We start from the raw sequence: 72,089 nt of genomic DNA, 5'->3' as shown, positions 1-72,089 counted from the left end.
TTGAAAATTCGCTCTGTGACTGTCCTTGTGCCAACGTGCAACTGATGTCGTTGCTGATTCCGTCACTTTGTCTTTGCTTGTTATTTCGAAAATTCATTTGTATTTCTTACCCATTTACTCTTGTATGTTTACATCTGTAAGCGTGTTGATATCTTACTTTTCAAAAGCTGTTGGGTTTTTCTTTGAGATTTTCAATAACTGGAATCTATATATATAGTATATATATATATATATTATATATATATATGTGTGTGTGTGTGTGTGTGTGTGTGTGTGTATAAAATAAAAGGAGCCCATAAAAACGCCAAAATAGAGAAATTAAGTACTATATTAAGAGACTGACTGCTGTCTCTCTCTTCATGTAGGTTAATATATAATATATATATATATATATATATATATATATATATATATATATATATATATATATATCTTTATGTGTGTGGTGTGTATGTATGTACATATGTGATTACCATTGATACACCGTTATCATTAACAAACTCCCATTCTCAACACCAGTCCACTCAAATCAATGTGGGTGACAAGAACAGAGGTATCGTGCGTCCTTGAACGTATTTCGTCCTACGCCTATGAATGGAATCAATAATGACAAGGGTTACATTACACGTAGTGTAGGTAAGAACACGTTGTCCTTTCGCAGTAAAAACTTTTGGCAACGTCTCCAGTGTTTGTGTAGGCCACTGTATGTGCGGTGCGGAGTGAGTCTGTATCACTCCAGTAGCTATTGAGATTCCTTGCTAGCGCTCTGGCCTTAGAATATTAACGAGCCTGGTGGTAGAAATGGGGGCAAGTCGTAAAGACTTGATTACACGGGCTGGGATAGGGTAGGGGGGAAGGAGGAGAGCCGTTGCAAAGATCGCTCCCATCTTTTACTACTACCAATACTGCTACCAAGGGATGAATTGAAAACACTGGACAATATTCGGAGAAAAGGTAGACTCAACAGAGCTTCGAATTTTATATAAATGTAGACTGGTTGTTAACGTATTAATTTATTATTGGGAGAACAATATAGAAACTCACACGTCCTGTTTCCTTTTTTTCTTTATTATATCTATTTTATTTTAGCAGATCCAATTATGAAATGGTAGAAGCACGTTATCAGGGACCTACTTTCACTCCCATGAAATTATAACGTTATTACATGAAGAGCCATGTTATGCAAGTTAAAATTCCCTGTAATATTTTCATTGATTTGTATTTTTGTCGTTGAGTGATATATATATATATATATATATATATATATATATATATATATATATATATATATATATATATAATGTATGTATTATCACAACGTTACAGTATTCATATTCTTCGTGAAACCTTCAGCTTTATATGATTTTATACGACAATGATTGTCTTGATGAGGCGTAATGACTGTCAACACTGTTCAATGTTAGTTTTATTTTTATACAGCTGGATACCCAAATTTTTTGCAACATATTTAAGGAAGCTGTGATTTTTCTTTTGTTGCAAATTATGGCGTCTTGTGTTTACTGAAGATTTCGACTGAATAGTTTTTGGATGGCACCATTTTTGAGAGAAATCGCAAGGTTTTTTGACTCACCGATGTAGTAAATTCTTAGAATTCGACTTCATGCATTATTAGTACTAGAAAATTATGCGGTTATAAGTCAAATGATAAGTTGGAATAACATTGTTGATTTACACTTTGTATTTCATTAGTCTTTGATTGTTCCTCTTTTTCCGATATATTCTTAGATGAGTAATAATTCAGATATGCTATACTGCTTGTCTGCTCCAGTAAGAAATCCAGACAGGTATTAGGTAGACGCAGGACCAGTAAGCGATGAAGTATTTAATCTCGAATATTGGAATGTGTGAGGGAATGTGCTTCTGTCATGCCACAAGGCAATGACTTTGTTCAAGGCTTAGGTTTGGGACTTTGAAACCTCAGTTTGGATAAACAGGCGGTCGATGCATGTAGAACCTTTTAGTAGATAGTTTGTCAGTAAATGAGAGGGCGAGTGGTAGCTATATTGTCAAATTATGATAATATATAAAGTAGTATTCTTTTACTCTTTCCGTCTTTAAAGTAAGATTTCCGAAACCCTGAAGCCTTATGTCTGTGTAGTCAATAGAAAAAAAAATGATACAGTTAGTTTCCAAAATTAGCAATGAAATGACACGGCTAATAATTATCTTACAATTGGCTCTACAGCTCGAAACTATAATTTTCCAAACAGCAGTCAACACATTCCTAATTATTACTCCTGTTTATCGTACCCTATAACTGCAATGTTCAGTGGTTTTTCTTTACAAAGCATGATTGTTGCCTATTTATATCGTATCCTACTAGAGGAGAAAGTGGAGGATGAAACAGCTATTATTTCACAAATTCTCACTGAAGGAAACATGAAATCAGTAACCTAAGAAGGGAAATGTCATTAAAGAAATTGCTGAAACTCAGGTGAGAGACATTCGTTATGGTTCAGGTACCGATATACTAGCCAAGATCTAGATAAACAGGTCTATCACTCGTTAGCAAGGGGGAGGGTGGGGGCCAAAATATGACGTCACTGAAGCCCTTCTTGCCTCAGTGTGGTATTACATCTGCCCTTGCTACATGAACTTAGTCAGCCGGCCTAGTTTGAAATTGCACTTGGAAGCAAAAAGGTTCTTGGTTTCCATTGCTCAGTTTGCGGTTGTAATAACTAAGAGAATAACACCAAAGGGCAAGGTATAAGTTTCTTGGGATTTTGTAAAGAAAGTAATGATGCGCCTCACATGATTAAGCTAATAAGGAAAAATTTATGGAACATAGATTTCACACAGGAAAGGGATTTTTTATTTCATCTGCTTCTGTACAAGAAATGTTGGATAAAACGAATAACCAATACAATTTAACACCAAAACTGATTCAAAATCCCTGTGCCAGGAACTCAAAGGCAACATGTAAAGTATGCAGTCCAGTTAATGTCCAAAACTTGTGCACTACTGTAAAACTTCCAGGAGAAAAAGGTTTAATTTAATCCCAAGAGTGGTTGATGACAGCTGATTTCATAGATGCATCAAATAACTGATTTGATGAATTCCAGTGAAAGGGATGGAGATATAAACTCGAAAAATGCCTCGCCCTCCCATCCCGAGACCCATGGCGGCCCTAGCCCGCCCATCCCAGGACCCGTGGTGGCCCTCGCCTGCCCACCCCAGGACCTATGGCGGGTCCCGCCTACCCATCCCAGGACCCGTGGCGGGCCCCACACGCCCGTCCTGGGAACCTTGGCGTGCCCTGCCCACCCGTCTTGGGACCTGTGGTTGGCCTTCCCCGCCTGTCCCGGGACATGTGGCAGTCCTTGCCTGCCCGTCCCAGGACCCCTGCTAGTCCCGGGACACATGGTGGGCCTCACCCACCCGACCCAGGACCCGTGGCAAGCTCCGCCCGCCTGTCCCGTGACCCATGGCGAGCCCCGCCTGCTCGTCTCGGGACTCGTGCGGGCATTGCCTACTCGTGGCGGGCCCCACCAGCCCCTCCCAAGACATGTAGCAGGCCCTGCCCGCCAGTCCAGGACACGTGGCGGGCTTTGCCTGCTCGTCCCGGTATCTGTGGCAGGCCCCGCCCTCCTGTCCCGGGATCCGTGGCAGGCCCCGCCCTCCCATCCCGGGACCCTTGGCAGGCCCCACCCACAACTGCTGGGCCTCGCCTGCCTGTCCCAGGACCCGTGGTGGGGCTTGCCCACCCGTCCTGGGACTTGTGGCGGGCCTTGCCTGCCCGTCCCAGGACACATGGTGGGCCCCAACCTCCCGTCCCGGGACCCTTTACGGGCCCCACCCGCCCGTCCCGGAACCTGTGGCGGCCCTCACCTGCCCGTCCCAGGACCAGCGGTGGCCCCCGCCCACCCATCGCAGGACCCGTGGCGGGTCCCACCCGCCCATCCTGGGATTCTTGGTGTCCCCTGCCCGCACATCCCGGGACCCGTCAGGGGCCTTACCCACCTGTCCCAGGACACGTGGTGGGCCTTGCCAGCCTATCCCGGGACCCATGGAGGTCCCCGTCCACCCTTCCCAGGACCCGTGGCGGGCCCCGCCTTCCCATCCCGTGACCCTTGGGGGCCTCGCCTGCCTATCCCAGGACCCGTGGTAGGCCTCACCCGCTCATCCTGTGACCCGTGGCGGGCCCAGGCCTCCTCGTCTTGGGACCCATGGCGGCCCTCACCTGCCCATCCCGGGGCCCGTGGCAGGCCCTGCCCGCCTGTCCCGGGACCCGTAGCAGGCCCCACCTGCCCATCCTGGGACACTTGGCGCTCCCCGCCCACCCATCCTGGGACCTGTGGCAGGCCTTGCTCGCCCGTCCCAGGATACATGGCAGGCCTTGCCGTCCCGTCTTGGGACCAATGGAGGGCCCCACCCACCTGTTCCAGGACACGTGGTGGGCCTTGCCCACCCATCCCAGGACCCGTATCGGGCCCTGCCCGCCCCTCCCGGGACATGTGGTGGGCCTCACCCAGGCCCGCCCTCCCATCCCGGGATCTTGGCAGGCTGCACCCGCCAATCCCGGAACCCGTGGTGGCCCTCGCCTGCATGTCCCGGGACCTTTGGCGGCCCCTGTCCACCCGTCAGGGGACATGTGGTGGGCCCCACCCGCCCGTCAGGGGACCCTTGGTGCGTCCCGCCCGCCCATCACGGGACCCGTGGCAAGCCTTACCCGCCCGTCCCAGGACACTTAGCGGGCCTTACCGGCCTGGCCCAAGACCCATGGAGGGCCCGGCCCGCCCGTCCCACAATCCGTAGCAGCCCTGCCTGCTCCTCCCGGGACATGAGGTGGGCCTCGCCCACCCGTCCATGGACCCTTGGCGGGCCTCGCCTGCCCGTTCCGGGACACGTGGCGGGCCCCGCCTCTCCCTCCCTGCTGGGCCTCATCGCCTTTCCCGGGACCCGTGGTGAGCCCCACCCGCCCATCCTGGGACCAATGGCGCCCGGGACTGGTGGTGGGCCTCACCCGCTGTCCCGGGACCCGTGGTGGGCCCTGCCCTCTCGTCCTGGGACCCGTGGTGGGCCCTGCCAACCCGTCCCAGGACCCATGGCTGGCCCTGCCTACCTGTCCCAGGACCTGTGGCGGGCCCTGCCAGCCTGTCCCAGGACCCGTTATTGGCCACGCCCGCCCATCCCAGGACCCGTGGAGGGCCTCATCTGCCCGTTCCAGAACACATGGTGAGCTCCAACCACCCCCTCCCAGGACATATGGCGGGCCTCACCTGCCCGTCCCGGGGCCCGTGGCGGGCCCTGTGGCCCGGGGCCCCTTTGCCGAAGCCCTTTTCCACCCTGAAAAACCCCCTTTGGCCAGGCAGGCCCCACCAGCCCGTCCCGGGACCCTTGTTTCGATACCCATGGTGTGCCTTGCCCGCACGTCCCGGCACACTTGGTGGACCTTGCTCACCCATCCTGGGACACATGGTGGGCCTCGCCCGCCCGTTCCAGGACACATGGCGGGCCATGCCCGCCCATTCTGGGACACGTGGCGGGCCTCGCCCTCCCGTCCCAGGACATGTGGCAGGCCTCGCCTGCCCGTCCAGGGACACGTGGCGGGCCACACCTGCCTGTCTAGCCACACGAGGCGGGCCTCGCCCTCCCATCCTTCGCTCCTCGCAGCTGTCTAACTTCATCTTCCTAGTCGTTCCGTTTGCCCTGGACACCGGTCATCCTCTCCAGCGACTCCAGGCGACGATTTCGTTGCTCTAGATTGAAGATATGTCAACTCGTTCATCTTGAGTTTCGCGGCCTAAACTTTACACTGGAGTCCACACTTTTCCTTCGTGAGTTCTTCCACTTCCTTCTGCAGGCGCTGGAACCTGACCTCGAGGTCTTTCCTGTCGGGTTCCCGCTTTTCGGTCGCGTCTTTTTGTTCTTGGATGAGCCTCGCCATCCGCGCCGCTTCTTCGGTCTTTAGCTGCAGGTCTTTCTCCTTCTGTCGTAGGAGTTTCTCGAGCCTCTCAACCTGGCAGTTTGCCTCTGCCATCTGCATTGTCAGTTCCCTTATCCTCTCACATAGGGCATCGTTTCTTCGCCCGATTTCGTTCGCGTTGTCCTTCAGCTGCTGATTTTCTTGTCATCTTGAGGATCTTGTCTTCCAGCTTCCGTTTCTCCCTCCTCCCGTGATCGTTCTCCTTCTTCAGAAACATCGTTTCAGGTTCGAGTGAATGGGCCCTGTCTTACCAGGCCTGCTCTGATGTTGCAATACCTCCTTAGTGATCTGGATCACACGATTGCTTTCTTCCCCACCGCCCGCCTTCTGAATCTCTTCATGGTGGTCGAGCCTTTGTTGCATCTGAAGAATTATCCTGTCCAAGTTCACCTGCTGTTCTCTCTGGCAGATGGTGTCATGCAAGGCCACAATTCTCTCGCTCAGTACCTTTTCCTTGGGCTGTTCAGCTCCATCATCAGCAGTCAGGAGGAAGCTCACAAGTGAGTAGGCAGCCACTGTTAACAAGATGACTATTCCCGCGTTAGACTTCTCTCCGTATTTCGAACAACATCTGGACAACAACGTCCCAACAACAGTTGAAGTGTGTTACCTGCAGGCTGCAGAATCCATACCCAGTTTATATACTCTCCTCTCTATCTCTATCTCGATTTTTCCTTGATTTTCTATATTTTACAAGAGATATTTCGATTTATCAAAATATAGCATGAAATAATCTGAAAGATTTTTAATTATATCTTGTCTTTTGGTCTTATAAATTGCTGAAATCAATATCTCTCTCTCTCTCTCTCTCTCTCTCTCTCTCTCTCTCTCTCTCTCTCTCTCTCTCTCTCTCTCTCTCTCTCTCTCTCTCTCTCTCTCTCTCTTTAGTTTATAAGGGATTTTTTGTCTGATCTCTCTCTCTCTCTCTCTCCCCTCATGCAGGATTTTTTTCATCTTAGCTATTAAAATAAATTTAGGAATTGTCCTTTATTTACCTTTTTGTCTATAAGAAAACCAATACTAACTACAGGCGGGCAATTGGAACTGAGGAAAAACTGGCCATTTTTCTAAGCTAAGTTTTATTTTTATTGAATTTTACAAAATAACCAAAAGATACATTCTAAATGAATTAGCCGAGACATCAAGAAAAATAATATATATTTATATATAATAATTAACTACTCAACCATAATGATTTTCAAAAACTATAGGTAAGATTTAAGATTTTAAATTTATAGCATATGGATACAAAGAAAAGATAAAACGAAATTTAATTATATTAAATTTTGTCCTATATAAAAGTGAATATAAGATATAAAGGAGTACAATTTTATCAGAACATAACTTGGTTCGTAAATTGAAATGCAATATTGAAATAAAGTAGAAAATCCCATTTCTATTTAAAGCCAAATGACACTGGGAATCTCTATGACTGACGTCAAAAATAGGTCCAGCTCTATTTGTGACTTGACTTGACCCGACACTACGTCACTTGATGTATTCGGTGTGAACGGTTTCTTTCAAAGGCTCTTAGAAAACAGTGTTAAACTGGGTTGGCGATTCACGGTGAGTCATGAATTAGCGTGACTCGACGCGACGCATTTTGTGTGTACGCACCCGATCTTGATACTATAGTAGATTCACATCAACGGTGCATCTGATGTCTAGGCCAGTCCCTTTCGACGCTCATGATTGGCTGTTGATAAGCCAATCACAGGGCTGGCAACTTTCATTCTCTCGAGAGAGTTTACATAGGCAGCATCTGTGCTCCGAGCTCTTCTGAGGGATACTTTTAAAAGGAGAGGCGGAACATACATCCTGCTTACGTGAACTCCCGAGAGAGACTGAGAGTCCCAGCCCTGTGATTGGCTTATCGACAGCCAATCAGGAGCGTCGTAAGGGACTGGCCTAGACATCAGATGCACGAGTGATGTGAATCTACTATCGCTATAACTCGGGCTAATGTTGATGAAAAATACTACACCCAAAGATCTTGACCGGGAAATGATACCTTGCAAGGAATGCAATAAAATTTGTGCCATTTTTATCTGGGAGTGCCCTCTCAGGGAAAAAATTTGGAGACATCGGTTAATGAAATCTATATATCATAATTTGATCCTCCAAATCATTAGAGCTAATTGTCTTTAAGCTCTCTTCTGACAGGACCTAAAATCGTATGATCAACCCGACGATCTATATTATCATAAACTCTTGTGTTTAATTTTCATTTATCAACAGATATTATGATATAACAAGTGTGGAGGTAACAGATACTACTCATAGGAAATACGTAAAATAACCTTAAATCGAAATCGAAGGAGAGGAAGACCTAAGACCAGGTGGAGGAGAGATTGCATTAGAGATGATATGAGGGAGAAAGGAGCATGGGAGGAAATGACACAGGACAGAGGTAGATGGAAGAGACTCATCAAAAACGGCGACCCCGAGTAGGGATAAAGCCGGGAAGAAGAAGAACCTTAAATCGAAATTATGATGAGAGAGATTAACGAGTGTCAGGCAGGGGATCGGTTATTTGTTTTTCTTTGTTAACCCTAGCCAGACGTTGAAATTATCTTCTTTCATGAAAGTTATATACGTATATATACACACACACATATATATATATATATATATATATATATATATATATATATATGTGTGTGTGTGTGTGTGTGTGTGTGTGTGTGTTTTAGCGAAAATATTTCACATTTTCGACGTCTAGGTTGCGGCCAAATAGGGCTGCAAAACTTTTCTATAGGAATATAATCATAGTTACTGAGGATTTAATTATAGAACAAGTTAGGTCATAGAAAGTGTTTATGATTGGCATACTTAAATTTATATATATATATATATATATATATACATATATATATATATATATATATATATATATATATATATATATATATATATATATATATATATATATATATCGTATGGGAAGAGTGGAATGAAGTAAGGCTTAAGCAAAAATTGGTTATTGAGCTCAAAATACGAGAGATCATAGATTGTGGAGCCGATTATGCATCATTATATGCATATTCTTGGTAAATTTGTGACAACTGCGGATCGATAGACTCCCGAGGTCTGTTGAAAGTTTGGTAAATTCTTAGTCATCTTTTATAAAGTTTTTTGTATTCTTTTTAGGCCCGGATTTACAGTTAACTGTGAAGGCCCATGGGCAAGTGCCCATTGTGCCTATTAGGTAAATCCGGGCCTGGTTTCACTTTATCAAAGACAATAGTTTTCTTACAAATAGGGCCTAGATATTTTTGGTTTTGTTATCTATCAAGAATAATGACCCTATCATAAACGTTTTCTTTTACAAAGTGAAGAATAAAGAATAGTGTTACTGGCTTTTACTTTAAGGGAAACTAGTATATTTTACAGATGGCCCTTAATTTTTTTTCTGCATTACATAGAGCTAAAACTTAGCTATAGAATCAGATGCTACTGCGCTATTAATGACAGTAATAAGCATGATACACTATGTAAAGGCTATTTTGTTAAGCAATTTTGGGATTGTTGTAATATTTTGCAATCGGTGTACCCTAATTTCTATAGTACAGTACAGTGTAACCATTATCCACGTCATATGAATTGTTGGTCCGCTGTTGTAATTTCTGGCTAGGCATTTTAAAGCCAAAATTCTTCAAAATAATTATATTTCTGTCTTTCCAAAGCAATTTTACTGTCAAAAAGACAAGTCTCTAAAAAAAATTTCAATTACTCATGCATTTAAGGTATACAGCTAGTTTATTATTATTATTATTATTATTATTATTATTATTATTATTATTATTATTATTATTATTATTAATATATTATTATTATTATTATTATTATTATTATTATTATTATTATTATTATTATTCACAGGGTACACGACCACTGCTTTAACTTTCAAAGAAGCTTCCACAGAAGATGATCATTGCACGCGAAGTGTAAACAAGGAGAAAAGAAGAAAATAATAACAGGGGAGTTTCACAGATTATCTTTGAATGCCACGTCCATCGAAAGACTCAAGCGCATTTTGGAAGATTTAAATATTTCATGAGCTCTACGATTCTTGATGACTTGAGTCATATTTTTAATTCTATGATGATTATTAGCCTATGTGACCATGAAATTCTGGAGATTTAACTCTGGGCATAGTAAAATGGTAACTTTGAAGGCTTGGATTTCTTTGTAAGTAATTGGTTCTTAGGTAATTGCTATAGACTAATTTGCTGAAACTGGCTCTTCTGCTATGTTGTTTTGGAATCTATGTTGTATTGCAGACAAAGGTTTTTGAGGTTTTGGTGCTAATCTTTAATCAGGACTTGGTATTATTATTATTATTATTATTATTATTATTATTATTATTATTATTATTATTATTCGGAAGATGAAACTTATTCATATGGAACAAGCCCAAAGGGGCCTTTGACTTGAAATTCAAGCTTCCAAAGAATATCGTGTTCATTACAGAAAGAAGGGATGCCACGTATTAAAAAATTATTAATAAATAGATGATTAGATAAAAATGTATCAAAACGCAAGAAGAATAGAATTTAGGGTAGTAATGCATTGCATTTTCGCTTGAACTTCTGAAGTTCCAATGACACGACATCCTTTGGTATGAATTCATCTTCATCTTTAACCTTCTAGAATTTAAATGATTCGGTTCTGATGTAAATGGATTGCTTTGAGAAAAACGTTTTCAGTCCACTCTGTCAATGCGTCTGTGCTGATACTATACTCTATTTATTTCCATCTGTCCATCCGCCTGTGGTGTTTTTGTATGGTAACACTGCGTCCCGGGCTTTAAATAGTTACGCTATGTGTAAGTTTTAGGTAAATAAAAGAAAGGATATCTGGGTGTACATTTGCAACTGAAAAGTGTTTTAATAATTTACTGTATGCGAATTACACCGTTAATATTCGAAATAGGATATTGTTATTATTGTTGAATGTAAGCTGAATGCAACTATCTAAAGCCCGAGACGCAGTGTTACCATACGCAAACACCACAGGCAGATGGACTGTTGGAAAAAAAACCGAGTATAGATTGTTCAATGAACTGAATGTCAGTATGGCGCAGACTTTGCCTGACACATTGCCCCGTGGTCTCAGTATGCACTGGAGGATCCCCATGGGGGGGGGGGGGGTGGAGTTGGGGGTTAGCGCCGTCAGTGCAACTCACGCAGTGCAGTGTAGGCATTACTTAAGTTTCTTTGCAGCGTCCCTCGGCCCCTAACTGCAACCTCTGTCATTCCTTTTACTATAACTCCGTTCATATTCTCTCTCTTCCATCTTACTTTCCACCCTCTCTTAGCAATTCTTTCAACATTATTTTCAGCACTGAATGACCTCACAGGTCCCAGCCCTTTGCCTAAATTATATATTCTAGTTCCACACCTGGAGGTATCTTTAATTGTACAGTAAATGGAGTGCTGTTATGGGATAAAGGTTTAATATCATGTTAATGAATGGATCTCTACACTCGCTGGAAGATTACATTTGCGATTTTGATTAGATAAGGTTTAGGTACCTCGTTAATGTGTGACCCTTGTTACAAATTTGGTGACTTAATTCTTCGGTGATTAAACCAAGCTATAATAGCACGTGGTTGGTTTCATTCATAAGCCATGTGATCCTTATCGCAGTCTCTGAGATCTTGATATTGATTTTGATTTAATAGTACTGGGAATGGCTTTTGAGAATCAAGAAGATTTATTAATTTTCGGCCTTGTATTTGTTATTGGCTTTTATTTTTCCATTTTTCACTCAACTGTTCAAATTCCTTAACTTTACTTTGCTAAAATTTCAACTTTTCATTCAGAAACACATCCTTTGGTCAGGCTCTGTTTGTATTACTCACTGGTCTCGTGAATAGTAATATTATTATTATTATTATTATTATTATTTTTTTTTTTGCTATCACAGTCCTCCCAATTCGACTGGGCGGTATTTATAGTGTGGGGTTCCGGGTTGCATCCTGCCTCCTTAGGAGTCATCACTCTTCTTACTATGTGTGCCGTTTCTAGGATCACACTCTTCTGCATGAGTCCTGGAGCTACTTCAGCCTCTAGTTTTTCTAGATTCTTTTCAGGGATTTTGGGATCGTGCCTAGTGCTCCTATGATTATGGGTACGATTTCCACTGGCATCCCATATCCTTCTTATTTCTATTTTCAGATCTTGATACTTATCCAATTTTTCCCTCTCTTTCTCTTCAACTCTGGTGTCCCATGGTATTGCGACATCAAATGAGTGATACTTTCTTCTTGACCTTGTCAATCAACGTCACGTCTGGTCTGTTTGCACGTATCACCCTATCCGTTCTGATACCATAGTCCCAGAGGATCTTTGCCTGATCGTTTTCTATCACTCCTTCAGGTTTGGTGCTCGTACCACTTATTACTGCAAGGTAGCTGATGTTTCTTGCACAGGCTCCAGTGGAGGGCTTTTACTACTGAATCATGCCTCTTTTTGTACTGGGTTCTGTGCAAGTGCCGGCATTCACTTGCTATGTGTTTATGGTTTCACTTTTCGTATTGCACTTCCTACATATGGGAGAGATGTTATTCCGTCTATCGTACTTTGAACATATTGGTTCTTAGGCCTGATCTTGTGCCGCTGTTATCATTCCTTCAGTTTCCTTCTTTAGCTCTCCCCTCTGTAGCCATTGCCAATGTCATCCGCTGGCTAGTTCTTTAGTCTGTCTCATGTATTGTCCATGCATTGGTTTGTTTTGTGCCAGTCCTCTGTTTCTTTCTGTCTTTCTCCTGTCTCTGTATATTTCTGGGTCTTCGTCTGCTTTTATTAGTCCTTCTCCCATGCACTCTTAGCCACTCGTCTTCACTGGGTTTTCAGATATTGCCCCAGTGCTCTGTTTTCGATGTTGACGCAGTCCTCTATACTTAGTAGGTCCTCTCCCTCCTTCCTTCGTGTTATGTATAGTCTGTCCGTATTTGCTCTTGGTGTAGTGCTTTGTGTATTTCATATGTTTCCTGGTTTTTTCTGATCTATGCTGCGGAGTTCTTGCCTTCGTCCCATTCCGCTATTTCCTGCGCTGTATCTGATTACTGCACTGCCCAATGTGTTTATGGATTTTATCATATTTCCGGCGTTGAGTTTTGACTGAGTATCGCCTTGAGTCTCTGCATATATTCTTTCCTGATCGTGTCCTTCATCTCTTGGTGTTTTATATCTCCTCCTTGCCATTATTCCCAGGTATTTGTATCCTGTCTCATCTATGTGTTGATGTTGTTCCCATCTGGTAGCTTTTATCCCTTCAGTTCTCGTTTACTTTGCCTTTTTGTATGTTGACTAAGGCGCATTTTTCTATTCCAAACTCCCAATCCTTGATTGTCCTCAGATACAATCCTTACAGTCTGGATTAGGGTATCTATTCCTTGATGCTCTTACCATACAGCTTGATGTCGTCATGAACATCAGATGGTTGATTCTGTTGGCCTCTTTTCTTGAGTGGTACCCGACATCCATCTTCTGTTAGTACTTTTGTCATGGAATCATGGGCTACTACGAAGAGTAGTGGGGACAGTGAGTCGCCCTGGAAGATTCCCTCTCCTGATATTAACCCTCTGCTAGTCTTATTCCAGAGCTTGTAAGGATTGTATTCAGTTTTGCGCATTGTATTTTTTGAGGAAGCTGATGGTATTTTCCTCTGCCCCATATATTTTCAGACATTCCTATTAGCCATTGTGTGTGGTATCATGTCGAAGGCTTTCTTATAGTCTATCCATGCCATGCTTTAGGTTGGTTTTATTTTCCCTTCTCCTACTGTCTTCAATTTACCATTTTTGTCTATCAGGAGCTGGTCTTTTGTGCCCCTACACTTTCCTTCTGCAGCCTTTCTGTTGGTGGGGATGGTGGTGTTTGTTCCTCTAGGTAGTTGTATAGCCCTTTCACTGATGATACCTGTTAGTAACTTCACATTATTGGTAGGCAGGTGATAGGCCTGTTAGTTACTGGCTATATTTCCCTTACTCTTGTCTTTTTTGTACTAAGGAGTTCTTCCCTGTGGGTCATCCATTTGGGTGCTTGGTGATTTGAGATACAATGCTGGAGTTCTGCTATTCGTGGTGTAGGGCCTTGAAGTTTTTGAGGCAGTATCCCATGGACTTCATCGGGACCTGGGCTTTCCAGTTTGGCATTTTCTTTAGTTGGTGTCTGACTGTGTCTGTCGTGATGTCTTGTGAACTTTGTTTTATCTCCCTGTTTCTTCTTCCTTGACTTCCTGGAGCCATGTTGCATGTTTGTTGTGTGATACCGGATTGCTCCATAAATGTTTTCCCCCAGAGTCTCTTACTTGGTTCGGCTCAGGAATTTCTGGGTGGTTGTCTTGCCCTCAATTGGCTGTATAGTCTTTTTTGGTTGGTATTCCGAATAGTTTGTCTGTTGGTATCCTTATTCTGTCAATGTATCGTTGGATCTTATGTTGGCTTTGGCTAAGCCTCTGTTTTACATCTTCTATTGTGTGTTTAATCCCCTCTCTTGTACTTTGTATTTCTCGTTGAGTTCCTCCCTTGTTTTCTTGCTTCTTAGCCTTTTTTCTGGGGCCATCTCTTTCAGTTTACTCAAGTCAGATCTCATCACCATGATTGCTTTTCCAGTCGCCCCATTTTCCAGGAGGAGGTTGCTGTTTTGGTTTCTGTTGGGTTGGTTGTGCTGGTGGTGTTCGAATTCCCATCAGTTAAATTATATTTATTATTATTATTATTAATTATTATTATTATTATTATTATTTATTATTATTATGTTTGAGGAGGTCTTCCAATAATAATAATAATAATAATAATAATAATAATAATAATAATAATAATAATAATAATAACAATAATATCTTTAATTTTGGTTTGTCTTAATGAAATTTTGTCTCTCAAAGTTCATCAATTGTTATTTTGGAATAAGCCAGCCTTTTGGTGGCACGGGCTGTTGCTCCAAGAGCAGTCCGTAATAATTTGTCTTTCTTTATGGGTAACTCTTCCTAGCGTCTTGAATTCATCTGGGATCAGTCAATAAGGATAATAATAGTCAGAAAATAATCATCATTACTTTATTAATTATCAAATAATATTATAATAAAATAACTTTGTTTATTTAGACTTTTTACAATGGCAAAATATCACAACGCGACCAAAACGCTACGAGGTCATGAACATGAATGAAAGAGCGAACGACTTCCGGTGAATGTAATGAATGAAAACTCCGGCGAAACGTAGTGAATGGACACTCGTGACGTCATCGCCAACACCTACTGACTTCGAAGGTGCTTCTGTCACTTGGTGAATGAACGACGATGACTTAACCGGAGCCATTGGAGGTGACAGGTAACAGTGCAAATGACATGAAGGCAAATGAGTTTCACTCATTGGAGATGAAAAAGGATCCCGTTATGAATGGAAATATGACTGGTGAATGTGTAAGATATGACTATGGGCGGTGACGTTTGAGAACTTTTCACCTGACTGTTCAACTCGACTTTATTCCTTGTAAGTTCCAATGGTTTCCGTTATGAAGAATGAATAGATGGGGCCTTTAGGTCGAAAAGCATTGCAAATTCATTACATTTTTGGCTCTTAATACACTTGTTCACTTTTGTCTAAGATTTGATTTAGTAAAATGATATCTTTTGGGTTTTTTGTTTTCTTAGATTTATATCATTAGTTTCTATAAATATATTTTTGAATTTTTGTTTTGAATACAAAGTTGCGATATCTTTGTTATTAGACTTGACCTTACACTAAATAAATAAAATAATTACTGCCAAACTTGCACATATATAAATATGAAATTACACAAGACATTTTTGTAGATTTTTGACGGAATTAAAAGTTAAGCCATTTTTAGCAATGTCTAGAAATCAATAGTCTAATGTTGAGGAACACACTAAGATAGAAATATCTTAAGCAAAAATTAATTGAAATGCTTTTCTACAAAGGCCTATGGCACGTTGGACGTTATACATTATTATCACACTTAATGCCCTTCTCTAAGGAATTGCTCTAAACATAAACTAACCGGTGACGTAAACAAAACAAATCTGACTGGATTATCACAGAGCAAAGATTATTCAGTGACGCTCTAGGAAATTATTTTTTCCACGAATTTCCTCATCGGTACATTGTATTTTTGGCAACAGCCCTAAAACTAACGCAATTCTGTTTCGAGAAACTGAGGTACCCCTTTTTTTTCCTCATCCGTTTATCCCGTGAGCATACCTGGAAAATTCCTTTTGTAGGCCTTTCAAGTAATTCCCCCACACAACCAGAACTAGTCTTGAACTGTCCCTGCTTCTCTCAGCCACAGCCACAGTGAAATGAATCATGTGCTGATGAAAACAGGTGATGAAGTGATGATAATCGAATTGTCTTGTTGTGGTTTTGCAAGTTCCAGAGTTTCTGATACTTCTTCCACAAAATGTTGCTTGAAGTTTCCAGAGCCTCTGTGTCAGCACCTGCAGTCCAGTTTCTGTTCAAGGTTCAAGCTGTCTTTTAACTCTTGGTGTCAGGGGCGAGGTTTCATATGACTATGGGCGAAAATCTCTCCTTTGCTTCATAGTTAATTTTGATAGTTCTCCCGTTGGCGATTCCACGTGATACAAATATTTTCAGTTAAAGCCTCCTGGAAACGTGTATATCCACGAAAGCACCCTTTCAAAATTACCGAGTTCGGACGAGATTTTTGTGCATACCATTTGACACCAGCGCAGATACCCTCCGGTCACGAGCTACTGCCGCAACCAAAGGGCTGTGAGTGTAGCGAAGACCAAAGCAGGTACAGAGGACATCTGAGCAGCGCCTCCGTCGGTGGTCAGCTGGGAGTAGGTGAATTCTCGCTGTCTTTCTGTCGCGACAGAGGAGCTCTGGGAGGCGCCTTCGAGCTCAAGGGTGGTTGACTGGAAGTGGGTCTCGGGTGGGGTGATCTTGTTGTCGCGGCCGTCGCAGTTTCCGAAACTTTTGCCGATGCAAGCAGCGTAGGCCATGGCGTGAGCGATGTAGTTCTGCTCATGAAGCGTGTGGAAGAGGTGGGACATTGGTCCTGTAGGATACAGAATAGGAATGCATGTGTCACAGATGCAGATGTGGCGTTATCCTTTAGACTACATATAAAAAGTATCGTAGAATAATTTGACTTCATTTACTAGAAGGGTCTTTTTATTCCGACATATCAGCGGCATCTTTTGTTCTGTTTAAGAAAGGAATAAAAATTTTGGAAGTGGAAACTGAAGGCTCCGTTAATAACTGAATATAAAACACATTGCCATTTAGCGGAATTATGATTAGGCCAAAGGCCAAGCACTAGAACCTGTGAGGTTATTCGACGCTGGAAGGGAAATTAAGAGTAAAGGTTTTAAAAATGTAATAGGAGGAGAGCCTCTCAGTTGCACTACGAAAAAACTGCTAGGAGAAGGTGGAAAAGTAAGATGGAAGAAAGAGAATATGACGTCGCTACTTCCCTTTGGGGGTACTTGTGAAAGGAAGACACTGCATAGTAAATTAAGGAGAACTTAGAAGAAAAGGTGCCACTGCAAGGAACTTACCGATGGCGTAGATGGCGACGTCATCGCCTCCGTGAGTCTCGGAGTTCTTGGGAACGGCAGCCAGCTGGGTGTAGTCCCAAGCGGTGGCTTCCTCCTGAGTGACGTTCCAGCGGGAGACTTCGAAGTGCTCGTCATCGTCGTCGTCGCCGTTGCCTTCTTCGTCATCATCGTCATCGTCGGATTTGATGGTGTAATTGTATCCAGGGCCGTTGGCGTACATGAGGGTTGTGTAGGGCAGGCCATCGTCGCCAAGGGCTGCTAGACCTGGGGACAACACGAGAGAACTTTTTATTTCTCTCTCTCTCTCTCTCTCTCTCTCTCTCTCTCTCTCTCTCTCTCTCTCTCTCTTCCACAAAATCAGAAAATTGAAAAAACAAAGAGAACTTTTTTTTATTACTGAGTCATGGATATACATATAACTTACCAATGATTTCTTGACCACGGGCAGGGTAACCGCTGATGGACATGGTATGGGCATGATCAGCTGTTACGACAATAAGGGTGTCCTAGGAAACAACAAAGAAAAGGAATGTTCTCAGTATAAGGAAAGAACTGGTGATAGACAGAAAATCATCATTCTAGAAAATTGGTTATGTGTTCTGTCGCTTCTTCAAGGCAAATGGAAGTGAAAGTTACAAACAGGATATTTCTATGATGGATCTTCTATTTATTTTTATTATCTATAAGTGGTGTAGATTACTTATAGTTCTGATATGGAAAGGATTCTTGTTAACACATATTCCTACAAGCAGATTGAAGCCTTTCCAAACGCTTATGTATATGCATGCTTATGAATGCATAGCAAATGCATTTCTAAGTTAAAATCAAATAAGTGAAGAAAAAAACACCTACCTCCCTGCTGGTAAGTCTTAAAGCCTCCTCGACAGCTCTGTCCATAGCGACAGCTTCGTCGAGAGCTCTGTGAGCTTTGGTATCGTGGTGTCCGTGGTCAATTCTTCCTCCTTCCACCTGGAAAATAAGAAGAAAAAAAGGTTTCAGTGAAAAGACAGACAGAGGGAAGGGAATACTATCTTCCCTTCGAAGGCTTTGCCTTACTGATGATGGATCAATTTCAACAAATGTGGCGTTGTGAACTCAAAAGTCAGTTACGTAGTTCATAACTTTTGGGGAAAATGCTAAAGTATAAGCAACGTTACCTGAAAGATACTGGCAAAATAACTTTAAGAATTTTCCAGCGGTCAGAACTCGCGAAAAAGGTTAGTGAATAAAAGAATATGAAAGAATAAAACGAATGATATGAATAAAAGAACATGAAAGAAAACAAGTTTATCACTTACAAGTAAGAAATACCCATTGGGCCCGTTTTTCAAGATCTTAATAGCAGCTGCGGCCATTTCTGCTAGAGTTGGGATGTCCAAGTTCTTCTCGACCTTTTCATATTCGTATGGGACATGGCCGTTGGAAAAGAGGCCTGTAAATATCAAGATCAGGAATGAGAGGAGTGAGGAAGAAGGAGTGAGTTAATTTTTGAAAATTATTTTCATCCAGCGTCATTACAAGGCGTTCTTTAAAAGACAGATCTGAAATTTAAAAACCAGCATCAAATAAAGTTAGTTTATTTAGAAAAGCCTTTTGACGTTATGGAATTTAAATACTTTTGTCATGTCGTCGGGTAGATTATTAGAAAACTATTTTCCTTTAATTGCAGGAGGTCTAGACCCTAAGCATAAAATAGTGAAGGGGGCTGGGAACAAGTGGGCGGTACAAGAATGAGCTTTAATCTTGAAGAAGGCTGTAGAATTGCCGCTTTAAAGACTGAAGGTAATAAGGCAATAAAAACGGGACCATGCAGAGTCCCAAAGGCTTGGTAATGAGAGAGAGAGAGAGAGAGAGAGAGAGAGAGAGAGAGAGAGAGAGAGAAAATGGCCAACAGACCGCTCTTACCTAACAGGTATTCGGTATCTGAGAGGTCCACATTGTGGAGGTCAGTCCTGCTCCTGACGAAGGCATGCTTGCTCTTGGTGGCGGCCCTCCTTTCCTGCCATTCTCTGGTCAGCTGACGACCATCGCGGCGAAGGCACCTGTTTGGGTCGTCATCAAGAGGGTCGTTGGGCAAGTCTGTCGCATTGGCGTCGAAGTTCTGATATCCTCCTCCCATGAGCACCTGCAGGGAACAGGGAAGGATGAAGAATGTCTCTTGCCTATCTAGATATCTCCTGTAATCACTGTCTATCTATTTATCTATTTATTCAGCTCTGGTCCACTGGTCGTGGCATGCAACTCAGATGTGGTGGGTTCGCGTCTCCCCCAGGGTAATGAAAAATCACTGGCTCTGTATTATGCTGCAGTGTGGGGTCTGCTTGTTCCATATGAATAGGTTTCATACACAGAAATAATAATAATAATATCTGTCTGTCGGTAGAACTTACATTAATGGAATTGCCAGGTTCGTCCTCAATGAGTTGCCTGGCGATGTCCTTGAGGTCAGGGCACTTCTCGAAGTCCTCAGGTTTGATTCTGCCGTCACATTCCCAGTCACGGTTGGGGACGTGAGCGTAACTGGCTGCAGGTGTGGCGTGAGTCAGTCTGGTGGAGGTGACCACACCTGCCGGAATCAAGGGTGACGAGGAATTTAAAACATTTCGTCTAAATAAATGTCAACGATTAAAAGAAAAAAATTACCAGGAGCATAATTTAATGGGGGTTAATATTATCAGTATTTGATTGTCATGAATTTTAGAGAATGGCATTTGGAAAAAATACTAAATATCTTTAAAAAAAAGAAATACCAGAGGCATAATTTTATGGGGGTTAATATCTTCAGTAGCTGATTGCCATGAATTTTAGAGGATGCCACTTTAGAAAAATACCAAAATTTATACCGAGGAGCCCTAAACATTCTCACCTGTCATTTTCCCTGCATCTTGAGCCCATTTCACGATGGAATAGACCTTGTTGGAGTCGAACATTGTCTGACAGTCGTTGTACTCGACAGATCCGTCAACTCCAACGGTCTTGTAGTTGGTTTTCACACCAGTCAGATATGCAGTAGCAGTACTGGCACTGTCTGCTACTTGCTTGTTCACATTGTATGTCTGACGAAGAAAAATTTAGCAAAATAATGTTTAAATACAAATGAAGCAGAACATTTTCTTATGATGGGAGATGGGAAGTGCAAAAAATTTTTTTTAAACTCATACGATGAAAAACTGAGCAAAATAATGTTTAAATATAAATGAAGCAGAACATTTTCTTATGGCGGGAGATGGGAACTGAAAAATAATTTTTTTTTTATCGATAAACACGCCTATTTTAAGGATAATGGGAGGAATTAGACCTATCAAGGCATGGCTAGTTATAAAGTTATAAATTTGTAAAGTTAATTGGGTCTATCTGAATTATAGCGAAAAATCATATATTTCCCAAGTAGTAATTGTTTATTTCAATGTAATATTAACGCACAAAGGAGAAAAACAAGGTTACTTTTGCATAATTAATACTGATATTATTGATATCACTATTAATAATATCATTAATAATACTACTCGAGATAAGAATCTACATTGCGAGGAAATATCGCAATCTCTTGAAAAGGAAATCGCAGGAAATTTTGTGTTGACAAATCAATAGAAGGAAGTCACTGATATCCCAAAGTTCGTTGCTTTACACGTCGTGAAACAAGGGAATATCTGCAAGCCGTTTGCGGCAACTGTTGCCATATATTAAATTGACCATTTTTTGCCGTGCAAAGGAAACTTCCCTCACCATTTTTTTCTACCTCATTGCAGTATTAATAGGTTTTCGTTTAGCCTTGAAATCTTGGTATATTGCACAAATGAGTAATGATATTCATCTTGGTATTTAGTTGTTAGTTCCTTGCTCCATTATTTTCTCGCGTTGCAGCAAACGATGCAATATCTTTTTACAGAAAAGATTATAGGAGGTATGTTAAACCATAACCTAACACGGATTTTGGGAAGTTTGATTATATAGTCTTCTGAAAAAGCTTTCAAATTATCTTCCAGTTTGGTATTTTTACCTTACCGTTCTGGGTAAACCCAAAATATTCTAACTAATAGCTGACTGTTAGGAATTGTGCAAACTTTTCAATAAAGTTTAATAGTTTACGTCATCACCAAACAATAGTTCGAGCTCATCCCATGTAATGAAGAGAGGTCTGGTAAAACTACTGAAAAAGCTAATAATGGCAACGTTCATTTCAGAGACCAGTGAATCAGAAGCAATTTAAATGTTAAATCTAATCAAAGGTGCCTTTATCCGTGGCCTTTCGACAGTAATTGTTGCCCCCAAGGAAGGAACGACGGAGAAAAAAAAAAAAAAAAAAAAACGCAACAGGACTGACCTACACCCAGCCCAGAAGCCGCTACTCAGTGCCCAATGAACTTTCTTTTTTAGTTTTTTACTTTTTTTTTTATCAAAGCAAACCTCCCCAAAGACCTCGGCAACAAGGCCCTCTAAACACGACTTGCTGAATGATTCAAGAATGACTCGAATTTCATGGTAAAAACTTGCAGAGTATTTCTTGCGGTTGCAAGATAATCTTCCAGTGGATAAGCGCCGGTGACATCCACGCAATAGTTAGTTCTTATCAGTGGTTCAGTTTTTTCTTGAAGGAAACGAGGAAGAGATTGCCACCTGTCTTCTTGAAAGGTTTTTCCCTGCAGTCTCACCTTCTTGAGTTTTTAGTGTTTATTTAACACTAAGTCATCAAGTTTACTTTTTTGGGCCTCCGTGTGACTTGCTGACTTTCCAGTCATGCGTTACAAGGATTAGAATGTCTCATAGACTTCTCAGTCCATCCGAGGAGACATCTTGCGCTCACTTATCTGTAAAAGCAGGTTTTACTGTGCATTCACAGTGTCCTAATGATTTTGTCTAGCTTCCTTTTAAATTCTTCTACACTGTTGCTGTTTACAACTTCTGGTGGCAGTTTATTCCACGTGTCACATATCTTGTATGTAAAGAAGTTCCCACAATGGTATCTCTTCAGTTCTAGTTTCCATCCATTATTTCTTGTCACAAATCTTAGTAATGGCCATAAGAGCTTATTGCTGCATAACTTTAGTGATTAAGTTTGTTTTAAGCAACTGAAATAGACCTTTCTTTCTATTTATTCGTTCAAATATCCACTTAAATATATATGGATAGACTATACACGCTAATTTAGATATGACCCCTCATATGCATTTATGTATGCACGAGCACACATATAAGTACCGACTTATGCTGATGTACACAGAAACGAATGTATGAATGCATACAGAGTATGCGGTCTCTCAGCTGCAAGGGAGTGAATGTCGTTTCATTTTTTTTTTCGGTGCCACGCAAACTAGATCTATAAAAGAAAAAAACGTGATGTTCAGATGAAATATCACCGAAATTTGAGTTACGCTTCTGAAGGATGAATTTCATCGAAAGAAAATAAGAAGAATAAAAAAAAGCTAAAAATATAATGCACGGCTGTAGTACATAATTTTAGCCAAGATTTATTGTACCTCGTATTTCTTGAATATCTGTTCAGTTTTACTCTCCCTTTCAATCGAATTGTTTTTCGAGACGTTTCCTTTAGTTTAGTAAAATTCTTTTGTTTTACTGATACCTCGTCTTCATAAATAAAAGTTTCATAAGAGAATCTATAGGTTCGTTATGAGGAAGAATGACTCACCAATAATTCCATTTCGACAATTTGCAAGTGAGTAAGTTTAAATCATACTGATTATGCACTTTTTTGGGATGTATTGCGCGGACAAAAAATGTACCCTGGAAAGCAACTTTGCACTTGCAACTGACTTTGTTGCTGTCGTACTGGAAAAACTATTCACGATATACGTATAGCCTTTATTTTGAACATTATTTATCATTCCATTTATTTTCTTATCGTATTTACCAATCCATTTATTCTCTCATTTGTCGTTCGAATAGTCCACAAGTTTTGCAAGTTTGGATAACTAATTGCAATTAATTGTCGAACCGTTCGAGTTTTGGAAAAACATTTTTTTTCTTTTTTTAAGTGAATGATTCCCTCCCAACTTCATCTCATGCGTTACCTTTCAAGGTACGTAAGGAATATGTTTCTACCATGCGTAATTCTGTTTGATAACTGCTCTTGCGCTTTTGACTTCCTTCTTTTAAAACCAGTCGTTTTTTCAGCAGACGTCTTTTTGATTTTTTGTATTCTTGTCATTTCGAAACTCCATTTTGTCTACACAAGTTTCTTATCATAACGGTTTGATGGTATTCGTTCTTCCTCTTCAGCTTCTTCTGAGGTGATCAAGAATGGCATGGCTGCTTAAATTTCATCATGTTAGAACACACTAATAAAAGAGTGTGTATTAATGTACCTCTCCTCAGGTTCAGTGAGGAAGGCACGTTGGGGAACCAGGAATAACAGACGAAGTTAAAGAATTCCACAATAATTCCTTAATGTGATTGCTAAGAGAGGACGACCGTGTCTCGACGTGGTTGTCAGTTTATTTGACCGTGTCTCGCCATGTCTTCAAGAACGCGATGTTTTTATCCCTATGGATTCGGCCTTGAAAAGACTATGCAGCATATCCCCTTCCGGAAGAGCAATCGATGGGTGTGGGGGCGTTTTTTGTTTTTGTTTTATTGTCTTTGGAACGGCTCCCCGTAGAGCGACCTCGCTCTGCTTCCCATAGAAAACGAGAGCTTACAACTTGCGAAAAGTGTCGGATCGAACGGCCTTCGGGTGAAATGTGTTGGCTAATCCTTCCTCTCGGGAGCAAGTGGGTACGAAACACTGTTATTTATTTATTTTTTTTTATGCTTACAAGACCGGCTACTTGTTGCCTTTAGCAAGCTTAGCCACGAAGTTAAATAGAGACTGTAAAGGAAGAGAAACGCGAAACAACATGAGACCCATCAAAGCCATTGCTGTAAAGTATTTCCTTGGTAAATGTAACTTTTGATTAATTAGTTACATTTATCATTCATGAATATTGGGCTGTCTTAGAAATAATCTCACGGTCTTGATAACAGAATCAGTAGCTTAGGAAGGTATCTGTTTTTCATTTGACCAAAGATTTCTCATTTTGCTTCAAACAAATACAAACTTTTACCCTATCACACTCAAGAAACACGTAGCAGTGCAAATAATCAGTCCCTTTATCCGCTAGCGTTTTATTATCGCTTTTAGGAGGGACATTTTCAGTATATTTTACGTGCACGCTTATGCACACACACGCACATGCAAACATACACACACACACATCCATACACTCTAGCATCTTATTGCATAGCTACCATTCCGAAAAATTTCGCGACCTCCCATCGCCTCTGAAGTCGCCGCTGTCCGATCTTGAAATATCAAATGTGAGGTCTCTAGCCACGCCTAAGGAGTTATACCAGAGCCCTGAACGATCCCGTTGGGAAACAATATAAATTTCCCAACCAGGAAATGGGTTAGGCAACAGCATTTAAAAGTTGTGTGAGTAGTCTCCTCCTCTCTCTCTCTCTCTCTCTCTCTCTCTTCTTTACTTTTCAGAGAAGAATTCAGGACTCGACAGTCGTATTTACTCTGGTTGAAAATAGATGTAAAGAAAGATAGAATGTTATAGAAATTAAAACTGAAGGTTGTTCAAGAGCAGATAAGGGCAAACCTCCATTCAAACTTAATACAAAAAAAAGGGGAAAAAAAGAAAAAAAAACAGTTTTTGGCAATGAACTCCTCACAGATAAACCTGACGACCGGGTTGAATGAAATCGAAAGTAATGGATAACTCTCCGATGAAAAAGAAACAACTACTAATGCAAAAAGAAGGAGTTTGCTTAAGTGTTTCATCACAGAATAAGAATATTACTCTGCTCACGAAAATAACCGAGACCAGGGCGAATAATATTGAAAATGACATATTTGTGTCCTTATCAAAGAAAAAATACTATTGGGAAAAATTGGGATCTTTCCTATGTAGTGGTGACTCCCACAAGGGTTTTCGGGGGTCGATATTTAGGACATATTTTTGGCGGGTCATTATCTTTATATGATATTTGCAGTCTTTAGATTATGTTTTTCCGGTCATCCCCAACGGGCTCGTACTAATCACTCCGCAATGGTGGATACATACCGGGTTAAAACCCTACGGGGTCACTATCTATGAAAGGTCCACAAATTGCTTTGTATAATGCAACCATTTGTTGTTACGGGGAAAGCATTTATATATATATATATATAATACGACTATGGTAAAGTATCCCACCTGACTCAGCCAATACATGAAGATCGGGTGCAATGAAATTAAAAGTGAATTTATCTTCCAGTTCATCCAGGTCAGTGGAACGAGTGTCTCGAATTCTTCTCTGTTACCAAACCACACCTGTTGAAGGTCGCGGCGATCGGTAATGAGTGGCTGTAAAGCAGACACTCGCGAGTACCCCCAGGTGATACTCAGGTAAACCGCGCGCGCCAAAAAAAAAAAAAAAAAAAAAAAAAAAAAAAAAAAAAGAAAGAAAAAAAAAAGACAGGGAAGGGGGTGGGGGCGGCAGGAAGGAGAAAAGTAAAACGGAGAGAGAGAGAGAGAGAGAGAGAGAGAGAGAGAGAGAGAGAGAGAGAGAGAGAGAGAGAGAGAGAAATGGATGTCTAATTAACTTCTAATGATGTTGAAAGAGAGAGAGAGAGAGAGAGAGAGGGGGGGGGGTGTGGGAAGAACGCCTATGAAGCAATATTGATGCTGAGAGAGAGAGAGAGAAGGGATGGATGTACGTCTATGAAGCAGTAATGATGCTGAGACAGGAGAGAGAGAGAGAGAGAGAGAGAGAGAGAGAGAGAGAGAGAGAGAGATTACTATTCTGAATACAGAGTGACATCAGGGAAGTAGCAAAAAGCAGATAAAATACTGTAAGAATCACGGAACCACAATCCATAACTAGTGAAAATTGTGAAGGTGAGAGAGAGCGAGAGAGACAGGCAGGCAGAATTGGAGCCAATGAAGATGTTAATAACGATAAGACGAATAGGAAGAAGAAGAAGAACACATTTATAGAAGAAGAGAAAATAATAATAAAGAATAAGGAAAAACGCAAAAGAAGAAATCACTTAAACACGTTACGTCGTCAGCTGATATTACGTATTACGGACTATGTTATAACCTTCGGGACGGTAAAAAATGGATGATAATTTGATGAAATAGTGACAGATGGGGATTCCCCCAATCGTCGTCCACCACATTTCATGAAAATTTTGACATCGTGGGTAAAATGTCAAGTCTTTACATACAGTCACGATTTTATGATTGGTATTCAGTTTCTCTGATCCATAAATAATGAGTTATATAATTACTATTGTTTTTAAACGAATTTCAATGATTTTCTCCCTCCCAGTTATGGAGCAAAGAAACAAAAGAATGACAGATTGATGTAAGAGGCAGAGGGTCACACTGAGGCCCGAAAACCAACATATTAAGAAGAGTAAATATACTAAGAGACTGGGAAGAATCCTCTCTCTAAGAAGCACCTGTTCTTTTTTTATTGCATTACTCTGCATTGCAGTTGCACACGTCAGATTTTGCAGTTTCATGAAGACTTAGCGTTAATTGTCATGAGGTTGCAAGCTCAATGTCTGTGCCCCATAGATGATCTTGTGAGTTCGTATCAACAGCATCTGGTTTCCTTCAGAGATCCCCAATTAAGTACTACAGCGCCTCAGTGGCGTGATCGATATGGTCTTGGCCTGCCACCTCGGTGGCCGCGAGTTCGATTCTCGAGCATTCCACTGAGGGGTTAGAGATGTGTATTTCTGGGGATAGAAGTTCACTCTCGACGTGGTTCGGAAGTCACGTAAAGCCGTTGGTCCCGTTGCTGAATAACCTCTGGTTCCATGTAACGTAAAAACACCATACAAACAAACAAAACAAAACAAAACTCACCAATTAAGTACTGACCATGCGCAGTGCAGCCGCAATTTACGTATCAGAGGACCAGCGGCGATCACAGACATTTGAAACAATCGCACAAAGATACAAAAGGCAGACACAGTCTCCGACACGTGTCCAGAAGGAACAAGAAATCAACAGAAAACAAGATGTGCCACTGATGTTTCAAGTCGATTCCCTGGAGGCCACGAATGAACTTTTTATTTCTTTATCTCATAAGAACCCAGCATCGGCATAACGGGAATTTATGGCTCCTTGTAGCTGCCTGATGGCGAATATAAAAAAGTAAGAAATAAAGAAAAATAACCTCTGTCCTTTTTATTTTATCCGTTAAGTCAGAGTGACATTTAATTTCTGTAAAGAACAAGAGGGCTATTCCCGCTGTCCGAGAGCGCATGCGTCAATCAAAAGACGACCAAGAAGCGCACGTGCTTTTTTATATTTATTTTTATTTATCTTATTGTTTTTCAATTAATTTTTCTAGCGTCATTTCTATCAACGGTCTTTACTCGATGCCAATAACCATTGCTGCTGTGATGCCATGAATGAACGAACACAAGGCAATCAGTCGATCAATCTGAAGTTTTGTTGTGCAAATCATGAATTTTTGTAGTCAATTGAATTTTGATATGACTTAAAATTCTTAATATTTTTACGCGCATTGTTTATACAGCTATTCTTGAAGACACACTCACACACACATACGTAGGCATGTTATATATATATATATGTTATATTATATATATATAATATATATCAAATATATATATATATATATATATTTTTATATATGCTATATATATACATATATATATATATATATATATCATATATATATACAATATAACATCACAGACTACCAAACACCACACACACATAAATAATAATATATAGATATATATATATATATATGATATATAACCATAATATATATATATTATATAGATATTATTATATTATTATAATTACATACATATATATTATATAATATATACATACATATATATAATATATATTTATATTACATATTATATATATTACCATATTATAAGAAACCATGCCCGTATTCAAGAGAAAATGATTGGCCTTAACAAAATAGGAATTGTTCCAATCAATCAAACGAAAAATTAATTTAAGAATTTTAAGTTATATTCCAAAAATTCCATATATATATATATATAATATAATATATATATATATATATATATATATATATATATATATATATATATATATATATATATATACATATATATATATCCAGTGTTTGTGTACGTATACAACCAAGACACACATGCGCCCTCGAATAGCAGAAGTCGTAGGCTGCAATCATTTTTAACCAGCGGAATAAAGCAAAATAAAGCAACTGAAAAAAAAGACAGGATGTGAATCTAATGGCTAGAATTATGAGAATATACAGTGAAATTGTGCCTTTAGAATTCGCTGCCATTCGCAGGAGAGGGAGACGTGGCACCGCGTGAGAGCCTCGGTTAAGGGAAAGAAAAATCACGCGATGTTACGTAATGTTTCTCGGCTCCTGTTAGATCACGTGATACGGGCTACGTATTCTACGATGTGCATGCGTCCGATTTTAGTGTGGTTCTTTTTCTATTGAAAAATTTATGTAGCGTAGCTACTGTTGGAATATATATATATATATATATATATATATATATTGAGAGAGAGAGAGAGAGAGAGAGAGAGAGTTGGATATTAAAGGAAATTTGTAACTTAATGCTTATATATATATATATATATATATATATATATATATATATATATATATATATATATATATGTGTGTGTGTGTGTGTGTGTGTATGTGTGTGTGTGTGTGTGTGTGTGTGTTTGTTTGTGTGCATTATATAGTAATTTTATAATGACTTATTTAGCAGTGGCATGATTTTCAAGGGTATATGGTCTTCCTTTAGAAAGATAAAAGTTTAATTCTGTTCAAGGTCCCTGGACTGGAAGATTTCACACGTCATGAGCAAACGCTTATGAATTTCTTTTTATCTTATTTTCTTTTAATACAATAATAACATGATGTAGAATTTCTGTTATTTCCTCTATTTAAAATCTTCATACGCTCACGCAGAAACGTTTCGCAGTAAATGTACAACATACAAAACGTGAGCTCGACGGTCGATTGTCATTCTGTTTACGTGAACTCTAATCGCCAACTCGACAATCCTTCTATTTACGTAAACGGAAAACTGTCATCTGAAGTCATTCTATTTACGTAAACTGAAATCGCGAAGTTGAATGTCATTCTATTTACGTAAATTCAAAACGCGAACTCGAATGTCATTCTATTTACGTAAACTCAAACCATAAACCCCGTCAGTTATTCTATTTATTTTATAAACTACAAGCGCGAAGTCGACAGCCATTCTATTTACGTAAACTCAAAGCGTGAACTCGAATGTCATTCTATTTATATAAACTCCAAGCGCGAACTCGACACTCATTCTATTGACGTAAACTCAAAGCGCGAATTCTAATGCCATTCTGTTTACGTAAACTGAAAACGCATAACTCAAATGTCATTCTATTTATGTAAACTCCGTAAGCGCTCAATCGTCTCCATACTGATAACTGGTTCTCACGGCGATCTGGTTAGGTCTAGCGCCTCGTTCGAGCTGAATGAAGGGCTGAAACGCCTTATCCCATGGCTTGTCGATTATCCCATTAACTGCGAGGTTCAGGAAACGAAGTGGCACTTCTGGGTGCGTTCTTGGCACTCTGGGCCTTGGCATGTTTCGTGACGAGGTGCCATTATTTCAGCTTTTGTATTTAAGCTTTTTTTTAGCATATAATTTTCATATTAGATAGTCATTCGACCTTTGCAACAGGTCTTCTCTCTCTCTCTCTCTCTCTCTCTCTCTCTCTCTCTCTCTCTCTCTCTCTCTCTCTCTCTCTCTCTCTCTCTCCAGAATCAGTTCTTACGGGTTGGTGGTTAGATCTTCGTGCGGAACTGAATTTCATACTATTGTCGTAATTTCTACAGTACAATTAGTAATTCTGGAATAAAAAATTGCAAGATACGATGTCGGTGATGACGAAATTTTGAAGAGTTCTAAACCGCAATGGAGAATTCCTGAGAGAGCCTCTCCGTGTCATATTACTCATTTAACGTGAATACAGAAAGATGGTCTTCTGAAGATTTACGTCACCGGATATTTAAGATCACAATAGCAACTGGATTGAAATTTGATGGTAGAGACTCTGGTAGTATCATCGATAATGGATGACAATGAGGTTTGAGAGCCAACGGAAGTGGAGAGAAGAAGAACGTGAAAGGCAGGACAGGGCACATTGTAATTCAACCATATCTCACTGACCGTGAAATTATTGGGCGGAAGGGCATGTCTACTCGCAAAAAAACACGAACCCACCCACCGACGGCCCACCAACCCCCCCCCCCCCCCCCCCCCACCTCAAATACCGATCCACCCACGCTCACATATTTATTGCACCTTAGAAGCGGAAGCAGACGGTAAACAAAAGTGAAAAAAAAATGGGATTGCTTAACGGATGTCTGAGTACGGCTCAAACATACATTCGACAAAAGAAAAACAAAAATGACGAAATTCAGAGCGAAATAATCTCGCTGCAGCAATGCAGGAAGTTAAGATAATAAAAAAATAAAAGAAACTTACTGGAATAAATACAAATATTACCCTATGACGTAGGCTTCTTATTTCGGAGACGGGCAAATAATTCCAGTCTTTGAAATGGCTTCCTTTTAAATCTTGAACTTTATCTGCATAAATAGTCTGAAGGACTGATGACGAAATCAGGGAAGGAAAAGTAAGGCTTCTAAAGAATTCGGTGAACCGCCTCACCGAGTTTGGGTTCTTTTGGCAACACTATTTTCTGCGAAGACTGCTAGTCCAAATGGAATGATTTATTTTCTCCTTTTTTCTTCAAGGGGACCATAAGATGGAAACCATATTTTCTGCGAAGACTTCTAGTCCAAATGGAATTATTTATTTCCTCCTATATTCTCCTTTTTTTTTTACCAGTTTGATTAAATGAGAAACATTACAAAATCGCGTTTCCGAACTTCATATTGAATGAGAACCATAACAGGAGAGGCAAGAGGGAATAGCCACGAACCTCGTATAATCGAGACTTTGATTTTATTCTTCTGCCTCACAAAATACCAGTTTATTACATCTCTCTACGATATAAAGAACCCCTCATGAAGTTCATTGTGATTTTTTTTTTATTTCCATTTTCAAAGTGACACCTCCTCAAAGACTTCTCTGTATTCGTCTTGTAATCCCCTTTGAAGTGTAGTCTATCAACATGCTTTTTAAAGAATGAAAAATATAAGAACGAAAAAACTGTTGTGAAGTTTTGGCAGTTTGCCATCAGAGAGGGGAGACAAGCAATTACAACCCAGAAAGAGAATAAATGACAGAATAGGAGGAAGTGTAAACGAAAGCAGAAAAGGGGAGATGATAGCAGTAAATATGAGCAGTACTAGTACTGCTCTTAGTAGAAGGAAATGGTGAAGACCTCTTGAAGAAGGAGGAATATCAGAAGAAGGAAGTGGGAGGGAGTAAAGTTCATTAAAATTCCAAGAAAAAAGGAGAGAAGTAGACCCAAACCTTACCTTACCTTACAGACCTTACATCTTGTTCGGGTTGCCCCAGGTCCCTCAGTGTGAGGCACCTCTAATGTCTACCAGAGAGTTGCTAGTACATCTTCCGGTATATTTTGCATCTTCCAATCTTGGATGGTCTGGGATGCAGTTTAGATATTTGTCGAAACTGCATCCCAGACCATCCAAGATTGGAAGATGCAAAATATACCGGAAGAGAGAGAAGAGGGGACGGGGAGGGGTAGGGTTCAAGAATTCGGGAATGAGGGATGCCTAAATTCGATAGAAGTAAGAGTAAAGTCCACGAGGAGGAAAACTTCCTTACCTTGGAAAGTCCTACATGGGGGAAAGTCTCAAAGGTAAGAGTTCCTTCCTCTCCTCCGCGTTTGGCAAGCTGGCCCTTGTAGATCCTGGCAGCGGTCAGGGTAGGGATACTCATGCCATCACCGAGGAATAGGATGACATTTTTAGCCACGTTGGTGTTCCATTTCTGACCCAGAGCTCGCTTGAGTTCCGACTGGCCGATGCTGTTCCAGTAGTCTTGATCTGGAAGGCGGGAAAAGGAAGAATTACGTTTTCGGTCGTCATTCGATTGATATGAAGATCTTTTGGAGAGAGAGAGAGAGAGAGAGAGAGAGAGAGAGAGAGAGACCCCGTAAGGAAGTAGCATTACATTTTAGGAGGTCACTCTATTGACGTGGTGGGCTTTTTGAGAGAGAGAGAGAGAGAGAGAGAGACCGTGGCCCGTGAGGAAGCCGCATTACAGTTTAGGCGGTCACTCGACTGATGTTGCGGGCTCTTTGAGGGACAGCCAGACAGAGACAGACAAACAGAGACCGTGCCCTCCCGTGAGGAAGCAGCATATTTACCACAGCTTCGGAAGGTCACGGCGAAGGTGAGCCAGAAGCGGCGTGAACTTCGGCCGTAGGCGAAGACCAATTAATGAGATACTTGGAAAAACAATTTGCATAAAGGTCCTCTCGAGTACCCAGGCGCCTTTGATTTCAGCGAACACACAAAAAAAACAAATGAAGGTCAAGGTTTTGGTCTTAATGTTCTGTAATAGTATTATAATTTTAGGTCACATTTTATTTCTTAGGAAGAAATAAAAGGAAAAGGTTAATAGTATAGCTGGGTCGTAAGAACATATAACATATACTTAGGTCGGAATAAATCTGGGTCTCTTGAAACAAATGTGAATAAAGGTGAAAAAGAAAAATGACACTATTTTTAAACCTAGAGCCCAAAGAAATACACTACAGGAATTATGAAAATCAGTCCTTAGTCGTTTCTGACACTGCCATACAAGGACTTGAAATGTTCTTATTAATTAACACCATCTGGAAACTACAACAAATACACCCATGTATATATATATATATATATATATATATATATATGCATATGTATATATGACTGGTAAAAATGTTCTGTTAAATACAATTCCTTCTAATAAAAGGGGCCCATAAAAACACCAAAATATAGAAAGTAAGTACTATATTTCAGACTGCTGTCTCTCTCTTCATTCTCCTAAATATAGTACTTACTTTTTATATTTTGGCGTTGTTATGGGCTCCTTATATATATATATATATATATATATATATATATATACTATATATATATATATGGCATATATATATATATATAATATATATATATATATATATATACATATACGTGGGTATGTACATATATGTATATACGTATATATGTATATATAAAGATACGAATAATGTTTACTCTACAATATATCTAATGGCTTTTATTTAATCGTTATTTCTTTTTGCTTTCTTGTTCACTTTTCTCTTTTACTTTCAGAAGAAAACTAATTTGCATCCGTATGTGTACTGTGGCACTTGCATCATGCGCATGTGAAAATAACATATGACACTGAATTCCTCAAAAGTCACAGACACAACAAGAGTTAATCAGATATTATTCAGCATACTGGCTACTCTTCATACACTCTGGAATAGAACATAATATAGGATTTAGGCCAAAGGCCAAGCGCTGGGATCTATGAGGTCATTCAGCGCTGAAAGGGAATTGACAGTAAGGTTTTGAAATGTGTAACAGGAGGAAGACCTCGCAGTAGCACTGTGAAACAATTATTGGAGAAGGTGGGAAGTCAGATGGAAGAAAGAGAATATGAACGGAGGTACAGTAAAAGGAATGGAAGAGGTTGCAGCTAGGAGCCGAAGGGACGTTGCAAAGACTCCTAAGTAATGTCTACAATTCGCCAAATGAGGTACATTGACGGCACTACTAACTACGGGGTTCATACACTATGAGACGATGTGGGAGATTAAATGTCGTAGACTTTAAATTACGGTAGTGTGGATTTAACTATAGATTTTTTCTGAATGCCGCTCTTCTATGCATCAAGCAGAGGGTTTATGTTTATATTTACCTTATTCATGTGGAATCATTCGGTTTGTAGATCACATGATAAAAGTTATAAAAAAAAAAGTTTAAATGAATAGCTTCATTTATAATTTCTAATCAACTGAGGGAAAATTTACTTACTCGTTTAATCGCTTAATGGCTCGAATATTAGGTCGTTAATAAATGCATAAACAATAACCAGATATAACTAATACTTAAGGATGCAAGATCTTATAGCTTCTCATTAAACATCTTTTTGGTAGCATTCTCTCATACGTATTTACTGTAACTACATTACCATCGTTTTTGACTTCTTTAGGACTAGACTGTCTTTGATTAGAAGTGAAACTTCACTCGTCGTCACTCAAGAAACCAGGATGCTATAGTAGATTCACATCAACCGTGCATTTGATGTCTAGGCCAGTCCCTTACGACTCTCCTGATGGCTGTTGATAAGCCAATCACAGGGCTGGAAACTCTGAGTCTCTCGAGAGAGTTTCCAGCCTTGTAATTGGCTTATCAACAGCCAATCAGGAGCGTCGTAAGGGACTGGCCTAGACATCAAATGCACGGTTGATGTGAATCTACTATGGTATTTTCATGCAATTAAGCAGTCAAGATCTGGACGCGTATCTACACCTTCGTTACCGTCATTATTCACCAACTGACAATGTTTACTATTTTTTCTTACCTTCGAGTTGGGTCTTCCTGTATCTCTTGGCATGGAACGGGGATCCGGAGACTCCCAACACCAGATGCAGCGCCACAAGGCTCAGTATAGTAAATGATCTCATTTCGCCCTTGGATAAAAGGCTCTGTGGTCACTTTCTGCAAAGAGAGGAAACAGAAACAATGTATATTTTTCCATCTGTCCACCCGCCTGTGGAATTGCGTATGGTAACACTGCGTCCCGGGCTTTAGATAGTTACGCTATCTGTAAGTTTTAGGTAAATAAAAGGATATCTGGGTGTACATTTGCAACTGAAAAGTGTTTTAATAATTTACTGTATGCGAATTACACCGTTAATATTCGAAATAGGGCTATTATTATTGTTGAATGTAAGCTGAATGTAACTATCTAAAGCCGGGACACAGTGTTACCATACGCTGGTGGACAGATGTAAAAAAAACGGGTATAGTCATGTCGAATGTAAGAAGTTGAGACGAGTCTCAGTATCTCTCTAACAAGTTCCAAAGCACATTAGATTCAAGTTTCCAGAGTGATCAGTTGTTAGAAAACGGTTTCCTTTTACGGGAAAGGTACTTCCGATAACCTTAGATTTCACAAAATAAGATGTTAATCTTAATGGAAAAGACGCTGACCATTTGAGATTGCAACACCAGATTTCACAAATATATATATATATATATATATATATATATATATATATATATATATGTGTGTGTGTGTATGTATGTATATTTTATCTTAATGGGAAAGACAGGGCCACCTGGAATTGCAACGCCAGATTTCACAAACAAATAAATCAACTTGATGGAAAAGAAAGTGACAATCGGAATACTGCAAAAGAGGGCTAGTGCAGATTCCAGTGAACGGATTGTGGTTTTGAAAAATATAAAATGTTTCAAATAAGGCAACCGAAAGTAAATGAGATTTAGGGGTATGAATATTGTGTTGCATTAACGTCCGTTAAGTGGAAATACTTTATAAGAAGGGTAAGTTACTGTCAGGAAAGTATAGGCAGAGCACATTTGTAATGTCCAGATCTGGGAGGCGGTTGACACTGAGTACGAACAATCATTAAGACAACAAAATAGTGACTTGAGTTTTGTTACTATTTATCTGAAGTATCACAGAAAAGTCTAACCTTTGAACTGCAACTTCAGGAATCATTTATAACTATCAGATACATTTTACCGTACTCGAATGGACTAAAATTTGAAGTTCCACGGGCCCATTGGCTAAACTTTAGCTTTCTAAAAAGCATCTATGAACAGGATTTTCATATTTTTTCAATCAAATGTCTTTTCGGCAGTGAAGTGCAAGGTGTAAAATAAGAACTTGTCCGTGTGTGTGAGAGAGAGAGAGAGAGGACAACATCACTATAACACAGTTGTCATTTAGGATTAACATGGCTGTTACTGTTGTCTTATGTTTCCTCGTAGCTATAATCTTTATGAGAAATAAGTAAGGATAGTATGTATATATATATATATATATATATATATATACATATTTGTACATATATATATATGCATATATAATCTTTGGTATCTGACTCTACACAATTTCAAAATATTTAGAAATTTTTGGTTGTAAAATTTCTGGCGAAAAAGGACGTTGCAGTTACGAATAATAAAAAGTTACTTTATGCTTCGAAAATAAATTGCCCTCAACCATATTGCTTTCAAGCATTAAAAGCTGGAGAAAGTTCTTGTTGGAGTTCGGGTTCCTCTTCCGCCCATCGTCCACACAACCACACAAAGCAGAAAAAAGGCTTTTATAAAGCTTTAAGCACCCTCTCCCTCCTGCCATTCGAATAAACATACAAAACAAAAGGAAGCTTATCCGCCTTATCTACACGAACAAAGAAAGCCGCAGGAAGCTTATCTTGAAAGCTGGATGCCTCTCTCGCCCATCATCAGCATAGACGCTCATGATAGATAAAAACTAATTTGAAGTCCAGGTCCACTCGTCCTTATCATTAGCGTCAACACACCAAGCAGAAAAGTGTTTATCTTGAAGTTCAAGTTCCAGTCATTTCTGCTACTTGCATGAACACAAGGCAGATGAAAGCTAATTTTGAAGTTCAAGTTCCACTAATCAACATGAAACACAAAGCAGAACTAGCTCATTGTGAAGTTCAAGTCCCAATCATTTACATAAACTTATCTTTGGTACCCACAAATCCATAAAACAAAAAGCAATCTCATCTTGAACTTCAAGCCCCAGTCACCTAAATGAATGCACAAAGTAGAAGAAAGTTTATTATGAGGTTCAAGTCCCATTTATCTAACATAAACACACAAAGCAAAAGGAGTGATTCCACTTGAAGTTCAAGTCCCACCCTCTTGATTTCCCCACATGAATGCAAAGTAGAGGAAAGCTCATCTTCAAATTCAAGTCCCAGTCATCTGAAGAAACACTCAAAGCAGAAGAAAGTTGGTCCTGAGATTAGAGTCCCATTCAGCTAAAGATCACAAGTTAGAGGGAAAATGATCTTGAAATTCAAGTCCCTGTCAGCTACATGTACACACAAAGCTAATCTTGAAATGATAGCCCCAATCATGTACAAGAACGCACGATGCAGAAGAATCCCAATCTTGAAACTCAATCCCAATCATCTACCTAAACACACAGAGCAGATGGAAGCTGATCTTTAAATTCAAGTCTCACTCATCTACACAAACACACCAATCAGAAGGAAGCTGATCTTGAAATTCAAGTCCCTGTCATCTTCAGTAACACACAAAGCAGATATCTGTAACTTCAAGTCTCACTCATCTCTACAAACACACCAAGCAGATAGATGAAAGCTGATCTTGAAATTCAAGTCCCAATCATCTACGCGAACACACGAAAACACAAGAAAGCCGATCTTGGACGTTCAAGTTCCCGCTCCATTCATTCCTGCCCAGAAGCAGAGGAAAATGTAACAGCGGAGCGCAAGTCCCCATCAGCCCCATTGAGGCGATGGGTACCAACTGTTCTTCTCACCTCAGGTCTGTGCGCTGCGGTGTCTAACTGGTGACTGGCTACGGAGGGCAGTGCGCGGCCGGTCTAATATCCTCCGTCATGGGCGGAAGGGACTTGCCTCCTAAGGATTTCCCACGCCCCTCCCCCAAGCCCCTAAGACGGCTCATTCTACAATTCATGCCGGGACATCCAACATTTTCTTCTTCTTCTTCTTCTTCTTCTTCTTCTTTCGGTTTCTTTTCAAAGGTCACGATCTTATTATTTTGTTGAAGGTTCGTGCTCTTTCACACTTCGGTGTTGGCACATCAGTTAAGAATGAGGAATTAGAATGGTAAAGGAATATTCTCTAATCGCCACACAAATAACAACAGAAGCCGCATTAGGAGCAGCATGTATATTAATAAAAGTATTAGTTGTAACAGGAGCAATAGCAGCAGCTCCAGTAGTAATAGTAGCAGCAGCAGTTGTAGTTTAACAATAGCAGAAACATCAGCAGTCGTAGCAGTAATATGGCCTTTGTTTTAATAAAGAGGGATTTCAACATTTGTCTTGACATTTGCATTCTTCGGAACTTTTCTTCTTCTGCAAGACGACATGAATATCTCTCTCTCTCTCTCTCTCTCTCTCTCTCTCTCTCTCTCTCTCTCTCTCTCTTTCGAGTTCGTGCGTATTTCTTTTTCTGTAATGGCAAAGTGCACAGATATATCACATTTTAAATTTACAAACTGACTATCATCTTTATAAAATTCCTACCCATGAAACAACGAATTCTTTCAGAAAAAAACATTTTTTTTTTCATGACATTTTAAGCCTGGAAAAGTAGAAACATCGTAGGACTGTCAACCACTGATGCTTTTTTTTATGAAAATGATTTTCATACTATTCCTTTTTATATTTTCAAATACAAGATATTCGGGAATTGCTTTCAATCTTCATTTACGGTAGGGATGAACAAGCAATGACAATCTTTGTAAAATAAAATATCTTCGAAAATGCTCTTCTTATTCAGAATACCATTCTACACTTAATCTTACGTTTTTATAGTCTCTTAAGTATTAATACTAAAGATGGCACGAGATAAACTCAATAAGAAAAATAACTTGTAATAAATCCCCAGGCTGTGTTTAATCATTATGAATAATAGTAAGATTAACCAGCACTTATATTCATAACTTTATTATTTGCTTCACAAATAAAAAGAGAACATAAATTTTAGAGTTTAGTCAGTTTTCCCACGAAAATAGACATGAAATTTTCGCTTTTATTCTTGTGAATTAGTTTAATAGTTTATTGCTTTGGACTTTACAGTCTTATGGCAATTTTGCCACAAGGAGTATTGATTAGTTAGCAATATTACTTATAACTTTTCATTTTTGGATATTTCATGAATAACGCTTACAGTAAATATCGACAAGCGATATCACTGAAGCTGATCGTGATTGGTGATAGCTCGCAAACAGTATCCACCATTGGTTACAGAGTTACAGTGATATTGGCTACAGATATTTACCGTCATCTCCACTGAAAACCGACTCTAGTTCAAGACAGTCACTTTATTTTCTCAACTGTTAATTATCGTTCATTCTGGTTGATAATATACTCAAGCAATTATGTCAGTTTTTTTATATATATAGAGAGATTAAATGAATTTTCCATCATAGAAATTAATACATTTTTCATTCATTATTTTCATTTGAAGAGAACTGTCTAGTTCGAATAATGAGTTTTTATTACTGCAGTAGTGTCAGCCGAAACACACGCGCGCGCGCGCGCGCATATATATATATATATATATATATATATATATATATATATATATATATATATATATATATATATATATATATAATATTTGTGTGTGTGTGTAGATATATGTATGCTTACACATATATCAAGTGTCCCGTTTTTATGCTGTAAAATATAACCTATAAATAATCTATTAACATCGAGTTCACACTAACCTTGGAACTTCGGGGATAGCTTACAATCTTACAATCCTATCCTGACCAAGATTCGAAGGTATACATTCTGGTGTTCGAAGGAGGGTGGAAGCGATCATAATATCCATTTAGCTATACATATTCCAGTCGAATTCTTGTTCTGGAAATAATCTGGAAATCAACTCATCGCCATGATGGTTAAAAAAAATATATATCAAGTATATCTTAGTTTAACCCGACCAATGAGCTGATCAAGAGCCCCTCAGCGGCGTGATTGGTATGGTCTTGACCTGCCACCCAAGTGGCCGCGAGTTCGATTCTCGGGCATTCCATTGAAGTGTTAGAGATGTGTATTTCTGGTGATAGAAGTTCACTCTCGACGTGGTTCAGAAGCCACGTAAAGCCGTTGGTCCCGTTGCTGAATAACCAATGGTTCCATGCAATGTAAAAACACCATACAAACAAACAAACAAACAAAACAAACAAAAGCTCTCCTAGTTCTGGCCCGAAGGATTAAATATTTTTACGTGGCTAGGAACCTACTGGTTACCTAGCAACGTCCGGGACCTACAGCTTAGTGTGGGATCCGAACCACATGAAATCGAGAAATGAATATCTAATCACCAGATACAAATTCCTCTGATTCCACGTTGGTATAGTGGGGAATCGAACTCGGGACTACCGAATCGGTAGGCGAGCACGCAAACCACTCGTCCAACGATGAAGCATGATAGTTGAGTACGAAGTTTATAACATGCGGTAATGCACGATAGTTTATCAGTTTCACACATGATATATATATATATATATATATATATATATATATATATATATATCATGTGTGAAACTGATAAACTATCGTGCATTATAGTATATAAATGATGATAATATGTATACGTATAATATATATGAATAATTATATATATAGATATATAGATATATAATATAGTTGTAGTGCTATATATATATATATATATATATATATATGATATATAATATAATTAATATATTATATATAATTTGTTTTGCGGGTGTTTGTGAAAAAACTGGCTTTATACATTTCATGCTAGATATAACGTAAAGCATCAGTCTTTTAGGACAAAAGATATTCAAATGCTGAGAGAAAGTTAAGAGAAATGCAACCGAGAGAGAGAGAGAGAGTTTATGAAAGAGACTGAGGCAATACGTTCTTGATGGACGCTATCTTTTTTTTTATAGCAAACTTCTTTAATAACCTTCTCGTGAACGAGAGAAAGGACTCCTCTGGTGTTGCGTTTAAAAGTTGTAGTGTTTCTTGAAAACTTACACAACACTTGATTAGGATAGTGATATATTGAATGTATTTTGGTACCTTTCGTTTTCAGAAATATATGATTCTTAGTTTTCTGCAAAAGAAAGCTATTGTGCTGGCTTTGTCTGTCCGCACTTTTTTGTCCGTCCTCAGATCTTAAAAACAACCCTCCAATCATCAAACATACCAAATTGCAGCCCTCTAGTCTCAGTAGTTTTGGTTTTATTTTAGATAAAGTTATCGATAATCTTGCTTCTGGCAACGACGATATAGGACAGGCCAACACTGGGCCATGTTTAAAGTTTCATGGGCCGCTGCTCATGTAGCATTATACCTAGACCATCGAAAGATAGATCTTATTTTCGGTGGCCTTCAATATACCCTGTAGCGGCTGGACAGAAACTCGAAGAAACTTTGGTGCATTTTTTACATGGTTTATATTTTCATTGCTAATGTGACTAAATGTTCCATTTTTCCTTAATACTTAACATTCCAGTGGTCATAATTTGGAGGTTTCTAGTCCTTTAAATTAGTACTAACATTTATCTTATTTTCATATATTGAGATTGCTACCTTTCTCATTTACGTCACGAGAACTTAACTGTGGATTTCCTAATACAAATCATTACTCTCCCCGCAGGGAGGTTGTGCCGTCAGTTCACCTCACGTGGTGCACAGTAAGTATTACTTAAGTTTCTTTGCAGCGTCCCTTTGGCCCCCAGCTGTAAACCCTTTCATTTCTTTCGCTGTACCTCCGTACATAGTCTATCTTTCTACCACCTTACTTTCGACCCTCTCCTAACAAAAGGTTCATAGTGCAACTGCAAGCTTTTCCTCCCGTGCTCTCAATTTTCCTTACAGAGCTGAATGACCTCATGGGTCCCTGCGCCTGGCCTCTGGCCTAAACTGTATATTCCATATTCCACATCATCACTTCCTTTATCTGTGATATTCACAAGCGGAATAGACCGAAATAGGACCTGATAAGAATCCCGAAGTTCACTGAAGGAAACTTATTGCTCCTTCGCCTCAACTGTTTATCTTTACGGCATTTTCTTGTCACCCGTCTCTCAATCCGTCTGTTGCGACAAAATATGGCTCGGGGGATTAACAGCAGAATAAAATCTGATATGGACGTAATAGAGAATCTCACGTGTGCGCATTTTGTGCACTGATATTTTTTTTATTGTGTGTGTGCGAGAGAGAGAGAGAGAGAGAGAGAGAGAGAGAGAGAGAGAGAAGAATTGTAAAATGTCGTTAGTACTTGTTGCATTTATATTATAATTTCAATTTTCTGAGACAAAGAAAATGCGTGTTATCTTCCATTGTCCTGTTATTAGTTATCTGAAGAGTCCGGGGAAGCATCGACGCAAGAATACTTATTATTATTATTATTATTATTATTGTTGTTGTTGTTGTTGTTGATGATGTTGTTATTGTTGTGGAGAAACTATTCCACAGTTATGTATATGTACATATGCATAACTGAGGATTTGTTTCTCCATTTTAAGACTCATGCTACTACTACTACTATTGTTATTATTATTATTATTATTATTGTTGTTATAATTATTATTATTATTATTATTATTATTATTATTATTATTATTATTATTATTATTATTATTATTATTATTATTATAAGTGCAGAAGTTACAATGAACCCACATAAATTCAGAACCTAAAGATATTATATAAAGATGGAAACGAATGGGTTTTTAATTCTAGACTTTTGAGATATCTTAGGTTATTTTCTTCACGTTATTAAACTAATTTCATTCAGTCAGAGAAAAAGGTTCGTGTAAACTGTATTAAAGGCCCTAGCTTGTATTGCAAGCTACCTCAGAATAGAATGTCCATATAAGACGTCTGAAAAAGATAGGGAGACTGACATAGATTGACAAAAAAAAAATATATATACTTCGTGTCTTTCAGAGATCTGGGTCAAGGCTTGAATTTAGGATCAGACTTCATTTGTCGACTTCATTTCTCGACCACCATTGACGGGTTAACTATCCCCTGAATTACTCAAAGAACGAAAAGACCCAGACACTATGATGACCATACTCTCTCTCTCTCTCTCTCTCTCTCTCTCTCTCTCTCTCTCTCTCTCTCTCTCTCTCTCTCTCTCTCTCTCTCTCTCTCATTAGTTCTCGGGCCTCACTGTGGCCTATTGCTGCCTGCACTTTGCACCACAAGCAAAGATTTCTCTCTTTTATTTATAACCTTGTGAGATTTCTATAGTTGAAATTTGACTACATACTTATGATACAATTGTTTGCATGGCACTAATTGTGTATTGTATTGTATTTGGTTTGTATGAGATGTTTTTTAAACTCTGAATGATAACAAATGATAAGGATTATTATCATTATTATTATTCCATGCTGTTCACAACCTACTGGTGGTAAAAATGGAAGGTTTTCAACAAGATCTAGAGCAATGGCCAGATGGAGAGACGAATAGTTTTAGATTTGGTTATTTCTGCTCACTATTTTATTCTTGCTGTTTTCGTCTAATCATACCATCCATGCTGGTCGGCTATCCAAGTCATGCAGGCGTTCATATCACTCCCTCTGTTTCCAGCTTCCATCATCCTTTGATTCCTTCTCCTGAAGGACCTTCAACTCTCGTGTTGTTCTCTGTCCTCGCTACTCTTCTTACTCTTTCTCTGAAGGGTTTTATAAACCTTACATAAACCTGGATCTCTCCTAGATGGTGACCCTCACGGGTTTTAACCCGGTGTGTATCCACCTTTGCGGCGTGTTTAATATAAGCCCGTCGGGGATTACCTTAAATACATAAACAAAAGACTAAACATCATAAAGCTAATAACCCCCAAGAAATATTAGTCCTAGATATCGACCTGCGAAACCTCATGGGGTCACTATCTAGGAAAGATCCATAAATCTTACTCAATGTTTTTAATAGCTATGCAAATAGCATCATCACCTGATGCCAATATAATCTATCATAAATTCCACCTGATTCTTATCTGCCATGATTCTTGAAAAAAACTGCAGTATATAATTCTTGGTATACGATACGGATTCACTGCAGTGTTGAAGGTTATAGTAAATACTTGATCTAGTTGTTTGGTTTATCAGACGTTTTGTAAAAGCAGAGTGAAAATAGCTTCGTCCTGTCAGCTATCATCTCACCATTCAAGAATTCGAAGAACCAAAAGAGTTATTTGAGAAATATATGCAAATAATTGTAACAGTTCATTCAGGCAGCTTCATTCAAATAGTGATTGTACCCCTTAAATGAGAATGACTTTTCAGTAAATATCACGATTTGAGGCTGAGATGGAGGAGGACAGGTGTTCCGTAGTTATTACGGCTTGAAATTCGTAGCAAATCTAAAGTAAATTACTTCAGATATACAAAGGCTTAATTAAGTCCTTTAACCATCTAAACGGCTTACTTGAGGAATATCAACTTATTTTATGTAGCTTGCATGCAATTCCGGAAGAGAGATGTCCAATCAGATCATTCAATTTTGCTATGAAAACGAAAATGTAAAAAAAGAAAAAGTAAAAAACTGCAATATGAAGATTTAGGAAAAAGATATCACTACTCAATTGGTGCCGTGAATTTTCCAACAGACAATATATAACTATTAATATAGTTTCCGGTTTTTCTTTGAATGTTTATGCCGATTATAATGAGTAAAATAGTGTAAATTTGTAAACGAACTGAAGCACATGTTATGTGAAAGTAAACTACATGCTTCTTCATTTTTAGTATTATCGAAACGTGTACTGTCGAAAAGCAGAACAAAAATATTAACTCTCAACGGCGCTACGGTGTCGTGTTTCCACTGGGGTATACATATAAACATATTTCGAACTGGAGAGAGATAGGTAAATATATATATATATATTATATATATATATATATATATATATATATATATATATATATATATATATATATATATATATAGAGCAGAGAGCGAGAGAGAGAGAGTAGAGAGAGAGAGAGAGAGAGGAGTTACTGACCGTTGTATTGTGTTCGTGCTGGCAGATAAAAAAAAAAAAGTTGGCCATGATCTGAACAAATATTTTTGTTCTTTGCACGTACAAACACGGCTTTGTGTGTGCAAAGAACATCAGAAGGTGATAAGATGATCCTGCCAGCATGAGAGTTGACCTTCGAACTGAAACTATTTATAGAAAACATATTTTCATAGTGTCTATCATAATAAGCAAAAAAGTACAAAGCAGTTTGAAAAAAGATTTTAGTAGTGAATATCCCCATTATTGACAAAATACAAAAAATTTTCAAAATATTTTACTTGGGAATTTTAATTATCAACGAAATACAAAGTATTTTCATAAAAATTTTAGTGGTGAATCTTAATTACCGACATAATACAAAGCATATTGAAACCATATTTTGATAGGGAATTTCAATTATCGACAAAATACAATGTGTTTCCAAAGCAGATTTTAATAGGGATTTTCAATTATACACAAAATACAAAGCATTTTCAAAGCAGATTTTAATAGGGAATTTCAATTGTTGACATAATACACAGCATTTTCAAAGCAGATTTTAATAGGGATTTTCAATTATACACAAAATACAAAGCATTTTGAAAGCAGATTTTAATAGAGAATTTCAATTATCGACAAAATACAAAGCATTTTCAATGCAGATTTTAATAGGGTTTTTCAATTATAGACAAAATACAAAGCATTTTCAAAGTAGATTTTAATGGTGATTTTAAATTATAGACAAAATACAAAGTATTTTCAAAGCATATTTTAATAGAGATTTTCAATTATAGACAAAATACAAAGCATTTTCAAAGCAGATTTTGATAGGGATTTTCAATTATAGACAAAATACAAAGCATTTTATAAGCATTTTTTAATAGGGATTTTAAATTATAGACAAAATACAAAGCATTTTCAAAGCAGATTTTAATAGGGAATTTCAATTATAGACAAAACACAAAGCATTTTCAAAGCAGATTTTTAAGCTGGGAAGGGGAATTTCAAAATTATAGACAAAACACAAAGCATTTTCAAAGCAGATTTTAGTGGGGAATATCAATTATAGACAAAATACAAAGCATTTTATAAGCATTTTTTAATAGGGATTTTAAATTATAGATAAAATACAAAGCATTTACAAGGCATATTTTAATAGGGAATTTCAATTATAGACAAAATACAAAGCATTTTCAAAGCAGATTTTAGTGGGGCATATCAATTATAGATAAAATACAAAGCATTTTCAAATCATATTTTAATAGGGAATTTCAATTATTGACAAGATACAAAACATTTTCAAAGCAGATTTTAGTGGGGAATATCAATTATAGACAAAATACAATGCATTTTCAAAGCAGATTCTAATGGGGAGTTTCAATTATAGACAAAATACAACGCATTTTCAAAGCAGATTTTGAAGGGAATTTCAATTAAAGACAAAATACAAAGTATTTTCAAAGCAGATGTTAATAGGGTATTTCAATTATTGAAAAATACAAAGCATTTTTATAGCCGATGTTGATAGTGAATTTCAATTATCGACAAAATACAAAACATTTTCAAACCAAATTTTAATAGGGAATTTTAATTAAAGACAAAATACAAGGCATTTTCAAAGCAGATTTTAATAGGGAATTGCAATAATTGACAAGATAGAATACATAGCATTTTCAAAACAGATTTTAATAGTGAATTTCAATTATAGACAAAATACAAAGCATTTTCAAAACGGATTTTGATAGTGAATTTTTATTATCGACAAAATGCAAAGCATTTCCAAAGTCAATTTAAATATGGAATTTCAATTATAGACAAAATACAAAGAATTTTCAAAACATATTTTAATAGTGAATTTCAATTATCTACAAAATGTAAAGTGTTTCCAACATCTGGCAAAACACGAAAAAGAAGAGAGTAAAAAGAGCGAAAAAACTATTAAAATTTCGTGTTTGATAAGGTAATGTCCTTAATTAAGTCAGCATTCATGAAGATACCAGTGACATGATAGGTCGATTATTGGCATTTCCTCTGTTTAATTAAACAGATAATTAATTACTGAAATTGTATCTTTATTTATTTACTTATTTATATATTAATTTATTTACACTTGTTAATTACTCTACCTATTTATTAATAATTTATTAATAGTGAATTAATAAATAAATTTATTTATTTATTTATTCATTCATCAGTGACATGAAAGGTCGATTCTTGGCATTACTCTGTGTTTGATTAATTAAATGATTAATGAGAGTGTTTCTTTATTTATTTACTTATTTATAAATTAATTTATTTTTTATTTGTTAATTAATTATTCTACTTATTTATTGATAATTGGTTATTAATGAAAAAATAAATTAATTAATAATTCATTAAATATCTAATTTACTTATTCATTCATTCATTACCATTATTATTATTATTTCTATTTTTATGCAGGGGTATTCTTTATGGTAATGCCATATAAGTTCGACAAATCACTGTTAGCAAATCACTATATCTCTATATCACTGATCCCTGTATCATTCATTAGTCATTAATCTCTATATCATTACTAGCAAATCACTGTATCTCTAGATCATTTGGTCACTATATCATTAATCACTAATTACAACCTCATCGTCAGCATAATTTGACTGTAAAAGATGCACGCTATGTGTTTAAATCTGCAATAGATTTAATAGATCGAAGTCTTATAACCCAAAGAAAAATATTCACCTAAATATTTCTTTTGAAATTGATAATGATATCATTTTACTATATTGACGAATTCTTTCACTAAGCGTACATCTCACACCTCTCATTTTATTCGAATAACTTCATCTTCCGATGCAATATAAGTGTGATGTTTCAGAACACCATCGTACGAAAACCTGTGCGCTGAACTTGGAAAATAAGTCATGCAAAGGACAATTGTATTAAAGAAGTTGTACGTGCTTGGCGTAACCAGCAATATCCTAATTCATTAGATTAGGCAAAGTATAACCAGGAGTGTTTTTTCTCGCACGCAACCAGCAAACTGTCTCACGCATTGCCAGCAGTCTGGCTGGGATTACGGCATTTCTCTGCAAAACACGGAAACGTGAGTTAAGTGGATTAGAATGAAACAATAATTATAGAAATATAGAAATAATAATAATGTTAATGAATGAATGAATAAATTAAATATTAAATGAATTACTTAATTCATTTGTTTATTTATTAATAATCAATTATTAATAAATATGTAGAACAATTAATTAAAAAATAAAAAATAAATTGATTTATAAATAAGTAAATAAATATAGAAACGCTTTCATTAATCATTTAATTAATCAAACACAGAGTAATGCCAAGAATCGACCTTTCATGTCACGGATGAATGAATAAATAAATAAATAGATTTATTTATTAATGAGATTCTTTTAAATGTAAAAGACAATATTCACAATTCAAATGATAGTTGTTACTCTCGCAAAACGTTGAAGAGTTCTGTTTCCGGTAATAATAAACAATAAAAATAAGTGGACATATTAAAAGGAGACTTTTTGAATCCTGTTCCCGGCAATGAACAATACAGAAAAGTGGACATATTGAAATAAAACTATTTTAAAAGTATACGATAATATCCATAAAACTAATGATATCAGTTGCTCTCGCAAAACGTTTATGAGTCCTGTTTCCGGTAATAAACAGTAGGAATGAGGACATTAAAATGAGGCTTTTTGAAAAGCATACGATAATATATATATATATATATATATATATATATCTATATATATATATATATATATATATATATATATATATGACCGGTAAAAATGTTCTGTTACAACAGAATTCCATCTAATAAAAGGAGCCCATAAAAACACCAAAATATAAAGAGACTGCTGTCTCCCCTCTTCAGGTAGACTTTTCTCATTCATCTACCTGAAGAGGGAGACAGTAATCTCTGAAATATAGTAAATTTTTCTCTCTATTTTTTGGTGTTTTAATGAGTTTCTTTTATTATATATATATATATATATATATATATATATATATATTATATATAAGAATATTTGTTTATATATATATCATATATATATATATATATATGAGATATATATATATATATTTATATATCATATATATATACAAAAGATTAAGGATCCTGTTCCTTGGTAATAAAGAATAGAAGAGCTGACACACTGGAGAAATGAAAAAGTAAAATTAATAAGTTGAATCAGAACTAACACTTTACAAATCCGGTTAAAGAGAATGACAAGAAGAGAAATGTAAGTACGTCAGCAGTAGACAAGACAAGAATACGATTAGCCAAGGAGAGGAGTCTAGTAGGTACTGGGTGGAATGCCCATTCGTAGGTGATCAATACAATACTTTGCCGGCATTGTTGTGTTATTTACGACTCTATAAGTAAGTCAAGGTTATCATAGTATCACATCGCAAGTCTGAAATATATTATGTCTGTCCTTTATCGTTGTTTTTCACTTCATTTAATAGGGCCAAGGTGAATATTATAGACTTTTTATATCACAGGTCGAAGATGCCATTGTGTACGCTAGCTCTTCTCACACGCTAGAGAACGCGTATGCTAATGTCGGATAGCTTCTTTCGCAATCAGTTTTCTTCTTGAGAAAACGACGTAGAAGTTAGGGTTCAAAGTTGACCTCAAATACTTACGTACGATGATTAAACGCGTACGAGAGTGTAGTCGTCTGCATGATATCGCTTTTGCAATTTTGCCCCCAAGCATCATCATAAATTAAACCAGAATAAATTTGTACGCAAGTGCGCAGCTAGTTCGTGTCCTAAGGAAACTTGTAAGTTTGAGGTCTCCAGCTGATAGATTGCCATTACTCTAATACGCTGGAAGCAACACCTTCACTATATATATATATATATATATATATATATATATATATATATATATATATATATGTATATATATACATATATATATAGTATCTGCAGACGGCAATATAGGAAGATTTCAGGAGGTTCCATGATACACTCTCAGTAACAGGCCATGATTTATTATACAAAAAACGTTTCGCACACAAAACACGGTGCATCATCAGTCTGTGAAGAAATAAAAACAATTACATTATATTACTACATAAAAGGAATTCATCAAAAATTAAAATTGACATTAAAAAACTGTAAAAAAGCATTATTAAAAAACAGTAAGAAACAAAAGAGAGAGACTACTAAAACACCAACCATCTCTAGTAAGGAAAGAAGAGGGAATGACAAAAACCGAGGTCCCAGTCAAGACGAAAACTATGCAGATATAAAGTTGAAGACGAGGTGTTATTGTTGAGTGAAGGAACCAGCCTTTTTATGAGTAACGACTCTAAGGTGGTTAAGTGATCTGGGTCCTTCGTATAGCCAATTATGGAGAAGTGCTGCTTCAAGATCTCTATTTTACAAAGAGCAGCATGATTTCTAATATTGGAAAATTCAGGCTGCTTAATTCTTTGACCTGTGCGAAAGCTGAAACCCTTATGGCTGCAATATCTCACACATTTCACTTGCAGTAACCTTCGAGTCGATCCAATGTAAGAGATATTGCAGCCATAAGGGTTTCAGCTTTCGCACAGGTCAAAGAATTAAGCAGCCTGAATTTTCCAATATTAGAAATCATGCTGCTCTTTGTAAAATAGAGATCTTGAAGCAGCACTTCTCCATAATTGGCTATACGAAGGACCCAGATCACTTAACCACCTTAGAGTCGTTACTCATAAAAAGGCTGGTTCCTTCACTCAACAATAACACCTCGTCTTCAACTTTATATCTGGCATAGTTTTCGTCTTGACTGGGACCTCGGTTTTTGTCATTCCCTCTTCTTTCCTTACTAGAGATGGTTGGTGTTTTAGTAGTCTCTCTCTTTTGTTTCTTACTGTTTTTTAATAATGCTTTTTTACAGTTTTTTAATGTCAATTTTAATTTTTGATGAATTCCTTTTATGTAGTAATATAATGTAATTGTTTTTATTTCTTCACAGACTGATGATGCACCGTGTTTTTGTGTGCGAAACGTTTTTGTATAATAAATCATGGCCTGTTACTGAGAGTGTATCATGGACCTCCTGAAATCTTCATATATATATATATATATATATATATATATATATATATATATATATATATATATATATTAGATAAAATTGGTAGTTTGAGGTCTAGTAGACTTTATATACTATATATATATGTAGATACACACACACACACACACACACACACACACACACATATATATAATATATATATATCTATATATGAACTAATATGTACCACGACTCATATTCCACGGTATTTTTCTGGGATATTTATTATCTTTTTCAGTCTTTACAAGCAGCGCGGCTGTTGATCTCGAAAATAAGAGAGTAGACCACGTAACGACGCAACTCACATTGCATTTATGATGTCTGCTCTGGACCGATTAGAACTATAGTAGATTCACGTCAACCGTGTATGTGATGTCTGGGCCTGTCCCTTACGACGCTCCTGATTGGCTGTTGATAAGCCAGTCACAGGGCTAGAAACTCTCAGTCTCTCGAGAGTTCACATAAGCAGGATGTGTGTTCCTCCTCTCCTGAGGGAGAGTTTCCAGCCCTGCATGATTGGCTTATCAACAGCCAATCAGGAGCGTCGTAAAGGACGGGCCTAGACATCACATGCACGGTTGATGTGAATCTACTATAGTTGATTATCTTTATTATCAGAGATCTAACAAGGAACACTAAGTGGTGTTGTCAGCAGTATATGAGCAAAATGTTACCATTTGCGGTGGAAAGATAGATTTGAAAGTGTAGCTTGACTGACCCTATTATAGGGAAAATAGTTGAGGTAATGGTAACTGTATATGAAGCAGTTTTAAAAGGCAGATAAATGGGCCAGAAACAATTCCTTTTACTAATAAAGGAATAGTTTGTGGTTGTGTATGATCAGATTTTTGAGATTGTCATGTAGTAAAGATACCTATCTGCTGTGTTTCAGGGAACAAATGAATTTTATACTACACATACGTTAATATCGTGAGGCGTAAATATTTGTAAGTAGTATTGTTACATTCGGCTCCGAAGTTCCTTTTACCAAGCGCTTTTAGAACCTATGAAATTTAATGGTACCAGAAAGCTTCTTAATGTTTTTTAAGGATACGTTACCAGATGTCGGATTAATGTAACACGCCTCAGTTTTCTTTCTAGAGAAAAGTTTAAAAGAGGTACTTAGGCTTACTTATCCTCAGTAATAGTGATTGTGATCTGAATCATTGTCACGATTCCTCTCTCTAGACTCCCTTCCATAAGATATTTCAGTTAAATTGGAATGGAATATAGAGTTTAGGCCAGAGGCCAAGCACTGGGACCTATGAGGGCATTCAGCGCTGTTACAGAAATTGAGAGTAGGTTGGCTTGAAAGGTGACGCAGGAGGAAAACCTCCCAATTAAACTATGAAATGATTATTAGGAGAGGGTGGATAGCAAGATGGAAGAAAGATAATATGATAGGAGATACAGTGACAAGAATGAAAGGGGGTTGCAGCTAATGGCCGAAGGAACCCTTCAAAGTAATGCCTGCAGTGTTCCCAGTAAGGTGCACTGATGGCCCTAACCCCGTACGGAGGACATTTCAGTTGTTTGTTTGTATGGTATATTTAGGTTGCATGGAACCAGTGGTTATTCAACAACGGGACCAACGGCTTTACGTGACTTCCGAACCACGTCGAGAGTGAACTTCTATCACCAGAAATACACATCTCTGACACCTCAGTGGAATGCCCGGGAATTTAACTCGGGGCCACCGAGGTGGCAGGCCAAGACTAAACCGACCACGCCACTGAGGCGCTAAGCACATTTCAGTTGGGAAATTCCTTTGTCACCATTGATGGTAACGCATCTCTAGAGTTAGTTTGTGGTTCTTATTCTTCACAGCATCGAAGTCCACAGAAGCCTTTCACTTCTTTATCTGAGAGCGAAGGGGAACTTTTTTTTTCTTTAGGAGTATTGTAGATATTATGTTACTTTGGAGCAGCAGTCTCCGTTGCCCTAACTTCACTGGCTTATTCCCCAGTTGCTGTTCCATCGTATTAATTTTCTTTGCCGATTTGTTTTTCTCTGTTCTCTAGTCATATTGTCATTCTTACATCCCTGTAGTTTTTCTTTTCTTTTATTTAGTCTCGATATCGCGACACAAATTAGCATTTCATTCTGTGAAAGCGTTATTTTTATTCGTGGTAATATATACATAATTTAAATAAGTATTCAGACTTTAAGTATTGCTATTGTTCAATAATAATAATAATAATAATAATATTAATAATATTAATAATAATAATAATAATAATAATTATAACTACAGCTAAATATCAATGACGAATGTATTGCTGGATTTCCTTTTAAAGACATACCTGTTTAAGGCAACCGCCAATTGATGGAAAAATAATCGGAAATAGATACTGATGTTCTCATAAAATTTAACATGTTCGAAAATTTTCTTCTTCTCGAAACAAGAGAAGGAAATACAGATCAATTCATTACTGAGTCTCATGGTTCCAAGAGCCATTGCTTACACCCTATGGCAAGTTCCTCGTTGGACGAGTGGTTTTTGCACTCGGCTACCAATCCGGTGGTCCGAAGTTCTATTCTCGGCTCGGCCAACGCGGAATCAGAGGAATTTATTTCTGGTGAAAGAAATAAATTTCTCGAGATAATGTGGTTCGGATCCCACAATAAGCTGTAGGTCCCGTTGCTAGGTGACCAATTGGTTCCCAGCCACGTAAAAATATCTAATCCTTCGGGACAGCCCTAGGAGAGCTGTTAATCAGCTCAGTGGTCTGGTTAAACTAAGATATACTTAACTTTACACCATATGGAAAAGGTATGTCTTCTCTCCTGCTGTACTGCTTGAGAGCTCTCTACCTGCCTCCGTTTTCTATGACAGAAGAAAAGCCATTCTTTTTCGTCTTCTTCGGGTCCAGGTTTAAAGTCACTGGGCTGATCGTCCCACCATTTGTACCAAAAGATTCAGTTTAAGTAACTGGTATCGACTTCTTGTGAGCCCATTACAAGTCAGTATCACGAGTCATTTCACACATTCATGACCTTTGATCGGCTTAATGTTACTATATAAAATCAGATTTTAGATTTAAATGACCTTTTCCATTAGTGACATAGTCCATTAGCTCTGGTACAACGAGCTTAAGAGATCGGCATTATGTATTAGTAAATAAAATTCTATCAGGCCCTTGATCTGAAACTCGACTGAAATACTTAATGGGGTCTTGAATCTGATATACAGCATTTCATGGCCTTATAGTTCTATCCTGTGGTAGGGTTGTAAGAATATTACCACCGTAGGTCCTACGTGTCGTAAAAGACGACTAAAAGGACAGCTGCTGCCTTGCAGTCTCACTTTTTAGTAAAAGACTAGGCCCACCGCCAATAATTGTGGAAAATGCTACCTTGCAGTCTTACTTTTTAGTGAAAGGCCAGGCCCACCACCAACTGTGAAAACTACTGCTTAGCAGCCTTACATTTTGGTGAAAGGCTAGGCCCACTGTCAATAACTGTGGTTGATGACAACAAGGGCATGCGGTGGTAAAAACCCTTCTGCCAAACAATAAACCATGCCTGATGAGAAGGCGCATTAGGCAACCGACCCCTTAATGTCGGGATAACGGTGGGAAGGAAGATTTCATGGCTCTATAGTCCCATAAAGCATCAAAAGAAACTCCTGTGATTTATTTGTATTGCAATCAGTTTAAAACGTCCAGTGGTTCCTTGCCCTTGGAAGAGCGACACTAACATTTCTTACGAGTGACCCGAATCTTATCTAAATGACTAGTGAAAGAATGATTATCATTTTCAGGGATATTTTTCAAATTCCGTTGTGGATCTTGGCAGTAAATCACAATAAAGACGAAGGTCGCCGGAGCAGACCGGGTTCATCGTCTGTTGTCCCGTTATCTGTCTGTTTTTGAAGGCCCTGTCCGGTGGGCATTTGGTCTTGGAACACGTGATTATGTATAATCAACTTGAGATTGCGCTCTCACTTGTTTCACCATATGTTTCAAGGCGAAATGAAGCTGGCTGTGAAGGTCTGCCCATTTTTTTTTCTGTCCTTCATTATATTTTCGTTTTATTCTTGCAGACGTAACTTACGTGCCGTGATTCAGTAATATTGAAATAATGAACAGTTTACAAGATGAACTGTGCTGTATAATTACCTCTCCTAACTGGCAGTCTTCTTCGGTGTCACTGGATGAGAAGACTGTAAAATAGACTCTTGTGCTCTCCCTGTTTAAATAGAGGCATGTTGGAGCATTGATAAGTCGTATATAGAGTGGTTACATAGCTCAGGCACGACATGGTAACAAGGAGAATAGTTCATGAAAAGATTAAAAAACAATGGAAAAGATTAATGAAACTACTCACCAAAGTAGGTTGTAGCTGGTAGCTGACTTAAGGATGAACCTAGGGATGGATATTTGGAAGACGTGGAATCTTTAAAGACTAAGGATACCAGGAAGCGGTGCGGGTTATTCTAATCCTTCCATAAATTGACGAAGGAAATAGCTGGCTTGACCGGTGTTATGATTTGTCTGGAAAATATGCAATTCTTTACCCACCTTTCAGTTACGAATCTGAATACATGTTTGTCTAAGTCCTACGTCCTACGTTAATTAAGGGGTTAAGCATTCAAGTGTTCTACTTGCTCTTATTTTTATTTATTTATTTATTTAATTATTTTTGTAGGATAATATTATCTAGCTATTCTTTAAAGACTGTATGTGTTCGGTAGTGGACCTTTATATATATATATATATATATATATATATATATATATATATATATATATATATATGTGTGTGTGTGTGTGTGTGTGTGTGTGTGTGTGTGTGTGTGTGTGTGTGTGTTTGTGTGTATGCTTGCATAATATTCGTAAAAAGGCTGGAGATACTATTTGATATAAACGCACTTCTGCCATTTATTTGTTTTATTTATATAGACATTTCTTTTTCAGTTTACCTGTTTATACAGCTTCTATTATACATATATGTATACACACATACACACATATATATATAATATATATATAGTATATATATGTATATATATATATATATATATATATATATATATATATATACATTCTGTGAAGTAACAGGCATGTTACGAACCAGAAAGAGCACTTTTCAAAATCCTTCAATCGATGGACCCGAATTATTGGGGGTGAAAAGTGAAAAGTGAAAAGTTCAGAAGGGTCTCTGTATCAGTTGTAATTTCAATTGTAATTTTGATTATAATTTTGACTACAATTTCGATTGCAATTTAAAGTTATCTTCCAATTTTATTATATGATCTTTAAAAATAACTAAAGAACTGGTTTTCATTTACTTCTGATTGATAGACTTGGAAGGGTTTTCTTCTTTTTAAAATATTTTTGTGCCGATTGCAAATAACTAGAATGAGTAAGTTAACTTTTTTTTCAAGTTCTTCATCTATTTTTCTAACAGTATTTAACATTTATGTTGTGTTATATTTTACTTATTCACTCAGAATTTGCTTACGTCATTGTAAAAAAAACCATTATTTCAAGAAAGGTAAATTCGAAACCTTATTCCTTCAGCTTTTCTTGTACTTAGACTCATTGTCACATTTTTCATTGTATTCTCACACACAGAAAAATAACTTTGTAATGATATGAACAGCAATAGCCATTATGCAGGTATGCAGTGTCAGTCTAGATGTTCCCTGACATTTCACAATAAAACAATATCTGGGCGCAGCAATTCCAAGAACTGATAAGAGAAGTCGGTATTCGCTGTCATGTTCTGACGAAGTAGTACAGCATCTATCGGGACTTGCAATGCAGTTCTGGGTTACTGGGTTATCGAGTCAACAAGTAAACAAGTAATTTGTTTCTCGTTTGTGTCAGAATACCTTTCCTTCGAATAATATTCTCTTCTGGTTAGGAATTTTGAATAAGATTGGGGGCAAAAAAAAGAAAATGTCATTCGTATGATAATTAATATAATCGTCCGTATAACTTTTGGATAAATATTGGATGAAATTCGAAAAATAAGATGAAATGCCATCTGTAAAGATAATCGTTCGTATCTCTTTTGGATAAATATTCGATGAAATTCGAAAAATGAGAGAAATGTCATCTGTAAAGATAACCGTTCGTATCTCTTTTGGATAAATATTCGATAAAATTCGAAAAAAAAGAAATGTCATTTATAAAGATACTCGTTCGTATCTTTTTTGGATAAATATTCGATGAAATAAAATAAATGTCAGGTGTAATGATAATCCTTATCTCATTTGCATAGAAATTATGGATAAAGAAATTAAAAAAATGAGAAATGTCATTCGTAATGGCAATCGTTCGTATCTCTCTTGGATAGAGATTCTAGATAAAATTCGTAGAAAGAAAGAAGGGAAGAATGTTATCCATAAACATATTCGTTCGTTGTCCTTTATACCTTTTCTGAAATTAGTTCAGGATATTAAAAAGAATATCTATCTTGGAGTCCGGGCAATATGGTGTCTACCTCTGATTTACTTTGCTTTCTTTTTCAATTTTTCTGTTTTATGTAACCAAGAATTTATAATAAGTATCTCGCTGTACAAACGTACATACATGCGCGTATGTATATGTATCATGAAAACACAAAATGAAACATTCGTTTCTCTCTCTCTCTCTCTCTCTCTCTCTCTCTCTCTCTCTCTCTCTCTCTCTCTCTCTTTTTCTGATGATAGTTGGTGATACGTATTCAGCTCCCAAACCTCGGTGAAAATTTCACCGGTGGAATTTCATACGATACTAAATATGAAATTTAGCAGGGAAAATAAAATTCTTGCCTTTTTAATATAACGTGAATTTTTGGTTGATTTCGTGAAGATATCATCGTCTTTAAGCCGTAAAATCAGCATAAGGTGAGCATTGAGGCCGTAGTGAACTTACCCATGTTCAGTACAATTCCAAATTTACCTGAAACTTTCTGGAAAAACTTGACCATCTTTAAAGCCTCTTCTAAGTCTTTTGCTTCTCACTTTTCCATAAGCTGTATTTCAACAGCGATCTTTCGCATTCATAAATGATCCTTGATCCCCTTTATCTGCCGAGAGCAGATAAAGGAAAAAAGGACCTCAATTCCAGAGGTCCTTTATTCCTCACACCGTTGGACTGTGGAACTGCCTCCCAGAGGAAGTCGTGTGAATGGAACTTTAGAAGTTCCGGCAAAGATACAACGCATTACTACCCTGGTATTATTTTTCTTGCATTTTACTACTTTATCTATTTATTATCTTTCTTTTTTTATAATGATAAGTGGGATCTCTTCTCTCTGTATGTCACTTTACTTCCTTATATTTCTTCCTAATGAACACCATATTCTTTGGAAAGCTTGAATTTCAAGTTACTGGACCCTGTGGTGGGCTTGTTCCATTTGGATAGGTTTCATTTACTGATTATTATTATTATTATTATTATTATTATTATTATTATTATTATTTTATTTTTTTTTTTTTTTTTTGCTCTATCACAGTCCTCCAATTCGACTGGGTGGTATTTATAGTGTGGGGTTCCGGGTTGCATCCTGCCTCCTTAGGAGTCCATCACTTTTCTTACTATGTGTGCCGTTTCTAGGATCACACTCTTCTGCATGAGGCCTGGAGCTACTTCAGCCTCTAGTTTTTCTAGATTCCTTTTCAGGGATCTTGGGATCGTGCCTAGTGCTCCTATGATTATGGGTACGATTTCCACTGGCATATCCCATATCCTTCTTATTTCTATTTTCAGATCTTGATACTTATCCATTTTTTCCCTCTCTTTCTCTTCAACTCTGGTGTCCCATGGTATTGCGACATCAATGAGTGATACTTTCTTCTTGACTTTGTCAATCAACGTCACGTCTGGTCTGTTTGCACGTATCACCCTATCCGTCCTGATACCATAGTCCCAGAGGATCTTTGCGTGATCGTTTTCTACCACTCCCTCAGGTTGGTGCTCGTACCACTTATTACTGCAAGGTAGCTGATGTTTCTTGCACAGGCTCCAGTGGAGGACTTTTGCTACTGAATCATGCCTCTTTTTGTACTGGTTCTGTGCAAGTGCCGGGCATTCGCTTGCTATGTGGTTTATGGTTTCATTTTTCGTATTGCACTTCCTACATATGGGAGAGATGTTATTTCCATCTATCGTTCTTTGAACATATCTGGTTCTTAGGGCCTGATCTTGTGCCGCTGTTATCATTCCTTCAGTTTCCTTCTTTAGCTCTCCCCTCTGTAGCCATTGCCATGTGTCATCGCTGGCTAGTTCTTTAGTCTGTCTCATGTATTGTCTGTGCATTGGTTTGTTGTGCCAATCCTCTGTTCTGTCTGTCATTCTCCTGTCTCTGTATATTTCTGGGTCTTCGTCTACTTTTATTAGTCCTTCTTCCCATGCACTCTTTAGCCACTCGTCTTCACTGGTTTTCAGATATTGCCCCAGTGCTCTGTTTTCGATGTTGACACAGTCCTCTATACTTAGTAGTCCTCTCCCTCCTTCCTTTCGTGTTATGTATAGTCTGTCCGTATTTGCTCTTGGGTGTAGTGCTTTGTGTATTGTCATATGTTTCCTGGTTTTCTGATCTATGCTGCGGAGTTCTGCCTTTGTCCATTCCACTATTCCTGCGCTGTATCTGATTACTGGCACTGCCATGTGTTATGGCTTTTATCATATTTCCGGCGTTGAGTTTTGACTTGAGTATCGCCTTGAGTCTCTGCATATATTCTTTCCTGATCTTGTCCTTCATCTCTTGGTGTTTTATATCTCCTCCTTCCATTATTCCCAGGTATTTGTATCCTGTCTCATCTATGTGTTTGATGTTGCTCCCATCTGGTAGCTTTATCCCTTCAGTTCTCGTTACTTTGCCTTTTTGTATGTTGACTAAGGCGCATTTTTCTATTCCAAACTCCATCCTGATGTCCCCAGATACAATCCTTACAGTCTGGATTAGGGTATCTATTTCCTTGATGCTCTTACCATACAGCTTGATGTCGTCCATGAACATCAGATGGTTGATTCTGTTGCCTCTTTTCTTGAGTTGGTACCCGGCATCCATCTTCTGTAGTACTTTTGTCATGGGTATCATGGCTACTACGAAGAGTAGTGGGGACAGTGAGTCGCCCTGGAAGATCCCTCTCCTGATATTAACCTCTGCTAATCTTATTCCAGAGCTTGTAAGTATTGTATTCCAGTTGCGCATTGTATTTTTGAGGAAGCTGATGGTGTTTTCCTCTGCCCCATATATTTTCAGGCATTCTATTAGCCATGTGTGTGGTATCATGTCGAATGCTTTCTTATAGTCTATCCATGCCATGCTTAGGTTGGTTTTCCTTCTCCTACTGTTCTTCATTACCATTTTGTCTATCAGGAGCTGGTCTTTTGTGCCCCTACACTTCCTTCTGCAGCCTTTCTGTTGGTGGAGGATGGTGTTTGTCTCCTCTAGATAATTGTATAGCCTTTCACTGATGATACCTGTTAGTAACTTCCACATTATTGGTAGGCAGGTGATAGGCCTGTAGTTACTGGCTATATTTCCCTTACTCTTGTCTTTTTGTACTAAGGATGTTCTTCCTGTGGTCATCCATTTGGGTGCATGGTGATTTGAGATACAATGCTGGAGTTGTTCTGCTATTCGTGGGTGTAGGGCCTTGAAGTTTTTGAGCCAGTATCCATGGACTTCATCGGGACCTGGGGCTTTCCAGTTTGGCATTTTCTTTAGTTGGTGTCTGACTGTGTCTGTCGTGATCTCTGTGAATCTTTGTTTTATTCTCCCTGTTTCTTCTTCCTTGACTTCCTGGAGCCATGTTGCATGTTTGTTGTGTGATACCGGATTGCTCCATATGTTTTCCCAGAGTCTCTTACTTGGTTCGGCTTCAGGAATTTCTGGGTGGTTGTCTTCCCCTCTTAGTTGGCTGTATAGTCTTTTCTGGTTGGTTCCGAATATGTTTGTTCTGTTGGTATCCCTTATTCCTGTTCATGTACCGTTGGATCTTATGTGCTTTGGCCTTAAGCCTCTGTTTTACATCTTCTATTGTGTTGTTTAGTCCCCTCTCTTGTACTTTGTATTTCTCGTTGAGTTCCTCCCTTGTTTTCTTGCTTCTTACCCTTTTTTCTGCCATCTCTTTCAGTTTACTCAAGTCAGATCTCATCACCATGATTTGCTTTTCCAGGCGCCTTTTCCAAGGAGGTTGCTGTTTTGGTTTCTGTTGGGTTGGTTGTGCTGGTGGTGTTGGTGTTCGAATCCCATCAGTTCTGCTACTAATCTTGCTCCTGCATATACCAAGTTATTTGTTTCTGTGATACTGGTGGTGTGTATTATGCCCATTATTTCATTGACCTCACTTGTTTTCTCCCTTAATTTCTTGGTGTTGTAGGCTTTCATGGAGGGGATCTTTGTTCTCTCTGTATCTGGCTCCATCCATTGTCTAATCTTTTCTACCCATTCCGTCCTCTCTGTTACTTCGTCGGTGTTTCTTCGTGTGTCGTTGTTTGATACCTCATCCTCCCTGTCGTCTTCTGTGGCATCGTCTCTCAGTTCGTCTTCGTGTAATTCGTTGTCGTGTGACATTTCCCTTTCCAGTTCTTCTCTTTCTGTTGGGGAGAGCCAGTTGTTTTTCTTTATGTTCCTTACTTGGTCTGCCAGCCTCTGCTCTGTTTGGGGGGTGTTATTCCTCTCATTCCAGATGTTGACCAATCTTCTTCTATATCCTCTCTCCGTCGGGTTGCTTCTGATGTAGCATCTCCATATTTCCTTATTTTCTTCTCTTGTCCATTTCTTCCTTTTTGCTTCTGTAGCTCCAATCTCGGGCTGTTGATTATTGTCGTTGTGGTGATCAGTTGCTGGATGACGACCTCCAAGTACCTGACCGTCTTCCCCTTCAATTGGGTTGAATACCTGGTTGCCGGACGAAGCTCCTCTGTTGCCAGAGGTTCCATTTACGTCGTTGTCGTTTATTCCTTCATTTCTTTCCATCATTGCTGAGTTTTGCTATTTAACCCATAGCTGGACCCTACCCCATCAGGATAGGGTATTATTATTATTATTATTATTATTATTATTATTTTATTATTATTATTATTATTATTATTATATTATTATTATGATTATTATTATTATTATTATTATTGGATTGGAGAAACAAATCCACAGTTATGTAAATGTACATATATGTACATTTACATAACTGTGGATTTGTTTCTCCATTTGAAGACTCGTGCTACTATGAGGAATTTTTAATTATTATTATTATTATTATTATTATTATTATTATTATTATTATTATTATTATTAACAGCAATTATGATAAAGCCCTTTTATATCAGAAGCAGATCAAGCATCAAGTAGGAGATTAAAGCCTTATACGCGATAAAATAAACGTATTTATTCTAGACAGATGATTACGGAAAAAAAATGGTGTGTCAGTTTTTGTTTGAGCGAAAAGTTCATTTGTTCTTTAGATGTATTTTTGACATTATAATATAAGTTTTATACGAATTTACGAGAATGTTTCCTCAGCAGATCGTTTTTGGGATGAGGCTGCTGGATCTACGACTTATTTTCTTGTCTTCATTTGGAGCTGGTACCCATTAACAGACAGGGTGGACTTGTGAGCGCTAGTCTGTGAGTGTTTATGTGTGTGTGTGTGTGTGTGTTTTACGACGAACGAATCGTGCGAAGCGAATCAAAAATACGAGAAGGACTTACTTAAGAGAAGGACATACTTAACTCTTAAGTCGCATAATATTTATCTCGAGTCCTTGAATTAGCCGAGGACAGTATGCGTCTATAATCTCCCAATTGCCAATAATTTCCTCCGATATTTTTCTCATTGTGGCGGCTGCAATTCATCACCCGATGCTGTCTAGGGCTAATTTCTCACCACGCCTCTTCCAAACACTCAAATATTACATTTTTTATCTTCGTTTAGTTTGACTGTTTCACTCATCGTTATATTTTTACTGCTAAAAATTGTCTGAGCTTTGCGTACCTAAACGTCTGTCTTACTTCGTAATTGGCTGGCAATTCCTTCAGAAAAAAAAGCATTGCAAAGGTCATGTAACTCTCAGAACAGAGTCATTCTGGAGCTATCTACAACAAAAAAATTTTAAAAGTTGAAATAAGTTTAATACCAGGAATAAGAACAATAAAAAGAATATTTTGACAAATAATTTCAATAACAAAAATGCAACAATGATATTAGGAATCAATAAACCTATAAAATAGTAGAAATAAAAAAAATAAAAATCAAAGCAATAAAAATAAAGGAAATAGCTCTGTCATGACTTCCTGGCTTCATACCAGATCCCCAAGTTCTGTTGCACATTTGTAGTGTTGATTTCAGATATAAGTTGCTATAGTAGATTCACATCAACCGTGCATTTGACGTCTAGGCCAGTACCTTACGACGCTCCTGATTGGCTGTTGATAAGCCAATCACAGGGCTGGAAACTTTCAGTCTCTCGAGAGAGTTCACACAGACAGGATGTATGTTCCACCTCTCCTGAGGGATACTTTTGAAAGACGTATCCCTCAGGAGCGGTGGAACATACATCCTGCCTATGTGAACTCTCTCGAGAGACTGAGAGTTTCCAGCCCTGTGATTGACTTATCAACAGCCAATCAGGAGCGTCGTAAGAGACTGGCCTAGACATCGGATGCACGGTTGATGTAAATCTACTATAGCTAACAGCCTCCAGGATTGTTGTAAGAATTTGAAGTCAAGATGGAATATACATAATGCACATTGACAGATTGTTCGAGTATCCTTAACTAACGCCACAGGAACAATAGTAATTTTTCAAGAAACTATCATAACAGACGCAGCACTAATCCTTATAAGTTACTTTACCTGGAAAAAGCTGGTCAGTCATCAACTGCTGCCCACGGCGTTAACATGTGGGCATTACTGAAGAATTCCTACCCGCAAAAGTATCTCGCTCGTATATGTTCTGTATTTCTACATAAAAAAATAAAAAAAAATCACCCGCAGCGAGGGACAGTGACAATGGTTGAATAGAAATGGCAAAAAAACAACTTCAATTCTGTCTTGAACTTTGACGAAATTGTTTTATTGGAAGGGACGACCTTGAATGAGCCATGGAGTTCAAACGCGTTTTTTGAGTACCGAGAATTTTGTGACCGTTTACGAAATTTGCAAGGTTTTTCTTTCACTGTGAATTTGGCGATGTATATGAATATCTGGACTCTCTCTCTCTCTCTCTCTCTCTCTCTTTATATATATATATGTGTGTGTGTGTGTGTGTGTGTGTGTGTATGTATACATTGCGTTATTATTATCAAAATAGTTTAACCAGATCTCTGAGTTGATTAACAGCTCTCATAGGGCTGGCAAGTGTGAATAGTCACCCTATTCTGTTGCAGCTTGCATATTGTAGCCTACCCATGAATATTTTGAATTGAATGTACAATAATAATAATAATAATAATAATTAATAATACTAATAATCTTATCAATTATGTAAGCTTCTCTTCGCAGTAGTTCCTTTTACGCAATTTTACATTTTCTTTTTTTCATACAGTAGACTTCCTGGTTCAGGCCTCTACGTCGCAACGTAAGCTTAAGGGAGGTAACCTTCTATTACGCATATTAGTAAATCATATTTATCGCAAGAGAAGGACAGTTCTATAAATATCACTGCAAAAAAAAAGAAGAAAAGAAACGCGTTAGTATGGAATAGGAGAACAGCTCTCAGTTTATTTATTTTATTTTATTTATTTATTTATTCATTATTATTTCTTTTTGTGTTCTTAGGATACCGAGTTATCTCGTAAAGTACAGTTAACATCTAACCTCGAAAGTTTAAGCGAAGATGCAGTGCATTAGGCCTGCTGCCTTGAAGCAGTACTCCTTATTTTTATAATTTACTTACATTTTTATGTATTTAATTATTAATTGATTAATTGTTTTTTTTTAATAACCGATCATTTCTTTCTGCATTCCCTGCTGCCTACTGTTACTTCTTCCAAATGGACACCATATTCACTGGAAGCTTGAATTTCTAGCTAATGGCCCCTATGGCCTTGATCCATTTAACTTGGGTTCATCTCCTTAATAATAATAAAAATAGAATAACAATAATATGTTTTGCAAAGACGTCCACTGTTTTCTGTAACTTGCGCCCTACCTAAGTGGTCGGGTACGTGCGACGGTAACAATGCAAGATTTCATAAACTCAGTGTCCTAAAACCACATACTTCCGACCTCGTTCAGCGTGGCACCAAACAGCAATTGCTGGGAGCATAATTGTGGCAGGTCACGCTTGATTGGTCGATGTCGAAGGACCACGAACGATCGTTCGCGACTCAAATTCGGCAACGAGACACCCTAGCTGACGAAGAGTGTTCCCGAAAGGTTCCGCAACACGCCAGGAAACGTTCGCTTGTTAGATCTATAGAGTATTTCATTCGTGGTGGTTTCATTCGAACGAGTATCTCAGGCCATAATATATCGACTTTATCTAAACTAATCTCATAAAGTCACCAAGTCCTAGTCTTCGGTCAATGTTCTAGTTTTCCTGTTTTGAATTTTTACTATTTTTTTTTAATTCTCCATTTGAGTGTGGGCTCTTGTTAGATTTACAATACTTGTACTTTTGTTGTTTTGTAAAGGTATGTGGACAGGATGTATATATATATACATATATTAAGATATAGATAGATTAGATAATATATATATATATAATATATATTATATATATATAATGTTAATATATATACACAATAATACATAGATATATATAGATATATATATATATATATATAATATATATATATATACTATATATATATATATATATATATATATATATCTATACATATATATATATATATATATATATATGTATATATAATATATAAGATTGTGTCTGATTATATAATCAAGATCGTACTCTCTCTCTCAAATGAGTTATATATACATACATATATATATATATATATATATATATACATATATATATATATATATGTATATATGTAAGATTGTGGTCTGATTATATAATCAAGATCGTACTCTCTCTCTCAAATGTATGTTAGATATATATATACATATACATATATATATATATATATATATATATATATATATATATAAAATAAACGTACGTATCGAGAGAGAGAGAGAGAGAGAGATAGTACGATCCTAATTATATAATCAGACAGAATCTCCCTCCATGACAACCGATGCAGTAGGAAAAGAATTGGACCTTTGCCTAAGTTCCGTGCAAGTTGCTATACAGTTAACTATATTGGCTTCTATTAGCCTAACACACACACACACAGATATATATATATATATATATATATATATATATATATATATGTGTGTGTGTGTGTTAGGCTTCAATGAGGCAGGATGGATTAGATTCTGGCTTCTTTAATTTTTGGAGTCTAAACCATCCCGTCGAATGTGTGTGTGTGTGTGTGTGAAGTCTTAAATTAGTGAAAGAGTGTAGCTCTCAGAATATTAGTATGACTTACCTGGTACTCAAAAGAGTCAAAGACACTGATGACTTATCAAACAAATTTCAAAGAACATAATACATGCATGCTCGGAAAGATTAAAACAAAACGCAGAGAAATGAATTGAAGTCCCTTAAAAGCATAAATTTCCCTAACGTAAGCCAATAATAAAAAAAAAAAATCAGTAAATATATCTAGTTCTCCTTTGGTCAATGCTCTTCAAAGTACCATTACTGTCCGTTTTCAACTTTCTTTCATTAAAAAAACACCAGAGATAATAAAGATTAATCATTCTTGCTTCGGTACTCTGAGAATGAACATGACAGTACCTCTAGGCTTGTTTTTTTTTTCTTTCTTAGAACCCCCACATATCAGAGGAAACTGGTTTCTGGTAAAAGAAAAAAAAACTACATACTCAAACATGTTAAGAAGTTCAGGCTTCTTAAGTCTTTATAATAGAAACAATGTATATTTGGGTTTGCGTGCTTTTTTTTCAGCTTAACAGTCATAGACGCCTATTGATAAACTCCATTTCCAGTTCGGGGTCAGACTCTTCCTCCACTGCCCCCAAAATGAGTAATGAAGAACGAAGGTACTGCCCCCGCTCGATCTTCACCACGGTACGTGGCGTCCTAAAGGCCAGAACTTGTCGTCTCGACCCTCTCTTATTTCACACTTATTTTTAATTTTAAAGATATACTAACAATTCTCCTTGTAGTGGATGATTTTCTTACATTTTTATCTATCCATTTAGTAATGTGTTCTTTTCTCTCTCGTGATAATTGATCCGTTCGTTTTGGTATATATATCCTATTACCATCTTTTACGTCTTTCAAATGAACACCGTATTCTTTGGAAGCTTGAATTTCAGGTCAGTGACCACTTTGGTGGGCTTCTCCCATATGGATAGGGTTCATCTTCTGAATAATTTTAGTAGTAGGGCCTTAAAGAACAGCATCTGGTGAGGGCGTGCGGTTGTTTGTCATGTAAATATTCACTCTAAATCTCCCCCGATAATCCGGTGAAGATTAGGAACAACCTATCTGGGCTGAGCTCTTGGTAAAACTTTTTGCAATTCACCTGACAATCAGACGAAAACTTTTGAACTTTTATATGGAGTTGCTTTCGTTTTTGTCGCGCAAATTTACGATATTCCGTCAACTGTACAATACCATTTTCTTTGATTATCTATAGGTCTTACTTAATGGCAATATACCGTTCGCACTCGTTTACATGAAGGATATTCTTTGCATTTGTGGCAATATTGAAAATAAAAAAGATATTAGGAGAAAAAGTACAGACGGAATGAACGTATTTGATCTCACATTTGCCAAGAGGCAATCTCGTTTCCGTACCTGTGTCCCAAAGACATAACATTCATTAACATTGCTTTCCCTGTTGATGTTATTGTTGTCGTTGATGATGGTCCTCTTGTTGCTACGTCTATCGCTTCTCTTATTTACTGTGTTATTGGCGAAGTTGTTGAGACTACTGCCGAGCAATGGAGGAGTTGTCAACTCTGATTCTGGTTCTTGGTTATTGAAAGCTCCAGGGGACTTTGCATTTTCTTTATTAATGTTGCTGTAGTATTGCAACTTTATATCATTGTCACTATAGCAGATTCACATCAGCAGTGCATCCGATGTCTAGGCCAGTACCTTACGACGCTCCTGATTGGCTGTTGATAAGCCAATCACAGGGCTGGAAACTCTCAGTCTCTCGAGAGAGTTCACATAGGCAGGATGTACGTTCCACCTCTCCTGAGGGATACATCTTTCAAAAGTATCCCTCAGGAGAAGTGAAACATACATCCTGCCTATGTGAACTCCCTCGAGAGACAGTTTTCAGCCCTGTGATTGGCTTATCAACGGCCAATCAGGAGCGTCGTAAGGGACTTGGCTTAGACATCGGATGCACTGTTGATGCGAGTCTACTATAGTCATTATTTGCCTTATCGAGCATAGATTCTTACGGGGCAAGACGAAGGCCTTGAAAGTGCATGGTAAGATTCCACAGAACTGAAGGCATAAAAAACAAATTAAGTATATCTTAGCTTAACCAGACCATTGAACTGATTAACAGCTCTCCTACGGCTGGCCCGAAGGTTTAGATATTTTTATGTGGTGAAGAACCAATTGGTCACCTAGCAAGGGACGTAGAACTTATTGTGGGATTCGAACCACATTATATCGAGGAATGAATTTCAAATCACCAGAAATGAATTCCTCTGATTCCGCGTTGGCAGAGCAGGTAGTCGAACTCGCGGCTACCGAATCGATAGGTGTCCACGTAAACCACTCGTCCAACTAGGAACCTACTAAATGCGTAACTTTGAAAAGGGACAAAGAAAGGAAGGCGACTAATTTCAAGATAGGAAAATGAAATGATACAGATTTTTGTGTAATGAATCAAAAATAACACTGAGAATATGCATTCATAGATAAATAAGAATAAGTTTCAGTATTCCCTCCAGCAAAGACACTTAGACCGAAGGTTGGGTCTATGATACAGATTTGATAACACCGGTTATATAGTCACCACCTGCTGTTATAAGACAACTACTATATTTGTTACTTGGGCAGAACCAGCAGACACAGAGAGCAACATGGATTTTCTAAGAACTTAGTTACAATCTGGTTGCAGCCATAGGATTTACTAAATATCATTAAAATCATTATCAACAATGGTGCTCTTGTAACTGTCCCAGTAATTATCATTATCACTAACATTTGGTGCTATCTGTACTGGCGTTACCATAATTATCATTACGTTTTAACCGTTTTAACCGTAATTCCGAGCTCCAGAAGAGTTTTATGAGCCTGTTTATCTCCAGAATCCATAGATCTTAATGCCTCGTTTATGGAAATGCTAATAAAGGGTTCAGTTCCCACGAAGACTCGCAGTATTAATCTAAGCCAATTAAGATGGCGCCACTATCTTAATAAGAGTTGCGTAAACCGTCTAACACGCATATGTCTCTGATAGGCTAAGGGGAAGATGCTCTAGGAAACTTCAAAAGGGACCAATTTGAAGGTCATAAGGTAACTGGGACCGCAGGATCTACGCTTTCTGAGACTACGAAGATATTATGCAAAATAGCAAGCGGGTATTGCGTATCTTTGCGCATTCCGTCAGGGTACGTCCACACTATTGGAAAATATGTCGTAAACGCACATCGGTATCGTCGCACAGACATCACAGACTTATTAGCAGCTGTAACCGGTGCTTCACATGATAATCCAGTACCGACCAAAGGTTCGTTCTCCATTGTCAACTTGCCTCTGCGTGATATGAAATAAGTTGTACTACTGTAGTAAGGATGTACCCCAAGGTGGGGATCCCATAAGCTTAAAGCTCGATTATTCTTTTTTTTATGGGGTCATGGGAGACAAGTAAATATATTTTTAGTCAGTGTATAAGTTAATGCTTCCACGTTCAAATCCGAGTAGTTTGATGTAGAAAGCGACTTTTAAAATAGGCGAAATGGAAATGAGTCCCAGTGCTGAAGTGTCCTAAACGATGCAGCATCGAGCAGTTTTGCTGGGGAAATTGATAAACGTGAAATGCTCTTATCGTTAGCAAAAAAGGATGTGCAAGGAGTTCCACGTAACTTCGCAAAGAAAATAAAGGTAGTAAGTTAAATGTTTTATTAGTGAGTATATATAAAAGGCTTTCCAATAGGGGTTAAGATGGTGTTCGTGTGTTACTGATATTGTAAGTTTATGTTACTTCGATTACCTTAATTAGTTTTCCAATAAAGCACGACAGTTAAGAAACACTTAGAACAGATATATATATACTATATATTATTCGAGCTACAAATGTCCTTTAACATCTAATTCGCTCTACCTCGGAATTAATATATTTTCATATATGTAAACCGAAGGGGAATTTTTTAGTTGATAATAATTTCGTCCTCTCGTGGCTTCGAACCACCGCCCAGCGGACAGAGAAGAAATCAAGACTTTAGTGACGTTATCGATTCGGCTAACAAGTGAGGTTATAAGTTTATACCGACTCCGATCTCACAAATCACCGTCGAACTCGGGTATTCGTAATTAGAATCGATATCCAACCCCCTCTACCATGTTAGCAAATTCGAACGTTTGCCACACGTAGTCATATTATGAATATTTATCACATCACCTTGATTCATATAAATTTTTCGAGCTACAAAAGTCCTTTAATATCTGATTCGCTCTACCTCGGAATGTGATCAATAGTCAATATATTCATATACTTATATATATATATATATATATATATATATATATATATATATATATATATATATATGTATGTACATATATATATATTATATGTATGTACATATATACATACACATGTATATATGTGTGTGCAGGTAGTCTGCGCAAGCGTATTCTTGTTCCTTGCATATATGCTTTTATTCCCTCTACATAAACAAACCATCTGCAAACCCTGATACATTTCTTCACCCATGTAGTCTTATTATATCATTTGGTATAAAATACTGTACTACATTCCATACCCTTTCGCTCCTTGTTACTCCACAGAATAATCATTCTTTGGAAAGACACCTTTCCACCATACCTACCAACTTCGACAACCTTTTCTGTCAACTGTCTTTGCATTGATTCACTTTCTTCCAGTGCATCCAGACACAGATCCAGAATTGCTCTCTCTCTCTCTCTCTCTCTCTCTCTCTCGGAACCGTATACACTTCCCATCACTCATCTCCAGTCCTACTCAAGAGAACCCATGCAATCACCGGGGTATATATATATATATATATATATATATATATATATATATATATATATATATATATATAGTATATATATATTTATATATAATATGTGTGTACAAACAAATACGCGCATATATTAAACCACTGACACACAGACACACGCACAAACATATATATATATATATATATATATATATATATATATATATATATATATATATATATATATATATGTGTGTGTGTGTGTGTGTGTGTGTGTGTGTGTGTGTGTGTAGAGAGAGAGAGAGAGAGAGAGAGAGAGAGAGAGAGAGAGAGAGAGGTCTCAGATTCAGTAAATTTGACGCATCATACGTAAGTGGAACAAGTTACGTAAACACCCTTATCCGTTAAGAAGAAGAAGAAGGAGAAGAAGAAGAAAAGGAAGAAAAAGAAAAAGTCTTAATAAATGAAGAAATAAATGCCACTTTATGAGTCAGTTATGGCCGTATCTGAATTGCACACACACTCTCCGCTTCATTATCTTCACTTTCGTTCTTTCTGTGTTGTCTTTGTCGCACGCAAACATAAAGCAAGAAGCCAA

General features: G+C 37.8%; 1 protein-coding gene across 2 annotated transcripts; it reads right to left on the bottom strand.

Moving 5' to 3' along the window:
- Positions 1 to 14,999: 14,999 nt before the first annotated feature.
- LOC135216862 (alkaline phosphatase-like) lies at positions 15,000 to 55,490 on the bottom strand. Of its 2 annotated transcripts, none has more exons than XM_064252376.1 (11): positions 55,471 to 55,490; positions 35,061 to 35,197; positions 32,307 to 32,527; positions 20,367 to 20,556; positions 19,891 to 20,066; positions 19,406 to 19,625; positions 18,799 to 18,932; positions 18,353 to 18,469; positions 17,925 to 18,006; positions 17,501 to 17,764; positions 15,000 to 16,998 (listed from the first exon to the last, which is right to left on the bottom strand). In XM_064252376.1, the coding sequence occupies exons 2-11, from the start codon at positions 35,161 to 35,163 to the stop codon at positions 16,688 to 16,690; spliced, it is 1,818 nt and encodes a 605-aa protein (XP_064108446.1). In that variant the 5' UTR covers positions 35,164 to 35,197; positions 55,471 to 55,490; the 3' UTR covers positions 15,000 to 16,687. The 2 variants fall into 2 exon arrangements, with proteins under 2 accessions (XP_064108446.1, XP_064108445.1); XM_064252375.1 differs by lacking the exon at positions 55,471 to 55,490 and adding an exon at positions 38,049 to 38,201.
- Positions 55,491 to 72,089: the final 16,599 nt, after the last annotated feature.

The sequence above is a fragment of the Macrobrachium nipponense genome, chromosome 6 (genome assembly GCF_015104395.2).
Source record: "Macrobrachium nipponense isolate FS-2020 chromosome 6, ASM1510439v2, whole genome shotgun sequence".
Taxonomy (NCBI): domain Eukaryota; kingdom Metazoa; phylum Arthropoda; class Malacostraca; order Decapoda; family Palaemonidae; genus Macrobrachium; species Macrobrachium nipponense.
Note: the sequence above shows the minus strand (reverse complement) of the source record. Positions and strands in the feature narration are given on the sequence as shown.

What these genes read in the sequence shown, in the direction of transcription:
- LOC135216862 (XM_064252376.1), bottom strand. Translation starts at nt 35,163, where the DNA reads ATGAGATCATTTACTATACTGAGCCTTGTGGCGCTGCATCTGGTGTTG. An exon ending in CAGGAAGACCCAACTCGAAG is followed by an intron (nt 32,528 to 35,060) that starts GTAAGAAAAAAT and finishes CCCGCCTTCCAG; the next exon opens with ATCAAGACTACTGGAACAGC. An exon ending in TAAGACTTACCAGCAGGGAG is followed by an intron (nt 18,007 to 18,352) that starts GTAGGTGTTTTT and finishes GTTGTTTCCTAG; the next exon opens with GACACCCTTATTGTCGTAAC.